This window comes from Zalophus californianus, chromosome 4 (assembly GCF_009762305.2).
Source record: "Zalophus californianus isolate mZalCal1 chromosome 4, mZalCal1.pri.v2, whole genome shotgun sequence".
Classification (NCBI taxonomy): domain Eukaryota; kingdom Metazoa; phylum Chordata; class Mammalia; order Carnivora; family Otariidae; genus Zalophus; species Zalophus californianus.
In genome coordinates this window covers 1253595-1320362 of record NC_045598.1, presented here as the reverse complement: position 1 = coordinate 1320362, position 66768 = coordinate 1253595, and the positions used below count along the sequence as shown (strand labels likewise).

The window sequence follows — 66768 nt, the reverse complement described above, 5'->3', positions numbered from 1 at the left end:
GCTCCTGTGAGCGATGCTGCCATGAACGTGGCGGGGGGGGCACAGCTCTCTCAGCCCCCGCGTCCAGGTCCTCGGGGTGCACACCCAGAAGAGGAGCTTCTGGACGCCGTGGTGGCTCCCACTTACTTCTGGGGAGCCCCACACGGCTCCCACAGCGGCTGCCGCATGTCACTTTCCCCACAAGAGACCCTCCTCCTCCGACCTCAGGAGCAAATGCCCCTGGAGCCCTACCCACCCCCCATGGTGCCACCTGCTTTGCAGTCAGCCTGGGCAGGGGTGTAGAGGGTGGGGGTCATTTAGAAAGAATTACGGTCCCAGATTCCTGAATTCTAGCATAATCAGCCCAACTAGGGGAGTCCCCCACGTCCACAGCAAGGCATCTTCCCTCAGAGGCTGTTTCTACCTCACCTCACCCCAGATTTGCTGAGCTCTCCAGGGTGGGGGCAGGACAAGCTCTCCCTCCTCCTCAAAACCCCAGCTGGGGGAAAGCCCCCTCCCCAGCTGCTGAGGGCGGCCAGGGCGGAGGATCCCACCGTCCTCTGCATCCCCGGGCGCTTCTGTGCAAAGCCCACCCAGCCTGGAGCGGGCCTCAGCCCTCCCCCAACCCGCCCCTCGGCAGCCCCCTCCCCCAGGCCTGGTGGGCCAGCCCCCTCGGGTGGTGTGAGCCAGGGGCCCAAGGAGGTTCCCACACTTTGGCCCCATTCATAGTGTTAAACGGCCCACAAAGGCCAGGCGTGTGCCCTGGAAGCCGCAGAGCGGCCATCTGGCCCGCACGCGGGGGGCGGGGGGGCAAAGGTTCTCATCCGGCCTAGCTGGGCTGTAACACCGCTCATTTCATACCTCCCACAACTGAAAAACGGACCAAAGCTTCTCCAGTTCAGGGGAGGAGGGAACAAGGAGGCAGCGCCCCCTCCCCGCCACAGCCCACTCGCCACCCTCACCTCAGGCAGGCCACCTGGGCCCACTGCGGGCGGGTGGGCAGCTGGGGGGCGGGTGGGAGCTGGACCACGTCTCCTGCACGTGTCTCCCTTGGACCAAGAGCCAGCTCGGGGGAGGGGGGGAGGGCAGGGCACAAGCCCCAGCCAACTGCCCCTCCCAAGCAGGGGAGGGGGTGAGGCTGGGAGCGGGAGGGCCTGGCCCGAGGACTGCCCTCACTTGTGGTCAGGGCCCTGGGACCCCCACGGCTAGCAGCCAGGCGCTTAAGGCACACGTGGGCTTGGGCCCGTGTCTAGCCAGCAGAGGCCACGGTCAGGGTCAGGGTGGGCTTGGGGCTTGCTCCCTGCCTCTGCATTCCCACAGCCCTTAGCCAAGCACTTCCTTGGTGCTGAGTCCCTGGCTGGTAGGGTGTGGGCAGTGGAGACACAGGGGGCAAAGCCATCCTGTCCCTAACCCTACCCCAGCCCCCCCAGGAAGCCCATAAGCAGGCAAGGGACACACCAAAATATGACAACTGCCCAGCACGAGCCCCATCTGGGCTGCAAAAGCTGCCCCACGAAGCATCACTGAGTGCCCCTCGCAGCGTGCGGGACCTGCCAGCCCACAGCAAAGCTGCTAGTCACGGTCAGTGTCCAGGGCCGGGGAGCAGAGGGGTGAGCTCGTGGCTTCGGCACGCCCGTCCCCAGCTTGCTCAGGTGTCCCCTGCTCTTTCGCATCAAACTAGAGCCACATATCTGGAGTAGGGTCCCATCTGCTCAGAGAGGAGCCCCAGCTCGGGGTGAGGCTGCCCCAGCCCTCAGGGTCACCCGTCTCCCACAGACAGCCCAGGGCCTGTGTCCCCTTCAAGAGAAGTGCTGTTAGGAGGGAGGAGGAGGAGGAGAAGGCACCAGAGGGGTGAATAGGGGCTCTCTACCCTCCCCCTCCAAAGTCACCTGAAGGTTCCACTTTGGGAGCTCCTCAGCCTAACCCACCCCAGTGGGTGACCAGCTGGCCCATGGGGCAGTCCTGAGCTGGCTCCAAGCCACACTCGTCATGACACCATCCTGCACGCTTCCCGGCTGGGCCCATTGCTGGGAAACCAAAGGCTCCTTGTATACGGTGGGGGGTGGGGCTGGGGGAGGGGGGTTTCTGGAGCAGGTCCACCAAACAAGCCAGTCATAGCTGTGGGTCACTGCCAAGACCCTGGGAGGGGGAAAGATCTGACTGGACCCTTGTTAAAGCCCTGCAATTTCCAGCCACCCCTGGACATGCTCCTGGATTCAAACTCTGGCTAATGTGCCCTGATGCCACCTGCCGGCTCCCAGGACAGAGGCCCTGCCTGCCCTTGAACCTGGCCGGGTCCTGCCCTGCCCCAGGAGGAAGCCCCAGCCCCTCCCTCTCCCTCCGTCCCTGCAGGACAACTGGATTCCCGACTCCAGAGAGTCAGATGAAGATGACTGCTCTGGGCAGAGGGAGGGCTCCCAGAGAACCAGGGTAGGGCTGGTGGCCCCAAAGCAGCGGTCGGACCTTGGCTTAGCTGGCCAGACACCAGGATTATCAGTTCTCCCAGTGAGGCCCCAGGGGGCTGTCTGAGCTCATGCAGCATCCGTGTGGGCTCCAGCAGGCTTGTCCTGCTCTGACCTCCATGCCTACCACCTGGCACCCTTCCTCCCCACCCACTGGCAAAACGCCCAAGGAAAGCAAACCCTACAAGTGCCCACCAGGCTGGGCGGAAGGCAGCGTGCAGCAGAGGCTATTCCCCAAGTCTCACATGTGTAGTGCCCACACGTGCGCGTCAAGCATACCCCTGGGGCCATGTGCTCTCCTGTGCTCTGCAGACGGCCATGGCCTTCCTGCCAGATGGGGTAGGGTGGGGCCCCGAGGAGCACCTGCTGGTACAGAGCACCCCAGATGCTACTGCCTGATAAGCTGCCCCCCAGAGGATGGGGTGCAGCAGATCCTGGGGAGAGTGCCTAGGTGCCAGGCTCCATGCTGGGCATTTCGGGTGCTCTGCTTCCCTGAAGCTTCCCCAGGCTGAGCCCAGGAAGCATGGCAGCCCGCTTTCTAGCTGCCAAGAAGTCACGTGTCGCAGGTGACAGCCTGGGACTTATCACCTAGGCCAGCAGGTCTGATCCCAAGAGCTTGGGTCCTCCCCTCTTTCCCCCTCAGCCTGTGCACAGGAAGAGTGTAGCTTCCTCCATTCTACCCGCGCTGGGGAGGCGTCAGGCCCCTGTCAGGGAGGGTGCCCAAACCACTGGGAGCCACTGCACTAACTCACTGGAAAGCTTTTCCCCCCGCTGAGCCTCTGCCAGCCAGTGGCGAGGAGTCGCCAGGGGAGGGGCAGGAGAGGGGAGAGGGGGCCGGGGAGGGGCAGCCCTCTTTCCTGCTCCCCGCCCCCCCCCCATCCCGGAGGCCTGGGAAAAGGCAGCATATTGAGGCGCGGGGCTCCCAGCATCAGGCCCCGGGATGCTAATGAGGGCGAGCGCGTTCCCACAGCCCGGACATTGTGCGGAGCGGCCCACCTGCTCCTCAGGGAGCACCCATTGTGCCCGCGCCAATTCACAGGCAATTTAGCGTGCGCTAATGGGCCGGCGCCTTTGTGCGGCCCGCCAGGCCATTGGCCGCCGAGTGTGGGAACGGCCGCGGCGCCCGGGCCCCAGGCGTCTGCCCGCCGCCGCGCCTATATATGGCCCGTCAGCCCGCCGCCCGCCACTCCCCGCTCGCCAGCCGCCTCCCTGCGCCAGGCATGGCCCCCAGCACCGTGGCCGTGGAGCTGCTCAGCCCCAAAGAGAAAAACCGAGTAAGTGCGCCGTCCACTCGCCCCGCGCCCCCGCGCCCCCCGCGCCCGGGCTGCTGGCTGACGCCCGTGTCCCCCCGCAGCTCCGCAAGCCCGTGGTGGAGAAGATGCGCCGCGACCGCATCAACAGCAGCATTGAGCAGCTGAAGCTGCTGCTGGAGCAGGAGTTCGCGCGGCACCAGCCCAACTCCAAGCTGGAGAAGGCCGACATTCTGGAGATGGCGGTCAGCTACCTGAAGCACAGCAAAGGTGAGCCGCCGGCCCGCGCCCACCCCCCCCCCACCGCGCCCCCCCCCACCGCCGCGTGCCCCCGCCGCGCCCTGCCCCCACCGCGGCCGCGGGGGGAGGGGGGGCCCAGTCACCGCTGCCCCGTCTCCCTGCAGCGTTCGCCGCAGCGGCCGGCCCCAAAAGCCTGCACCAGGACTACAGCGAGGGTTACTCCTGGTGCCTGCAGGAGGCTGTGCAGTTCCTGACGCTGCACGCCGCCAGCGACACGCAGATGAAGCTGCTCTGTCACTTCCAGCGTCCCCCCGCTGCGCCCACTGCGCCTGCCAAGGAACCCAAGGCCGCCGGCCCTGCGCCCCCGCCCGTGCTCACCCCTGCCAAGGCCACCGCAGTTGCAGCACGCCAGCCCACTTGCGGCCTCTGGCGGCCCTGGTGACCCCGCGGGACTTGCAGGTGGCCACCCCAAGGACTGGAGGGCCAGCCAGCCTATTCCTCTGGCCATCCATCTGTCCCTCCCGGGGGGGCTTGGACAGGCCCCCTTCTCCAGAAGGCTCTCTCTCCAGGCTGGCGGGCCAGCAGGAGGGTCATTCTCAAGAGAATGTGCTTGCAGAGTCCTTGCCATTTAGGACAATCAGGGCCCACCTTCTGCCAAGTGTCTGACTCCATGGGGTTGTTCTGTGTTTGCATTTCAGCAAGTGACTTCTGGGAAGTCCCCGCCGCCCGGGGTTCTATGATATTTGTAGGTGTCAGGGGCTCGGTCAGCCGGTGCCTCCACGTGTAGAGGACTTTCTTCAGGGCCTGCTGCTGCCGGGCCAGGGGGCCTGGCGGGTGGGCCGTGCCGTGGGCACATTTGCCTTTTGTGAAGGCGGAACTCAAGGTGTATCCTCATAGGAAAGAGTGTCAGCCTGGATGGGCACAGAAGCACCATGCAGAGCCGTGGCCGAAAGGCCCTTGCGTGCACTTGGTTGTCTAGTTGGGGCTCATAGTGGGCTTTGTGGGGAGGGTGGGGGTCTCCACCATGATCCTCAAAGGATCCCTGTGTGTGGGTGGGCGCATGTGGGCATGACTTTGTACTCGGAATTTGAACCGTCCGTCCCGTGGGCGCCCACGGGCTGGCTCTGCAGACTTCCAATAAAACCTGACCAAGCAGCCCTCGGGTCTGTCTGTTGTGCTGTACATGTGTTCTTAGCAGCCGCCGGGGGGTGGGGGTCTGCGCGGGCGGAGGGGGGCCACACTGTCATGATATCAACTGTGGGGGGACGTGTCTCTGCCGGTGACCCTCTGGACAAGGCAGAAGGGCTGGTCCTGGCTGGGGGAAGGAGGGAATGAGGACAGGAGGCAGGCAAGCAGGGCAGAGGCGTGGCTGGAAGGATAACAGGCCCCACAGAGCCCACACCCCCACATGCTGCAGCAGGGGATGCAGTGGGAGACTGGGGTTTCTGTCTCGGGCCTCTCACTAAGCTCCCTGCAGGTGGGGGCCGGGGGAGCGGTAGAGTGACAGCTATAGGCCCTTCCAGCTCTGTCCAGCTGAGGGGGTGCAAAGACCACAGCTTACAGTGGAGCTCTTGCTGCAGCAAAAGGGCTTTAGCTGGGCCATACCCACGGGAGAAGGCGTTTGCCTCCGCCCCGGCCTTCCTGCCTGGCCAGCAGCCCCTGTCCCTGGGTGAGCTCCCGGGAGCAGTGGCGTGGCTAGTCCATAGGTGGCTACCCCGCCCTCCCCGCGGGCCAAGTGCTCGCCAGGGCTGGAAAAGGCAGTGCTGGCGGTGAACCTGCCAGGGACGGTCCCTTGCCTCGGAAAGGGCACCTATTTTTAGGCAGGCTACTGGATGTTGGTTGAGTCTGCAAGAGCCTAAAAGGGCCCAGGCTTGCCAAGAGACAAATCCACCCACGGGGGGTGGAAGGAGCTGGACGTGGGACCAGAAGCCTTCCACACGTCTTCAGAGACGTGGGGCCCAGCCCGGCCGTCCTTCCTCTTTAGCGCGCCTCTCCCCGCCGCCCTCTGGAATCCCTTTCTGCCCACTCTGAGGGGAACCCGAGGCGCCCTCTCCAGGCCAGCCCTGCACCAGCCACACGGTTCCCCCTTCATCCCACACGCTGACTGCATGTGGGGCAGGCGTGCCAGTGAACGGGGAGGGTGGTGTGCCTCCTGGCCAGGCCCACAGCCCCTCATGGCCCAGGGTCCTCGAAGCTCCAGGCCTGCATCCTCTGGAGCAGACCCTCTGCCCTCTTCCCCACCGCCCCCCAGGCCTCCCCACCCAGCGCACCCACCCCTTAGAAGATGTGCGCAAGGCTGCCTCTCCAAGGCTGATGCGCATGGCCCCCTCCCCTGATCACCCCTGGACCTTTCAGTTTCTGCTGCTCCACAGGCCTGTGCTCTGGAGGCCTTGCCCCGCAGCCGGTGACATGCTCAACAGAGGCTGAGGTCCAGCGACACAAAGTAACCCGCCCAAGGTCACCCGGGAATCAGTTGCCAAAGCCACCTTAGGGGCCCTCTGTCTGCCGCCAACACTGTCTGCGCTCTCTCCTAAAGCGCCCAGTGCCCCTGAGGGAGACACATCCCTCAAGGGTCTCCTGGGCATCAGAGGCTTCCCAGCGACTGGCCCTGAAACCCATCCCCACCACCATCTGTGTCCACACTCCAGCTTCAGGAATTGTTTCAGCTGGTTCTCTGCAAACTCCCATAGACTCCCTGTTTTGCCAAAAGGCGGCCTCCTCCAGGCAGGCTGCCCTGCTTTCTGCTGCACTCTCTGCTGACCTCACCATCAGAGTGAGTGTCTTCCCCAGCTGCATGCAGGTGCATCATCCACCGTGCACTGGGGGCGCCGGGAGAGCAGGGCCCCCTACACCCCCATTTTGCATGGGGCTTTTGCAACCCACAATCCTTCGTTCCTAGAAAGCCGGGCTGGTGGGTCACACGCGCCTTGATGACAGCTGCACTCATTGACAGAAGCAGGTCTTTGGAAACCCAGGTGCCTCCTCTGCACTATCTCAGAGCACTGGACGTCAGCATCTGGCCAGCTCGCTGAAAGAGCAACAAAGACAACAGTCCAGGCGTTTTGTGTTGGGCCAACGGCCTCGAAGACCCCCGCGCGGGCAAGTCCAGTGGCCCTCCAGCTGCCAGGACCACAGGGGCGGGCGGGGAGGGGCGGGCCCGGGTGCTCATTAGCATAATGTATGCGCGGAAGGCGTTTAGCAGTCAAATATATGCGCATATATCTCCATAGATGATTAGGCTGGCCGGGCACATTCAAAATGGCGGAGTGTGGAGCGAGCGGCAGCGGGAGCAGCGGGGACAGCCTGGACAAGAGCATCACGCTGCCCCCCGACGAGATCTTCCGCAACCTGGAGAACGCCAAGCGCTTCGCCATTGACATAGGTAGCAGCGGGCGGGCGCCGGGAGCGGGACGGCGCGCGGCGGGCGTGGGCGCCGGCGGCGGAGCCGGCGGGCCGGGGGCGGTGGCAAGGACGAAGGGCGGGGCGCGGGCCGCCGGCGCGCACAGCCTGTCGGACCTTGTAGTCCGCGGCCCGCCGGCGCCCGCGCTCGCCCCGGCGGCGGGACTACCACTCCCGGCAGGCGCCGCGCGGCCGGAGCGGGGCACGCCGGGCCTCGTAGTCCCGCGCGGAGAGGCGGGCGGCCCGGCGGCCCCTCGGTGGTCCACCTCGGTCGAGTCGGCAGCCGGGCGGGGCCTGTGCGGGCCATGAGAGGGGCCCGGGGCCGCCGACTGGGGCCGCGCCGAGGACGGAAGGCGGCCAGGCCTCGGGCCGCGGGAACTCTCGGCGGGCTGCCCGCCCGGGCCCAGCCCGAAGCCCTCCCGCTGCCGCGTCTGCTCCTGGACGGCTGACATTTGGCGGGAGTTTGGAGGACCTGGACGTGGACCTTGGGGCACTTGCTGGCAGCCTTCGAAGGCCTCCCTGTGCCGCGCGGCCCGCAGGGGTGCCCCCAGGGCCCCGCCCAGCCTCCGTCCGACCTTCCTGCCCCAGGCCCGCCCCGGACCCTTGTCCCGCACTGGCGCCCGACACCTCCCAGCAGCCCCCTTTCACAGATGAGGACGCTAAGGGCAGAGAGGTGAACTGAGTTGTTTAAGGTCACCGGCTGTAAGCGGCCAGGTGGGCCTGGAATCCGGTCAGCGTCGGCACTCAGCTGCTCTGCCCGTGTGCACACAGGGGATGGAAGGCTGTGTCCTTTTTTTTTTTTTTTTTTTTTAAATATTTTATTATTTATTTGACATAGAGAGAGAGAGAGAGACAGAGTGAGCACAAGCAGGGGGAGTGGCAGGCAGAGGCAGAGGGAGAAGCAGGCTCCCCACAGAGAAGGGGGAGCCCGATGCGGGACTCGATCCCGGGACTCCAGGATCATGACCTGAGCCGAAGGCAGTGGCTTAACCAACTGAGCCACCCAGGCGCCCTGGAAGGCTGTGTCCTGCTGCGTGAGGCTACGGGAGCAGGCCAGGGTGGTCTCGCCCCGCCCCCCCCATCAGATCTCTGCTGAGGCCTCAGTTTGCTTGTGCCTGCCAACAGCCGAATGTAGGCGCTTGCGCGTGGTCCCAGCAGGGCAGCCCCGGGCACTTGTAAGACGCGACCTGTTGAAGCTGGACAAGTGTGCCTCTCTCCTGGAACAAGTTGGGCTGCCCTGGCAGAGCCGGGCGTCCCCTTGGAGCCACGTGCACGTGATGCTTTCACCCCTCCCCTGGTCCTGAGAGTCACTTTAGTATCTGGGCCTTGGGTGGGGGAGGGTGGCCTCCAGGGAGGTGGGAGCCATGGAAAGGTGGGCTGGATCTTGCCTTCTCACCTCGCAGACCGCTGGGTTGTGAGCGGTCCCCCGTGACGGTGCTGTGGAGCACTGACCTGGTGGCAGGTGAGAACAACCCCGTGTGGAGCAGGGCACAGAACGAGCGTGGGTCCTGATAAAACGTCGTGCCCGAGTGCGTGTTGGGCTGGCGAGGGGAAGCTGAGAGGCCCAGCTTAGGGGGTCCTCCACAGCCAGGCCTCCCGGGAGGCCCCTCAGGGCCCTGCTCTGCGCATCTTCTGAGACCCGCCCGTGCCTCCGTGTGACCACAGCCGGGTCGGGTGTGTGCTCCAAGGGCCCAGACTTGGTTTTGCTGCACTCACACGCAGGGTGCTGCTCCTTGGGAATGAGTTGGCACTTAGCGTTTCTGAGGTGCAGCTGAAATTGGCTTGCCGGCTCAGGGTTTACCCTCAGTGTTCTTTGTGGCCCCCGGGGGCCAGCTTGGAGCCACAGGGTGCGGGCAGTCCAGGAAGAAGTGCCCTGGCTCCAGGGGGTCCTGGGGCCGCCTGTCCTCTGGTGCCAAGCCCAGGCGGGGTTCCTGGTCAGGGGACACTGGAAGGGATATTTTTAGTGTCAGTATTCATTTCCCCTCTTGGAAGGTTCCCCTGGGTCTGGGTCCCATGTCTGTGTTTCTCCAAAGGACGTGTTCATTGTTACGAAGGACAGACCTTGTGTTCATTCCCGAGGCTGGTGGGAGGTCACCGTTTGGGTGTGGGTCCTCAACCCTGAATCCACCAGTCACGGTGCTTGTCAACAGTCTGCTTTAAAAACAGGCTTCTCCCATTTCCTCTTCCCTCACCCAAGCCTCTTAATCCAGGAAAGCTCAGCTGCTCTGCGTTCTTGGCAGGCCTTTTCCTCTCTCGGACACTCATGTCCGCTGGGTGGATTCCCCACTTTGAAACCACCAGGGACATTTTGTCTGTCAGCACAAACTGGGGTGTCTGTCCCCCTTGGTGCACAAAGTGGAAGGACAGGCCAAGAAGGTGGAGGAGAGGATGGCCCTGTGCCAGGTGCCCGTAGGTCTGGATGAGTGGGGAGGTCTCGGCTCAGGGGCTGGAGGAGCAACACGGGCAGGCTGCTCTCAGTCCGGGTGCTCCTGGCCCTGGACCGGGGAGACTTCGGTGTCCACCAGTGAGCACAGGGCTGCGCGCATTCGCCAGCCTGGTCACTGCACCTCTTAGGTGTGACATGCCAGGGCCTCTGGCTGGGGGCTGGGTTGGCATTCACTAAATCCAAGGGATCTTGAGAACAGATCCGCTCTCCGGCTCTCCCCGCGGCCCCCGCCATTCTGCTGTGTGAGCTCGCTCCAGTTCAGGCTGACCACCCTGCTCTGCACGTCCCCACTTACCTCCCAGACCCCTGACTGTTCCCTCCCCAGAGGGTGCAGGGAGACGTGTCTGGGCTGCTGGGCATTGCCCCATGTGGGGTGCATGGTGTGGGGCACACAGACACAGCCCCCCCAAACCCCAACCCCTTGTATTTGTTTGTGATTTAAAGCTCACGTAAAGAACACACAATCTGAAACTGGATTTCTGTGATGGGGGGCGTTGTTTTGGTGACTTTTTGAAAAGTCAAAGTGTATCTTCATCCCTTTGCATTGCTTGTCTTTTTAGGAAACAGTTAATTCACAGTGAAGGACGCTCTGGGCCAGGCCCGGATTGGGGGCAGGGAGCACAGATAAGGAGGCTTAAGACCAGGTTCTGCCTCTAAAGCCCGTGGTCAAGGAATGAGAGTAAGCCTGTGCCCGGGCAGACTGAGCAGGGCCCGCCAAGGGCAGGTCGCGGCCATCCTGGGGGTCCTGTCCACGCTGAGGGCGGGCAGCTCTGGCAGGCGGGCTCCCAACGCTTGCTCTCGGCAGCGGGTTTCTCTTAGCTGGACGAGCTTCAGCTCTCAGGTGTTTCCTGCCGTGCATGTCTCTCGTGTGTTCTCTTGGGATTGTGTCACAAAGCAACCGTCAGAGACTAGCTTCAGCCTCCCCCTCACAAAGGGCTCTGTCTCCCCCGGGCCAGCCCACGAGACCCGGGTGGGTTTCAAAGCCATTCTGGGCACCAGGCCTCCTGCTCCCTCTGTCACCACGGGCCATGCACGGGTACACCTGCCGCCTCACTCTGCAGACTTGAAAATGACTGCTCGGGACGTCCTTTTAAGCGGTCCTGAAACATGTTTCAGGCCAATAAAGGCCTCTTCTGCTTCCTGATACTGGGCTTCCCGGGGTGTTCACAAGGCTGGCCGGGGGGAGGAGACCCTGCTGCCCCCTGTGTGGCCTCCCAGTCCCGAGCTGTGAGAGGGTGGGCAGCTAGAACATTCCTGGCAAAGTAGCCCCCTTGTCTGCCTATCCACTCTGGGAAAATGCTCCTTTTATTGCTTCCCCCTCGTTAGCACGGCCGGTCAGGGGTGCTTGTCAGTGAAAACAGTGCACTTGTCGGCTTTTTTCTTCAGGTCATTTTCAAGATCAGAAGTTGAAAGAGAATTTTTCTGAAACACTAATGATCGCTGAGGCCTCCTGGAAACAGGACGCTTTCCTTTCTCCTCTAGGACTTGATGCGGAGGGGAAATGGACAGGCTCACGCCCGATGTGGTCTGGGGCCTGTGATGGATGGAGCAGACTTTCTCAAAGACAGCAGAGTGTTTGGGTCTCAGAGTTGATTCCCTTCCTCTGGTTGGTGCCCCTCAGAGTTTTAGGTTCAAGTTAAACCAAGTGCCTTATGCACAGGACCTGGTGCGGCAGAAGAGCCTCAGTCCCTCCCGTCTGGCCCCTCACTTTGCTCCGTCTGCGTCTCCCCTGCAGGGGGCTCGCTGACCAAGCTGGCCTACTACTCCACTGTGCAGCACAAAGTTGCCAGAGTGCGGTCCTTCGACTACTCGGGCAAGGTGAGCCGCCTGGCAGGCTGGGTTGGGAGGCAGGGGGTGCCCCAAGCCACACGGTGCCGTCATTTTCTCTTTGCGTGCCCCCCCAACCCCCCGCTGCTCACCCACACCGGCTTAGCTTCCTGGACGTTCCTAGTACTCAAATCCCTCCCTGCTCCCTCATTCAGTCAGTCCCCCTTCCATCTGGGACCCTGGCAGGAGCACCTGCACCTGCTCCTTGGGAAGCATGGTCCCTCCCCGCCCCTCCCCTGGCTCTGCCTCCCACCTGAGCTCAACATGGAGAGTTGTGCATGTTCAGGACCCTCATCTCCACATCTTTCCCTCCGCGAGGGCAGCGCGCACACACAGACCCCTACCCTGTACCCCCAGGACGCCGAGCAGGACCACGAGCCACCCTACGAGATCTCTGTCCAGGAGGAAGTTACTGCCAGGCTGCACTTTGTCAAGTTCGAGAACACCTACATAGAAGCCTGCCTGGACTTCATCAAAGACCACCTCGTCAACACAGACACAAAGGTCATCCAAGCGACCGGGGGCGGGGCGTACAAGTTCAAGGACCTCATCGAAGAGAAGCTGCGGCTGAGGTTAGTGGGGGCCACGGGGGCTGGAGGGCCGCAGGGGCCGCTGGCCTTGGGTGTCGGGCTCAGGCTTTGAAGTGGCCACAGTCGACCTGCTCTGGGGCTAGACTCTGGGCTGGGCTGGCAGGAGGCTTCTGGTGGCCGAAGCGTAGGAAGGCTGGGGGCCTGAGGAGGGAAGGGGGCCCTGCTCCTGCGGCAGCACTCCCTGTCCTGCAGGGGCAGAGGTCCCTGACGGCTTTGCCCGCGTGGGGACCGAGGCCAGGGCCGCGCTCCGCAGCAGAGTGCTGGGTCTTCAGGTGTGTGCAGCTGGCCCGTCCGAAGCCGTTTGCAGGGTAGAGGGGAAGGGAACCGTATGAGCTGTGTCAGTTGTGTGTTTGAGAGCCATGTGTACCTTCTGGGCCGGGAGCAGAGCGTCTGGGAGGGACCCTGGGGCCGGGGCAGCCCGAGCCGCCGTGCTGCAGCAGAGGTGCTTTCTGGGGCCCGTGCTGTTTTCAGTGGCCAGGCCCCGTCCCTTGCAGAGTGGACAAAGAGGACGTGATGACATGCTTGATAAAGGGCTGCAACTTTGTGCTGAAGAACATCCCACACGAGGCCTTCGTGTATCAGAAAGATTCCGACCCCGAGTTTCGATTCCAGACCAATCACCCCAACATCTTCCCGTATCTGTTGGTCAACATCGGTTCTGGAGTCTCTATTGTGAAGGTGAGGTGCGCCTCGCAGGGCCACGCATGGCGGCCGGGCAGGGATCGCCGGGGCACCTGCCGTCCGTTGGAGCAGGCCGGGCACACGGAGGTGCAGACCGGGGTGACCGCCGCCTGTGGGACACCGGTGTGGGCTGTCTGGGGGAAGGCGGGCGGCCCAGACTCGGCCCTCAGGAATGGCGTTACCCGTGTCTGGGGACGCCCTAAGCCACCACGCCCCGGGACCTGCTGGGTGGTGGCCGGGGCCCCCTCGCTAACTCACCTGTGCTTGCTGTGTCCCAGGTGGAGACGGAAGACAGGTTCGAGTGGGTCGGTGGCAGCTCCATCGGAGGCGGCACCTTCTGGGGACTTGGGGCTCTGCTCACCAAAACGAAGGTATTCCAGCGGCTGCAGAAAGATGCTCCTGGCTCTGCTCAAAGTCCTGTGTCCCAGATCTTCTCAGGAGAGGGTTGGGGGCCGTGAGGCCTGAGGCTGGCGGCTGGTGGCGTGGCGGGGAAGCGACTCCTTCCCAGGCCTTGTCCTGGTGGTGTTTGTTGGTCGCTGCAGGACGGCCGTGTGAGCCGCCAGTGTCACCCGGGGCGGGCGGGGGGGTGGCCCATGGAGCCCTGCCTACACAGGAGGGCCTTCTGCGTGCTGCTCCATGGGCTGTAGGGACGCCGGCACGTCCCGCAGCACACACGATTCCGTCTGCCCTGTCCCCGCAGAAGTTCGACGAGCTGCTGCACTTGGCCTCCAAGGGCCAGCACACGAACGTGGACATGCTGGTGCAAGACATCTACGGCGGGGCCCACCAGACCCTGGGGCTGAGCGGCAACCTCATCGCCAGCAGCTTTGGGAAGTCGGCCACGGCCGACAGAGGTACCTGCCCCCTCTGATGCCCTCCCGCGCCGGCAGCCCCCTGCGGGCCCGGCCTCGCCCAGCAGCGCCCCGCCTGTGCCCCCCTCCCAGACTTCTCCAAGGAGGACATGGCCAAGAGTCTGCTGCACATGATCAGCAACGACATCGGGCAGCTCGCCTGCCTCTACGCGAAGCTCCACTGCCTGGACAGGGTGTATTTTGGCGGCTTCTTCATCCGGGGCCACCCCGTCACCATGCGCACCATCACCTACAGCATTAACTTCTTCTCCAAGGTAACTGGGCTCCACTTCCTCCCTCCACCGGCACTGTGAGCTGCGCTCTTCCCCGATGGCCGGCTGACCCAGGGGCAAGGTGGGGGCCCAGGGCAGGCCGCCAAGACACGGGGCGCCCCCTGCCAACTTCTCCCGGGCCCCTGCCTCTTTCCTGTGGCGGGGTCCAGCACCCTCGCCCGCGCGCCGTGGGCGTCTCGGAGTTGGCCATGAAGGCAGCGGTGAGCACGCTGGGGGCCGTCTCCCCCTGCGGACGAGCTGAGCTCTGAGACGGCTGTCGTTCCGCGGGACGCTCCGGGCTGGGCCTGCACATGGGGTGATTGGGTGGGTGTTAATTTTGTGGAAAAAGTTACTCACCCTCCAATTTCTCCAAATGCCAAGCTTTTAACTTCTGCGCTGAATGCGGTTTCGTTGACAAGCGTGTTGCGGACTTCTCAGGAAGGCTCTGCCGCGTAGAGAGATGCCGCCTGCGTTGGGTTGGTTTAGAACCGCCCAGACTTCCCCTCGTGTGCCGGCGGGGCCAGCTCAGGCGGGGTTTTGCCGTGGCAGGGGGAAGTCCAGGCACTGTTCCTGAGACATGAAGGCTACCTGGGAGCCATCGGGGCGTTTCTTAAAGGAGCAGAGCAAGACAGTGAGTCCAGCGGCCACGGAGGCCATGGGTGTGGGTCTCTAACCTTCCCGGGGAGGCGCTGACCCACCGCTTTCACTCTCCCCCTGGAATCCATGGCCTGAGTGGCACATGGTCCCTGCGGGCCGGGACAGTGGGTGGGGGGGCTATCCCTCTGCAGCGGTTCTTCCGAGGGGGTCATTTGTGTGCCACGTGACCAACCCCGGGGCGGGGGGCCTCCTGGGTGACAAGGGCGAGGGAATGTGCCTCGGCGGCCTGCCCTCTTTGAAGGCCACTTGGAGGGTGTGCTTGGGAAGGGCGGGGCAGGCTGCTTTAAGAAGCTTGGAAAGGTCGCAGTAATCGTTGTACGAGGTTTCAGTACTAGCAAGAGGCCACAGTGCCACAGCCCCAGGCTCCCTCAGTGTTGTGGGGACCTTCCGTGGCAGTCGGGCCGTCCTGGGGTGTGGGCACAGCGTGGTCCCCCTGGGGGTGACCCCTGGTTTTCCCCCGTCCAGACCCTAACCAGTACAGCTGGGGAGAGAACTACGCAGGCAGCTCCGGGCTGATGAGCTCGTCCCCGGAGCTCTGCCCGACGCAGCGGGCGAGGAGCGGCACCGTAAGTGCGGGGTCCTTGGTGGGGTCAGGTCCCAAGACCCTCTCTCCTGGTGCAGACTGGCCACTGACCAACTGTGGACATTACAATAGAGAGGCAGGGTTCTTGCTTCCCTCCTCAGGCCCCTAGCATTTCTGTGTTTCCCAAACATTCCACGGGAGCCCCAAGAGCGAGCAGTCCTATCCCCGTGTTTACGGGAGGGTGTGGAATGTGCTTCCCCAGGATTATGGGGCCACTGACAGCAGAATCGGGGTTAGCACCAACCCCAGGCGCGTTGCCTTAGACCACGTTCTCTGCCTGATCGTTTCAAAGCAGATGAAAGGACAGAGTCTGCTGTCCTGGGAAGTTTCCTGCCCATTCCTCAACCCTCAGCTGGGGAGACGCCCACGTGACTGGGCGGGGGCTCCTCCAGCCTGCTGAGCGAGCATAGAGGGTCTCCCACCAGGACCAGTGTCAGCCAGACACAGGACGCTGCCACCATGGCCCGTCCTGGAGAAATCACAGGCTTACTGAGGACGTCCCCCTAAATGTTACTCTTGTAAGTCTCTGAACGCTTAGCAGAATTCGGGCACCGGATTAGAGAACCAGCTGGACAAGTCCAGGCGGCCAGTCTGGGCACGTGAGTCAGAATACCTCCTTCAGAACCAGCCTGCTGGCTTTTTGGATGCAAAGCTGATTTTTTGGTTGTAGACATGCAGATTCTCTTACTAGTTGGCATAAGCATTGTGAGAATGTGCGTGCTCTAATCATGACTTCTTGGGAGAGAACTCCCCTCTCAGGGCCGCACGCCCCGGGCCTGGCCAGAGCAAGTGACTGGCACGCAAGGAGTCTCTGCATCTCTGATCCCCGGCTTCTGATTTGTGGAGGGGCAACGTGGATTCCTGCTTTAGGGATCACAAAGCCAAATGGATATGTGAGCAAGGAACGCGTGTATCAGAGTTGGTGTGCATGCCAGCTCGACTCCCCCCACACTCCAAGCCTCGCACACCTGTCGTGCTGGGTCTCCGTGTGACCCCCCCCCCCCCACTTCACACGGATGTGTGGAGCCTACACGCGGCAAAGCTGAGGTTTGAAGTGCTTGTCGGGTAGCGGGGGAGCCCCTGAAACCCGGCTGAGGCCCCAGAGATGGTGACCGCCCACTTTCTTTCATCGCCTGGAAATGTACCGGCTGTTTCCTGGCTGAGCTTCCTGTCATTCGGGGCGTCCGAAAGCCAGTGTGTCCCCAGGTGCCCGCAGTGCGGAGCACACCTGCTCCTCACCCCCCAGCTTGCCAGTCAGAAGGCTGCCCGCAGACAAGAGCCAAGTCAGGGGCGCGGCAGCGTGTGGCCGGTCCTTCCCTAGGGAGCGGGGGGAGGGCTGCCAGGCACGTGCCAAGTGAAGTGTGAGCAGGTCGCCGAGGACCAGGGCTGGTGACACACCAGCTTCGTCTTCACAACGTAAAACTTAAAACGCCAGGTGGCCGAGCGACCGCTCCTTTGGGAACGACCAGAGCGCGTGCCTGTCGCTGGCGCCCACGGGTAGCACCACGGGCCAGAGGGGCCCCACTCCCTCGGCGTAGCCAGTGTGGGAGCCTGACTACCTGCCCCGCGGGGTCCCCATGGCCTTGCCGTGGGCACAGTGCCACGGGAGTCACAGGACAAGGGCCTGCTGGGCAGAGAGGGGACCATGCCTGCGGAGGCTGGAGCAGCAGAAACGGGGTCCGGAAGGGCAGCTGTGTGTGTGGGGAGAGGGGCGCACGCTGGTGCGGGGACTCCGACCCCGGGGCCCCCCTGTGGCAAGAACAGCAGAGCCACTGGGAGGAAGCTGCACACACGGGAGGGACGTGGCCTCTGTGGGGCTGGGCAGATCTGGGACCAGATCAGGATCTGGGAGCCTGGTTCTGGGTGCTGAGGCCGCAGAGGACTGCAAGGTGGGTGGGCGGGGCCCGGGAAGAACGGCCGTCTCGGCCGTCCCCACAGAGAAGCTGGCTCTAGGACTCGCACAAGGGTCTCGAACTTCCGGAACCACCCAGCTGACACGCACACTGCCTCTTGCCCTCCCAGTTTGACTTGCTGGAGATGGACCGGCTGGAGCGGCCGCTGGTCAACCTGCCACTCCTTCTGGACCCGTCTTCCTATGTGCCCGACACGGTCGACCTGACGGACGACGCCCTGGCCCGCAAGTACTGGCTCACCTGCTTCGAGGAGGCCCTGGACGGGGTGAGGGCTCGGGGCGGGCCGGGCGCCCCTGGGGACAAGAGATGGGCGTCTCTGGAAACCTAGGGCTCCCGAGGAACGAGCGACAGGTGTGGTGAAAGAGGAGGGGTGCGCTCCAGTGGCCGTGGGCTCGGTGTTGGAGTTTGCGGGGTGACTCCTATTCTTCAGATGTAAACGTGACCCCTGGGTGTGGATTGGGTCCGCACGTTGGGGTGTGCTCCGGCGAGGCACATGTCTCACAAGCACGCCAAATCCCCGTGCTGGTGACTGCGTTTCTTCAGAGGCACACGGTTTGCGCAGGGCCAGGGCCAACAGCAGTTGGATTCCAGGCTCTGGTGGGTGGCGTCTCAGGCCTTCACCCCCCCCACCCCGGGAACATGTGTCTCTCCTCAAGCCTCGCAGGCGCCAGGGCTCTGTCCTCAGAGTGAGGGCCCCCAGCCCCAGACCCCGTGCAGCCTCGGGGGATGGTCCCAAGCCACCTGTCCCCCCGGGAGGTGTGGCTCCGAGCCTCGGCTGGGGGCTAGCGGTGACCCCGTTCCCACCCCGCGGGGGAAAGCCCCCAGGGACACTAATCTCCAGTGGCCATGGGCCTGTGCGTGGGGATGCGCTCAGACCATGGCCCTGGCTGAGCTGAGCGCCCTGTGCTTGGCAGGTGGTGAAACGTGCTGTGGCCAGCCAGCCAGGCTCAGTGGATGCCGCCGAGAGGGCAGAGAAGTTCCGGCAGAAGTACTGGAGCAAGCTGCAGACGCTGAGACACCAGCCCTTGTGAGTGTCCCGCTGCCCCCGGCCCAGCACTGAAGGAGCCGCCCCTGGGGCCACCGTGCCCCCTGCACCTGGCTCTGCCCGCACGCGCTCTGGGGCCGCTCGGCAGGGCCAGGCGGGCTTGCCCCCTCTGCTGCTTTGCTGGACACTCCTGCGGCAGCCGGGCACCACGAAGACGCCCTCGGGGGCAGAGGCAGTGGGCAGCGTGCTTGGCCATCAACCCCCTGAGCTGCCCTTTCCCTGCCTCTTCCTCAGTGCTTACGGGACCCTGACTGTGCGCAGCCTCTTGGACACGAGGGAGCACTGCTTGAATGAGTTCAACTTCCCGGACCCCTACTCCAAAGTGAGTGCCGCCTTCCTGCGCTGGGCTGGCGCCTGCGAGGAAACACAGGTAGCAGGGAGCAGGGGAGCAGCCTGGGGTGGCCTCTTGGTTGGCAGCGCCTGCTAAGGAGCCCAGGGTTGGAGGCTTGCCTGTCTCTGGCCTGGTGGGGTCGGCTTACAGTCTCAAAGTTGCCGTTGGTGGACGCAAGTCCTGCCCTCGCAGGCGACAAGCCAGCTGGAGCCCGGCAGCCGGCCGGGAGGTGCCACCCTCCTCCTCAGGCCGTTCTGCCCAGAAGGCCGTGTGCCCGGGGTTGGCGGCCAGGGCTCAGAGCCAGCGCTGCACGCCGCTTCCCACCTCCCTCGCCCTCGGACGGAGTGTCTGGCGATGGGGCGCCGGGCTCCTGCGAGGGTCCGAGTTCACCAAGGCCCTTCTCTGCCCTGCCCGGGGCCATGGCATGACCACGCCACGGTCTGTAAGTGTGCGTGGGCCCGGACGCCGCCCAACTGCTGCCCACACCGCGCCACTCCGAATCGGTACATGTTAACACCTTGGTTTGCGTGAGCCCGTGGCGGAGCGCTGGGCTTTCTGTCCCCTTAGGGCGGCTTTGTGGTGACCTTGTCCGCCGAGGGCCTGAGGAAGGCAGGGCCGCGCCTCCACTCTGACCAGGGCTGGCCTCTCCCCACAGGTCAAGCAGAAGGAAAACGGGGTCGCGCTAAAGTGCTTCCCAAGGGTGATCCGCGGTCTGGACGCCCTGGGCTGGGAGGACAGGCAGCTGGCCCTGGTGAAGGGCTTGCTGGCCGGGAACGTCTTCGACTGGGGAGCGAAAGCCGTCTCCGAGTAGGTGCCCAATGCCTTCCCAGCCCCTCCACGCTTCAGCCCTGCCCTGCCTGCTCGCTCCGGCTCAGGCTCAGGCAGCGCCCCAGCCCGGCCCCAGAGGGGGCAGCTGTGGGGGGGACGGGGTCCCGGAGCCCTGGGCTTTGCTGGGGGCGTGAGTGGCCCCAGGAATGACCGGCGGCTTTCTGGCCGTGCTGCCCCGAGCCTGTTCAGAGCAGGCACACGGACAGCCAGGGTGTGGATTTGGGGGCTAATGTTTTCAGACGCCGAAATGCAAATCCCGGGTTCGCACATTAGGGTGGGACTCAAACCACACTGAACATTTGAAATTGGGCGAAGGAGGTGCTTACCGAAGGAGCCTACAGACTCGGGTGGGAGCATGCAGCCCAGGCTCCCTGAGTGCCCGGCCTGGGCTCTCAGTCTGGGGGTGCTGTAGGATTCCCCCGGGGGACCCTGAGGGAGTGGTCCCCCTGGCCCAACCCTGGGCCTCGACGGCTGGCCCGCCCACCACAGAACAAGGTCTCTCCCTTTGCGGGACGCCCACCTGGGGTCCTGTCCTGGCCCTTGCTGGGTCCACATTGAGAAGAGCCACCCCCCCCGTCACTGGCTCTCCCTTTGGGTGACACGTGGGGGCATGTGCCGGGCGAGGCTGGTGCTGACCCGGGGCCTTGCCGGAGGCCGCCACACACTCAGGACCTTCCACCCCTCACCCTGCTCCCAGCCCCATACCACGTCCCAGGCTCTGGAGCGGGGGTTGCCCAGACCGCCGCTGCTCTGGGGACCTGCTAGGGATCCTAGCACGCTCGGCCAGTTTGGGAAATGCTTCCTCTGGGCTCTGTAGTGAATGCTGGAAGCTGAGGTTTGGGGGCTTCCGTGACTTGTTTTCTTCTCCACAGTGTCCTTGAATCTGACCCCCAGTTTGGCTTTGAGGAGGCGAAGATGAAGCTGCAAGGTAGGGATGCCCAGGGCTCCCCTCTTGTGCTGAGGGGACAGCTGCGGGAGGGGAGCGAGCCTGTGGGGGATGGTGTGGCTGACCGTGACCGTGTCCCACAGAGCGGCCGTGGCTCGTGGACTCCTACAGCAAGTGGCTTCAGAGACTGAAGGTACACACCACTGCCCCCGCCTCTGCCCCAGGGCCAGGCCGTGCTCTCGAGGCCCGGAAGGCGGGGAGGGCCACGGGAGATGGTGCGCGGCTGCCCCAGGGTAGTGCACTGAGGGCCCCCTGGAGTCTCACGCCGTAGCCCACTCCCCCCGGCCACTGGCCCCTGCTCCAGCCCGACTCCTGCAGGCTCTCCTGGTTAGGTCAGTGGCCGTGGCTCAGAGGTCGTTGGGGCCGCAGTTCTGGAAGAGGCCCAGGCGCCCTGCCCCCCAGCACCCCAGCGCCCATGGGAGCCAGCAGCCCTCGGCCTCGGCCTGCGGGGAGTGTGGAGTACGGAGGTGTCTGCAACGCTTGGACGCGCCTGTTCCCAACTGAACGTCCTGGTTTTGTCTTACAGGGGCCCCCTCACAAATGTGCCTTAATTTTCGCAGATAACAGTGGAATAGACGTCATTTTGGGAGTCTTCCCCTTTGTCAGGGAGCTTCTCTCTAGAGGGACGGAGGTGAGCGTCCAGGCCGCGGCGGGACCCCTGCCCTGGGCCCTCCACTCGCAGTGGGGTTGGCGCTGTCATGGTCTCTGTGCGGGGCAGGTAGGTTCGGGTGAGGCTTGTCACACCACGGACCTTGGGTCAGCCTGACTGCAGTGTTCTGGGGCCGTCTTCATCCCGACCCGGGAGCCGGCCTTCCTGGAGGCCACCGAGCAGTGAGAGGTCATCGGGGGTCGTGCTTCTCAGCCGGCAGCCCCAGGTGGGCGGGCGCACAAAGGCTGGCTCGGTGCTGGTTGGTGGCTGAGGTCCCTACAAAGCTTGGGGTGTCCTGCTGCAGGTCATCCTGGCGTGCAACTCGGGACCCGCCTTGAACGACGTGACCTACTGCGAGTCCCTCATTGTGGCCGAGCGCATCGCGGCCATGGACCCCGTCGTCCAGTAAGCTGGCTGGGAGCCTGGGGGTGGGGCGCTGCATGGACAGGTGGAGGCACTGTGGGAGTGTCTGGGGTGCCGACTCCCAGGGCGCCAACCAACCCCTTGTGCTCGGCAGCTCGGCACTCAGAGAGGAGAGGCTGCTGCTGATGCAGACGGGCTCCAGCTCCCCGTGTCTGGACCTCAGGTACCCGAGGCTCCTCCACGCCTGCCCCCAGCCCCCAGCGCACGTGCCGGGCAGCAGCCCTTTGGTGGGGACCTGGGCGGTGGGCTCAGGACCCGTTGGCCGCACCGTGGGCTGGGTGTGCCTCGTCTCGTGAAGAGAGGCAGACGCCCCCAAGGCCCCCCAGCTCTGACAGTTGGGTCACCGCATTGATGTTTTGGACCCTGGGGATCCTAGGGCGTGAGAACCAGCCGTTGGGAGCCTGCCCGGGGCCAGAACGGTTCTCCGGGCCGGCCTCCTCCTTCCTGGGCTGGCTTTAACCAGGAAGGGGATTCCATCAGTTCCACATCGAGAAGCGTCGTCAGGCCCGGTTTGCGGGGCGGGGCGGGGGGGGGGGCGGTGACTTTGAGCCCAGGGATGTAGCGAGCTGGGGGCCAGGGGTCCTCGGGCATTCTTTCCAGTTGCTGCCCTTGTGGGGACGCAGGGTGTGGCATCTCCCCGGGGGCAGCTCAGTGCGGGGGTGAGGCCCCGCCACCCCTGCCTCACCGCCCCCTTCCTCCCCGAAGCCGCCTGGACAAGGGGCTGGCCGTGCTGGTTCGGGAACGAGGTGCAGACCTGGTGGTCATCGAGGGCATGGGCCGCGCCGTCCACACCAACTACCACGCGGCGCTGCGCTGCGAGAGCCTCAAGCTGGCCGTCATCAAGAACTCCTGGCTGGCCGAGCGGCTGGGCGGCCGGCTCTTCAGCGTCATCTTCAAGTACGAGGTCCCGGCCGAGTGAGGCGCCTGCCCTGCCGGACTGTTCTGCTCGTCGCTTGTCAGGAATGTATTTCGACCGCAACAGGGAAACCGCGTTCAAATCAGAATATTGATGTCGCGCGCCTGTGACTCGGAGCCAGGTGCGCCCAGGTGTGAGCATGGTGCTTGTGCCGTTGGGGTCTCTTTCATGCTGCCGTGTTCGTGGTGGGAGACACAACTTTTGTCCAGTGAGACATTCGTATTGGAATATATTTAACTGTGAAATAATCTTTTATATATATATATATACACACATATATATGTATAGATGTAAATACACGCTCGCGTCTCCAGCAGGTCAGCAGGGGCTCGGGCGCACCGAATAGAGGCTGGAGTGACACCAGACCGTGCCGTGTGGTTTCACAGAGAGCGGGCCCGGCCAGCCCTTCCCGGGGGCGGCCGGGAGCGGGGTCTCCCCTCACTTACTGCCGGGGCCCCTAGGGTGGCCGTGGCTGTGGTCATCCCGTGGCTTCCTGCATCCCCGGCCCCTGCCCAGAGCAAGGAGACTCCCAGTGGCGTGTCAGGGAAGGTCATCGGAAGGTCATCCTGTGCGTCTGCACCCCACTGCACCCAAGACCGACAGACGGGGCTGAGCCACACTCCTGAGTGGAGGCGGCAGCCACGAGGGCCTTCGAGGGCTCTCAGGCTTGGTGGCTGCCCACACTCCTGCTCGGAGCTGATCGACCACGTGGCTGTGCCCTATGCAGGGTGGGCGCCTCTGAGCTGGCTGAGCGCTGACCCTTCCCGCAGGGAGTGGGCCCGAGCCACGCCCGTGTGCATGCCGGACGGGGCTTTGCTCAGTTGCCTGGGAGCCAGCCTTGGAAGGCGGCCAGCCCCGTCCCCAGCTCTGCACACTCGCACGTGGGGCTGTGAGCACTCCTGCAGCATTCCGGGCCCCCCGGTGACCCACACACGTGTCCCTCACAGCCCCACGTGCTAGTGGCCGCTTTGGCCAGGCCAGCCCAGCAGGGGGTCCCCATTAACCCCCACCCCCAAGGGTCCCCCTGCCTCAACCCCACACCACAGTCTGGGCCTGCACGTCCCCAGCCGACACCCCTGCACAGTTCAGCAGGCTGCGGCCACCTTTGTGTGGCTTCCCTGGCCCCTCGGCCTGACTACCCTCCAGCCACTGCTTCCTGGTGGGGGAGCGGCGCTGGCCTGCCTGGTGCAGGGGTGGCCCAGCATGGACACCCAGGAGGCCCCAAGAAGTCCAGCCAGAGCCTGGCTCAGCCCGACACCCAGACACCCCCACAGGCCCTCCTATCTGCCCCGCCTGCCCATCAGGGGGCCTGCGGTGCCCTGGCCCTGCATCAGCTGGGCGGAGCTGTAAGGGGAGGACCCGCCCTGCTGCCAGGCACCCTTCTGAGACAGACCCGGGCTTCCCAGGGGCTAAGCCTGGCCCCTGGAAGGTAACCGTGTGGTGGCGGCAGCGCCCACGCAGGGCTAGATAAGGACTGGCCCCCATTTCTCCCCCCGGGAGCCCCAGCAGCCAGCCCAGCCCAGCACTGACTGAGAGTCCCCCGGCTGAGGTTCCTCCAGGTGCCCCCCTTCGACGCACCCCAGATTCTAGGGGCTCTGAAGGCCAGGCACACCTCCCAAATGCCCTGCTTGTTGCTCCTTCTGGCCTTGGGGCACAGCTTCCCAAGGAGGGGCCTGGTGGATCTGGGGAGGCATGTGGGGCCAGTAGACCAGACCCTCTCCACCCAGGCCTCTGCTGAGATTGGGCAAGTGGCTGGCACAGGTCCCTGGAGGCTACAGAGGGACATCTCGAGGGAGACCGTGTCCACCCACTGGCACCCAGCCTTGTGTCGGGTGTCCAGCTTCCTGTGGGCCTTATCAGGAAGACGACAGGGCTTACCCTGGTGGTGGGACATGAGGCCTCCCCAGCCAAACCTGCCGCCTGCTGCATAAAGGTCACTGCCTGTTGCAGAGGTCCTTGGTGGCCCTTGGCACCCCAGGTGGTTCTGGTGGAGGTCGGATGCCGGATGCCGGGGTGCAGGATGAGCCGAGACACAGAGCCCCTTGTGGCCTGGCTGGCATCCCGCCTTCTCCAGGGGAGGGGCAGTGTATGCATTTAGCCAGCTGGGGGGTCCTCTGGCCTGGGGTCCCTGCCCAGAGTCAAGCTTATGCCCCCACACACCAGAGTGGGACTGGGAGGCGGGGAGAGAGGGAACAGGGGCTGCGTCTTGGAGGCTGGAGGCCCCCTCCCTGGGGAGCCAGTGCACCGAGCCCTCTGTGGACAGAGGTCACGGTTGTCCTCACACAGAGGACAGGAACGCCTGGCAGGTGGTCACAAGGGGGAGTGGGTGGGTGCCCCCGCCCCCCAGCAAGCAGGAACCTGTTTAGTGGAGTTGTGTCCGCAAGCCTGGAGTCTATAAAGTATCCCACACAGAGCAGGCCTTGTGCAGAACAAGCCACTCGCGGTCGGGCAGGGAACGGGCAGCGCCCCGGGCAGTGCCGGGCACATAACGAGCATCCGGGGAACCGCACACTTAGAGCGTCGCACCCGCACCACCGAAAACCAGGTACGACGGGGAAGGGACCGGGCAGCACTTTAATGTCGTGGAAGCTTTGTCTCTAAAAATTTAAATACCTCTCATATATATCTTAACATGGTGAAAAATCTGCCCAGACCCCGGGCAGGCTCCCTTCCTCCCCGGGGCACGGGTGGGGGGCAGAGGGCACTCAGCGCCAAGGTTGGGGGGTGCCTGGGTCCACCCTGGGGGGGGTCCCTCAGAGTCTGAGCAGGAGGCCAGTGGCGGCAGAGCCCTTGGCGGGGGCCAGCACATCCCCACAGCCCCCATGGCCCCCTGAGCAGGCACCCTCGGGGGTGCCCCGCTCCTCCCCTGGGGGAGCCCTTGGGGCCTGCAGCCGCTGCTGCCGCTCCTGGGCCTGCCGGGCCCGGCTGGCGATGGCGCGCACACGGCTCTGGCTGCGAGAGGAGGAGCGCCGCAGGAAGCCGGGGGGCCCAGGCGCCCCTTCCCCCGCCACAGTCAGGCCCACAGTCAGGCTGGTGGGCGAGGTGATGTCGCCAGCCTGCTGGAAGCCCGTGAGCCAGCGCAGCTGCTCCGTCAGCGCGTCCCGCCGCGCCCCCCGCCCAGCCCGCCCCTCCCCCGCCAGGCCCAGGCTCTGGCCCAGGATCTCCACCCGGGGCGCAAAGTCATCAGCAGTCAGGTCCCCCAGGCTCTTGGACTTGGCAGCCGCAGGGCAGTCCCGGAGGCCCGCCAGAGGGAGGCGGCCCCAGGGCGGCCTAGGGGCCGGGGGCCGCGGCGGAAGGTCTCCTGGTGTGGCGGGCAGCTGGCTGGCAGCCCGCAGGTTGGGGCTGGATTTGCTCTTGGTCACGGCAGGCAGGTCCAGGCGGGCGGCCGTGGCAGAGCAGGGCCGCAGGGGCAGGCGTCCGGCTGGGGCCCCCGGGACACTCTCGCGGCCCAGACCCAGGCCCAGGCCCAGGCCCAGGCCCGGCAGGGAGAGGTCGATGACCGTGTCGCTGGACGACACGCTGGAGGATGAGGACACGCTGTCGCGATGGCCCCCTGGTTCCAGCCGCCGCCACAGCCTGTCTCCGCCCGTGACGTCTGAGTACACGGTGGGGCAGGGCCCAGCCAGGGGCCGCCATCCGCCTGGGAGCTCCGAGGGCACCTGCCCCTCACTCTCCGCCTTTCGGACCATCTGGCTGTTAGGGACGCCCTCACGCGCCCCCCCGGGGCCCCCGCCATTGTACACCCTGCGCCGGCTTTCCGGGGCTGGCTCCATGTCCCCTCGGCTCTGGGTCCCGGGCTGGAAGGGCGCGGAAGCTCCCAGAGCTACCGCTGGGGGGCTCGCCACTTTGGCGCGGGGTCCCGAGGTGCGTGGGGGCCCTCCCGGGGAGGGGCTGGGGGGGGCAGCCGCCAGAGGTGGGGGGCCAGGGCCCGGGGCTGGCTCCTCAGCAATGGTTTCCAGACCACATAGGGAGGAGCCCGTCCTCTGCACGGAGAAGGAGTGGGTATCTGTGGACGAGAGGGAGAGAACCATGCTGGGCGCGTCCCCCCGTGGACAGTGCTCCCAGGACCCTCAGCGGCCAGGCTCTTCCGTGTGCACACAGCTGCCCCCACCCTGCCCTCCGGCTCTGCTGCGGCTGGGGCGGGGGGAGCAGACAGTCTGTGCCCACAGGCAGGGTCCACAGGGCCCCCGGACAGGCCGGGGCCGGGGATGGCACAGGGCACACGGGGGCTGGGCCCCATTACCTGGCACTCGGCTGCTCTCAGTCCCTAACTATGGAGGCAGCGTGGGGACAGAAAGGAGAACAGGGTGGTCAGCGTGTGGGTGGGGCTGGCAGGTGGACAGACAAACAGCAAGGCTGGGCGGGGCGCAGGGAGGGATGGGGGTCTGGGGGAGGGAACGGCTCAGCTTTCAGCCCCTCCCCAGGCTGGGGTTCCCTGACAAGGTGCCCTCGGGCTGTTGCCTGTCCCAGCCGCGGCTCGGCTCGGCTCAGGCCACAACGGAGCGCCCAGGGCCGGGGGGCAGGTGCGATCTGCCCCAGCCCTGCAAACGCTGGGGCCCGGGCACCGGCGGTGGCGTCGGGGGCCGCCTTGCAGTGCTGCACCGACCCACACCAGGCTTCTCGGAGGACTGCAGTGCAGGGCCAGCAGCCAAACACCTGCAGCCCGGCCCTGGGCTGGGGAGGGGGCGGCTGGAAGCTGCCCCCAGGTCTGGGGAAAGGCTTCAGGAGCAGGCAGGGCAGGCCAGCGCGAAGGCCCGACGGGCACACACAGCAGCTGGAGTCAGACCTGCTCTCGCTTTTCCGGGCCACTTGGGGGTTTGGGGGTGCCTCTGGGGGCAAGAGGCCTAGGGCTCGGCACCATCAGATGGGGAAGGGGTGCTGCGGCTACCGGGGACCCCCAGGCAAGCCAGCGGGGCAAGGGGAAGGAAGCCAGGATGAGCACACGGAGACGGCGGTTTGGGACGCAGAAGCGCAGGGATCACGCCCGGCCCAGGCCATGCCGAGGGGCGGTGAGGGGGCAGCACAGGACGCCGGCCAGGAGCGTCTGGTCTTACCGGTGGACAGCATGGAGGATTTACTCCTAATCTCCTCCAGCTTTTGAACGAACAAGGCATTCATCTCCCTCTGCAGGGCCCCTGCCTGCCTGTGGGCGCCCTCGGGCCAGCGCGGGACCACCTCGGGGCTGCCCAGGCCGCTGGAGTCCGAGGACACGGAGCTGCCGCCGCCCGGACCCTGCCACCTGGCCCCTCTGCGTCTCCCCACGCCGGGGCAGGGAGTCCCCAGCGAGTCCGCCAGGGAGCGGGGCTGCTGACTGATGGCCTCGTGCGCGGCTGCGGGCCCCGGGCCGGGCAGCCGCCCCCGCCACAGGCCCTCCGCGTCCTCACCAGCGCAGGAGCCCACCACGCACTTCATGCAGGTGGCGGCCATCCCGGCAGGCCCAGGGCCCTCAGGGGCACAAGAGGGCTGCTCCTGGGCCAGACTCCCCTGCGCCGGGCTCTTCCTCACTGGCGCCTTACCTCGGGGGCTGCCGGGCTCCTCAGGGGCTGAGGCCTCCAGAGCGGGACCGGGGCTGGGGGCTGCCACGTCACGGGCCTCCCCCTCGGAGCCTGTGTCCCGCGCGCCCAGGACCAGCTCCAGGAGGGCCTTGCGGCCCGGCTTCTGGCTCTTGGTCGGGGCGCTGGCCGTACGCCGCAGGAGCCGCTGGCTAACAGAAGGCCGGGGCAGGGGCCGCCCAGCAGCATGACTGTCCAGGGAGCCGGGCTTTGGGCCTCTGAGGAACAGGCCTTTTAGGCCCAGAGCCTGCTTGACCTGCAAGAGAAGGAGCCCACATAGCCGGTAGCCAGGCACCGGGGCCAGGGACCTCCCGCCCCGTCCAGGCACACTGTGGCCGGCGGTGACCAGGCTGAGCCTGCTGCAGCCCCAGAGCCAGCTTGGCGAAGGCACCAGCGGGCATGTCAGGCTTGTGCCGCTCACAGCTGCACGTAGGGGAGAGGGTCCCCAGGGTGCCCCTGCCAGGGACAGCAGCTGCCGTGGCCTTGGCATAGACCAAGAATGAGTCCGCCTTCCCTGAGCACAGCACAGGACACGCGGGCCCAGTGAGGGCCGCAAGGAGGAGGCCCAGGCTTCTCCAAACAGGGACCTTGAAGTCTGGCTCCTGCGCCCACACATGTACCCCTCGCAGGTCCCCAAAGCCCCCGGCTCTGGCAGAGCAGGCCGGCACAGGGCCCCCAGAGTGGCACTGGCAGGGGGCGAGAGATGAGGGAGAACCCCACGGAAGCAGGCACCACCACGCTCACGCTCACCCTGCCCTCGGGCGCCACAGGCCGAGGAAGCAAGCAAAGCCGGGCGCAGGCCAGCGGTCTGCTCTCCCATGTCCCTACCCGCCCGCTGCCCCAGTGGTGCTGCCTCTTCTGGGAAGCCTTCCTGGCTGCTTCCAGCCTCACCCTGCTCTCTGCACAGCCATCCTAAGGGCAGAGCCCGTGCTGCCTCGGCCTTCCCTGAACTGCTGCTGGCCTCGGCCTTCCTGCCCGAGGAGAACAGCCGGGGGTCCCCAGAGTGGCCAGCAGGGGCCTGGGGTACCGCTGGGGAGGCCAGGAGCTGCGTCTCCAGAGTGCAGAGGCCAGAGGGTCCTCACATGCAGAGGCCCCAACAACAGCCACGACTCCCCAGGGACACGGGAGCACTCTGGGCAGTGGCGTTCACGGGGCCAGCACTTGAATCGGCTTCCCGATTCAAGATCCCAAATCCAGAGCAATTTGGTCAAAGTTGGCTGCAAAGTCATTTAGAAGAAGGTCCAGGATTCAAGCTCAGAGCTCCTGGTCCCGGGGGCCTCCCCACCCCACAGCAGGTACACACAGAGCCGGGGAGCACACGGTGGGGGGGGGAGGCGCAGAGAGGAAGGGCAAGGGCAGGGAGGGCGATGGGTGCAGGGGTGCCAGCAGCGCTCCGAGCTAGAGGACTGGACACAGAGGAGCGGGGGCACGGGGCAGAGGACAGAGGAGGGACGGAAGGCCGGGAGGGCTGCACGCACAGGGGGCCTCGCCGGAGTCCTGGACCTGCCTCATAAATGCTGCTCTGTGGCTGAACATGGCCCGGGGGATCCCAGAACCACACCACGATCCATGTCACATGAGCGGACAGTCTCCAAAACGCTACCAGGAGTCACGGATGCTAATGGGGACGGCCTGAGCATGCAGGTGGGGGCGGGCGGCTCCGCCACCCCGACGCTGGGGTACCTTCGAGCTCCTAACGGGACTGTCCTTCTAAAAGTAGACTTTGGACATGGGGAAGCCCACTGCAAGACCAAAGAGACAGAGTGACGGCTGTGAGACACCGACAGCCGGGCACGGAGCCCGCGGAGACAGGCAGACGCAGGACAGAGAGACGGCTTGATGGCGGGCAAGAGCCAAGCTGCCTGCGGTGCCGCACCCGGCAGCACCTTGGAGCCGTGGAGGTGGCAGGAGAGAGACAGTCGGCGCCAGGACCACACGGGCCCCCCAAGCACGCCCGACAGACCGCCACGCGCTGGCCCCGCCTGGGCCCGGAGCTCAGAACTGGGGGGATGGAGGAGGACCCCCACCCAAGGACACGGGGGACAGGGGGCAAAGCCAGGCGGACCCCTTCCAGCCAGAGACGGACGGAGAACTGGGGGCCCTGAGACACAGAAGGCGTGAGGAGGCTCAGGAGAGACGGGGAGCGGGGCAGGGGCTGCAGCGGCCGCGGGACACGGACGTCAGGTGCCCCCACCCCCCACTTTGCAGGTGTAGAGACAGGCCCAGTGAGTAACTAGGAGGCCCAACAGCCCTGGCAACATGGCTGGGGTGGGACTGGGGCTGGGGCGAGGCCGGTGGTCCTGCAGGCGGCACTCACCTTACCACTGATATCACTGACGGCCACGTGGACAAAGATGGAGGCCTCTTCCATCCCCTCCAGGTACACGTGCCGATAGCCTGAAATAGCCGGTCACGGCTCACCCTGCCCCACTCTGCTCAAAGGTCCTGAGGCCTTGAATCCAACCCGTGAGGCCCAGTTCTGGGGACTCCTCCTCCAGGAAGCCCGCTGGTATTGCAGGCTCTTCCTCTTCCTGGGGGCCGGGCGGCACACGGCACCTGAGCACCCCTCCCCTCCCCCATCCACAAAGTGCCCTTGGCCTTGTGCCTTCCTCAGCTCGCTCTGTGTCCCTAGACCCACCCATGACAGGAGCCGACCCATAGGAGGAAGGTCAGCCCTGGTGCCCTCAGCTGACCTATAGGGGACACTGGTCTGTGTGTGGGGGGACGGGTCTCTGTGGGGTACGCTGGTCTGGGGTGGAATGCTGGTCTCTATGGTGGATGCCTGCCTGAGCAGGGGACGTTGGTGTCTATTATGGAGGACACCACCCCTCCCCACCCTGCCGGCCCCCCTGCCCACCTGGCATCATGCTGCTGAAGGCCAGTGTCCTCTGGCCAATGAAGTCACGCCCAATGGGGTCATGGTCCCAGACGAGGAAGCGCACCAGGGCGATCTCAGGCATATGCACAGTGAACACCAGGGTCTCCTCCCACACGGGGTTGAATCCTGGAGGCCACCGGAAGGAGGGTCACCTCCCACCCCAGGTCCAGCCTGGAGGCCACTGGGGCCCACGCCCTCTTCCGGTGCCTGGGCCGAGAGGAGCAGCACCCGGGACCAGGCTCTGAGCCAGGCTCCCCCAGGGGGGCGGCAGGCAGGTTGTCCAGGTCACAGGAGTGGCCCCACCCCTCCCTCCCGTGAGGCTGTGGCCAGTGGAGCCTTGTGGGGCCCTGGGCCTCACCATTGTCGTCGACCACACGTGTCTGCTCCTTGCTGCAGTCCACGGGGAGCCCGATGACCTCCACCTCCACGAAGGGGTCAATGATCTGGGGGGAGGGCAGGGGTGGCACCGGGCCTGGCGTGTTGCTCCAGCCCCACCCACCCATGCCAGGGCCCCTCCTACCTCGCCTCGGTCCCCCAGCATTGAATCCCTCGGCTTGGGGAGCTGCTGCCCGCTGATGATCCGGAGCACCAGCTGCTTCTTGAGCTGCCCGGGCAGAGGGTCCTCGGAGTTGGGGTTGAAGACACCTGGGGGGCCAGGGCGCCAGGCTGAGGGGGGCAGTGGCTGCACAGTGCCCCCCACCACACCCCGTTGACTGGACCGGAGCCCCAGGCCAGGGGCGGGGCGAGGGGAGGCAGGGTTCCAGCTCGGGGGCACCAGAGGTCTGCGTGCTGGCCCCTCTGTGACGGCCCTGAGCTAGGACACCGTCCTCTCCCCTCTCTGCACGCCGCCTCTGGGTGGGGGTCCGGGTGCTGGGCGCCCCAGTGATGGGGCTCTGCAGGCCCGTCATGCGGTAAAGGTGGCAGGAGGGGTGGGGGAGGATTCGGGTGTAAATGGGGAGAACTGCGCACATGGTCTCCAGTGAGAAAACTGGAGGCTCTGGGGAGAGACTGGGAGGCTCTGGTGCCCGGCCCGGGCCCTCGCTCCAGGGCACCTCGACCTGAGCCCCACGGGCAGTTGCCCCAGACATGTCCTGCTGGGGGGCCGCGGGGGGGGCCAGGAATGGTGAGGGGCTCCCTAGTTCACCCCCTGCCGACCCCAGGCAGAGTGGGGACCCTTCACCGCACCCCCACCTCTGGCATCCTGGGGGGCCGTGTCCCGGGTGGCCCCCCCCAGGTGACCCTGCGGCAGCTGCCCCCTGCCCGCCCTGCGTCCCAGGCCCCCGGGCCTCACTCTGGCACATGCACTGCGGCTTGAGCACGTAGCCACAGTTCCCGTTGGCACTGAACTTGGCGCGGTTCAGCTGCAGCATCCGCCCCTCCGACTGGTAGTTCAGGGCGACTACGGGGCAGGGTGACCTGGTCAGTGCCCAGCCTGCCTCCCCCTGCCTCCCCTGCTCGGCTGCCCCTGAGTCCGGCACTCTACTATGTGAGCCGGCCCCAGGCTCACGGTGGTGCACGACCAGGGTCAGCGTCCCCGCGGGATGCCCCTGGAGCCTCACACAGCCAGCCCCCTGCCTCCCCTAGGAGCACGTGGGCTGATGCGCCTCTGTCTTTTGCACCGTGTCCCGGGGTCTCAAGGACCCCACCCCAGTGCCAGCCCGGTGACACTGGTGGGATGCAGTGGAGGCTCTCCAAAGCCACTGGCCGGGAAGCCAAGCCCAGCCTCCTCGGAGCGCTGGGCCCCCCGTTCACGGTCCCAGCGACATGCACCCATCTGGCAGCCCGCGTTCCAGAAGGGCTGCGGGTTGTAGTTGCTGGAGTCCACGCGGTAGGAGGAGGGGTAGATGCGGGAGAGCTGGTGCTGGTTGAAGCGGAGGTACTGGGCCGGCTTCTGCTGCAGGATCTGCTGGGCCCTGGTCTCACTGAAGGACGACACCTGCCAGCTGGACGCCACTGTGGGGGAGGGGCGGCTCAGAGGCACGCCCAGGCCACGGCCCAGCCCTCCCACACGCCACCGGGGCCCTCGTCCCCTCACCCTCCGCCTCCACGTCGTGCATGCCCACAGACTTGGTGTACTTCACCAGGTTCGAGAGGGCGCGGGACAGCTTCATGGTCTTCTTCTGCCGGCTCGCCCTGCGGGGAGCGTGGGCAACAGCGGTCAGGACCCCAGGGTGGACGCCCCTCCTGACTCAGGCCAGCCTGGGCTCCACGGTTTGCGAGCCGGGCTCACTGATTCATGCAGAACATCCCCCTGACGTCCACTACGCCCTGCTGCCGGTGCCGGGATGTGCAGTGGACACTGAGGAAGGACACGGGGGCGGGGCAGGCACTGGCGCCGAGCCCACCCAAGAACACGTCTCCAACCGCGACGGGCACTAGGAGCAGGCACAGGGGCCCGTGCTGGCCAGTCCGGCCCCGAGACCCTGAGGTCCACACCCTGGGCTCCCCCTCCCCCACCGTGCGGTCACGGGGCCACCGTGGGGCCTGCGCATCCAACACTAGTTGTTGCAGGGACACGGGCACTTCCTGCCGCCACTCTAGTCAGGGTCCCAGGCTGGGGCAGGGCACTGACCCTCGGCTCTGGCTGCCTTGGGAGTCCAGGTCCTCATCCCCCTCCTCCATGCTGGCTGCTTTCTTTAGCTTGCTGCTCTTTTTCTGTGCGGAAGGAGAGCGGAGTCAGGCCCCATGGAGCCCCTGGCTCAGCTGAGTCACCTGCACTGGCCGGCAGGGCGAAGGAGGCAGCCCTGCCATCCGGGGCTCCTGGGTCCCAGGCTGCCGGGCTGGGCCTGCCGGTCCTCTGCAGTGTGCTGGTCGGCCTTGGCCCCGAGTGACCCGGGGGCGTTGGCTGGTGTGGGCCAGGGGAGGGCCATCGAGACCCCTACCCTGTGCAGCCCCAGTCAGACGCGGGAGCTAGGAGTCCAGAGGGGGATTCCGGGAGGCAGGCCCGGGGCCCTGGGAGCTGGAGGGGACGCGCCGGCTGGCCGGCCCAGGGACAGTTGGGCAAGCGGGAAGACGGAGCATGGTGGGCTCCGGCAAGGTGCCCCCGCCTGGGAGCCCCGCCAGACCTTGAGCTTGGAGAAGCCGCTCATAAGGATGCGATTGTTCCGTCGGCTGGCCCCGGCGTCCTCCCCGGACTCCACGTCCTCCTCAGCCTGGGGGAGAGGGAGACAGAGGTGACGGCGGGGGGGCGGGACCTGGCCTCAGTCCCAGGGGCTCCAGGCACCCCTCCTGCAAGGAGCTCGGAGGCAGCAGGGGCAGGTGGGGCCCGTGGAGACACATTCCTCAGCCCTCCCTGGGGTCTCAGTGGCAGCGGCCAGGGAGCAGGGGTCTGAGAGGGAGCCCCTCGAGATGTGTTGCTTTAAGCCCATTAAGGCCCCAGTTCTGAATTTTTTTCCCCGCAGTGGGTGAGTGTATGATAAACGCCGTTTGTGTGTCTGCAAGGTTCCTCGGGCGTGCGTGCTTCTGTAAGGCCCGTACAAGCTCCCTGCGGCTCTGGGGTCCGGCCCTGCTTCTTGCGGAGCCAAATGCGGGTCTGCGCCCCCGAAGCTGCCCTTGTTCGCGTCAGGGCTACCGTGAGCCTTCCTGGCCGCTACTTATGGGATTCCTTCCCCGCCCTGCCAAAGGGGGCTCCCCAGGCCCCGTCCACACACACCCGTGGGCGCACCCCTGCACGTCCACACCTCCCCACCAACCCCGGCCCAGCCTGGACTGCCAGGCTTGCAGCCTGGACCCTGGAGCTCAAGCTGGGCCCCACTGTGCCCAACGGGGGGACACATGATGGTCAACTCTGCAGCTCCGGTGTCCGCCCTGGGGCCGCTCTGCTCACACCTTGCTAGTCAGCACGGAAGGAGCCGGCCCGAAGCCTGAGGCCCAGGTCAGCAGCAACAGGGGTGCTCAGCATCAGCTACAGTCCAATTGCTCTCAGAAGTGTTTCTCTTTCTCTTCCCCAGCCCAGCAACACCGCCCCGTCTCCCGCCTAGTTTATTGATGGTTCCACGGCACACTGGCAGAGGCGCTGGGAGCCGTGTGCGTGGTGTGTCTGGAGCCAGTCGGGGCCGACACGCTTCGCAGCTCTGTAAACACCGCCCGAAACGCCGTGCACCCTGGAGAAGCAGCGGCAGCCTCAGCCAGAATCTGCTGCCGCCCCCCCCAGTGCCCACACACCCGAGCTTGGCAGGGGTTACAGCACGGACCCGAGCTCCGACCACCCTCAAGGAGACTGTGGGCAGCGGAGGGCTGCGCTGGGCCACTCCTGTCCCTCCCCCACAGCCTGGTGACCCTAGAGAGCTCCGCAGGGTGGGGTGGGGCGGGCAGGACAGCAGGCGGAGGAGCACCCATGCCCTGGACAGAGCACAGGGGGCAGGGCCCGGCCCAGCCGGCCCCCTCTGTTCAAGCAGGTCCCGTCCTGGCCCCTCTGGATGTCGGGCAGGGGGGTGCTGGGTCCCTCCCAGGTCCAAGCGGCCGTCGTCTGTGTCCCCAAGCTCCCGGGTGCATGCCCAGATATTGCTTGGTCAAGGGGAAGCAGGGACTTCACATTGTGTCCACCACACTGGACATACTGCCACCTGCTCACACACCAGAGCTGCAGGGCCTCTGTGTCCTCCCCGCCCAGAAATCCGGGGACGGGTTTGGTGGTGGTGGGGGGGGGTTATGTATGAACAGGTGTGCACAGACCGGATGTTCCAGGCCCTTCCCTCAGCCGCAGGCTGACCTCAAAGGCTGCAGGGCTCTCACCTTTTTGCCCTCTGCCTTGTGCCCAAGCTTTCCAGACGAGGGCAGCGTGGACACGGTGAAGTCATTAGGGTCCTCACAGTCCCGAATCTTTGACTCCTTCATTAGGGAATCCAGTTTCTTCTTGGCGATGTTTTCCACACGTTTCCGATTGGTGGCGACCTGCCAGAGCCGGACGGCCACCCCGTGCCATCAGTCCCCAGCCCTGTGGCAGCAGCGGTGGTGGCCCCCAAGTTCCCTGCTGGAGGGGCCTGCTGGAGCTGGGGAGCCAGAACCCCATCTTGGCTTCTCACCCCCGGCCCCAGCCGCACACTCACTGCTACATGGCGTTGTTTTATCCTCACACCACCCCACCGCAGGGCCATACAGCAGGCATGTGATTTGCCCCAGAGCCACAGTGACCAGCAGGCCCTGAACCAAGGCCTCTCTGATTTTAACACCTGCATCTTTTAGCTGCACAATGCTGCCCACAGAAACTCAGCAGACGGCTTGCCACGCTTCCAGCCAGTGGGCTTTGGGGAAGGGGCTCAGGGTACCCGGTGGCCACTTTGGGCTCCAGGAGCCCTAAGCAGCTGGGGATCTGGGATCCCTCCACTGGCTACCAGACACCTCAAGGAGATGGGCGGGGGTGGGGACAGACGGCCTGGCTGGCCAGCACCGGGGGCTGGGCAGTTCTCCCTGCCCGGAGCAGCCCCCCCTTGCAGCCCTGACACACGGGGACCCCCTCTGGGGCAGGGCCTGAGCCATGGGCATCCGGGTGTCCCAGGGCCCAGGTTGGAATAATGCCAGTTAGACATCAGACAACACGGGTTTACGGTCACCTAGGGCCAGAAAAATATGCAGGCACATCCAAAGCAGAAAGAATTCTGCTGCTTCAGGGCTTTCTAAAACAATTAGCTAACGTGGCTGGGAATGCTCCTGCACAATTATTTTCCCATTTGATGGCCCCTCCGGGAGAAATAATGCCTTCCTACCTCACAGCAGCAGCTTAGAACAGTGCCCAGAGGAGAGAAGAAGCTAATTACAGAGTTGCCCCAGCCCCACTATGCCAAGCCCATTTTCACTCCTCAGCCTCCCTGTGTGACCCCCTAGCCCCAGAGCCTCTGGATGAAAAGGTGGAAGCCCACTAGCTGGGCGCTCAGGGGCCGAGTCTTGTGTGAAGGGGCAGGTAGGGAAGGGCCCGCACTGGCTGAGCATGCGCCCAGCTGTGTAGACACTGGGCAAAGCACCCTCGTATCTGCCCAAGCACCCTCTCCCAGCCACCTGAGCCAGCTATGAGCCTGCTGTTCAGGGCTACAGCTCCCCCCGCCCCAGAGAGGGCCTCCCAGCCCCTACTCACATCCCCGTTAAGAAGTTTGCAGTCCTCATCGATCTCGTCTGCACTGTCTTCATCAGACACCTCGCCTTCCTCGGCATCCTCGCTGATGTTGGCAGGAAGCTTCTTGCCCTGGGGGGAGGCAGTGGGCCATGAGAGGGGTCCTGCAGGAAGTACTGGGAGGCCAGTACCCATACGAGAAGCAGCAAAGGGAAGGAGCCTTTCTCAAGCTTGCTTGTGGACCTCAGGCCATGGGGTAGAGGCCAGCCCAGCACTTCCTTGCTGCAGCAGCATGGGAGGGAAATGCTGGATTGTGTGCACGGAGGTCCTTAGATTGAGTGGCCACCATGGAGGGAGACTGAGGGCAGGTCAGGGTTAGGGCCTACCCTGACTCCTCAAATCTGCCACAGATGGTGTGGAGCCCCATATTATCTAGAGCAGGGCAATTGCCCCTCACCTGGCCACAGATCAGAGGTCAGAGGCCCAGCAGGATGCTGGCCCTAGCAGGGTCAGGCAGGTGCTCACCTTCACCAGAATCTTGCCCTTGAGCATCTGCGGAGAGGGAAGCATGGTGGCATCCTCACTGCTTACTGATGACAAGTCCAGTTTATCCCCAAGGATATCAGTCAGATACTGGGCCATTTTTTTCTGTTGGATGACACTGCAGTGGTTCTCAATGGACAGGATCACTGGGTACCTGTGGCCCCAAGGTGGAAGGAGCAGAGTGAAGCCAGGGGAGGGCAAGGCCCCACCTGTGTAAAACCTCAAGTCACCTGCACCAGTGAATGAAAAGATATCTTTACCAACAACCAGAATAGATGGAACTGCCAGCCACTCTGGGAGGGGGTCCATCAATGGCTTTGAAAAGCAACTGAGTGGGTGGGAAAGGAGCTGGGAGATTTTAGGGACAGATAAAGAAGGCATGCAATCCATATCCCAATAAGAAAAAACAAAGGCAATTAGAAACTCCAGGAAAACAAGAGGAAATATTCAAGCAAGTCATCAAGTCATGGTTTAAAAATGATGTGGACTCAACTGAGGTGCAACGTGGAGCAATGAATAGACTGAGAAAGATAATCTCATTGACCTAGATACTGGAGACACCATCCTCTGAATGGCTCTGGGGTCCCAACATTGGCCCCATAAGAAAGGAGACATAAGGTGGGCACATACCATCTGGTAGAACATTGTTATTACCTATGTAGTGCAGAATAGGGAGTATAACATAAGGATTTTCATTATATGCTCTTCAGTTGTTTGATTTGTTTTTTAACCAAGTGCACATTTTACTTGGATTTTTGCCCAAAGGTAACATGATCTTTTTAGAAAACGTAAGTGACCCAGACATAGAGGGCATGAATCAAAGCAAGAGATGGGCAAGTCCTGTGACGTGGAAAGGGCAGACAGGACTTAACTTGGGGCAAAAGTATTCATCTCCCCATTTCTCAGGCAAGAGACTGAAGCCTAAAGCCCAAGGCCCTCAGGAAGAACCTTATGCCTGCAAAGATTATGCTGACACACATAAGGTGCAAGCCCTGTGCTGAGACATTAGCAGGTCCCTGGGTCCTCTGCAGCTACAGACACCTGTCTGTCCAAGCTCCCCTGCCCTGAGATGCCCCTCTCACCTGCGATTCTGGGGCCCAGGCTGCCAATCCTCACTCCCACTCCCTTCTGGCAGCCCAAGACAGAGCTTGGGCAAGCTCTTCCGGGAGGGGCCCCTCTAGTCTCTATTTCCGAAATCAATCTTGCGTCTCCTCCCCTCCCTCATTAAATTAGTTCTTTCCTTGCCTGTGAGCCTTGTTCAGCCACGACTTGAAGGTGACTGTAAGTGTGGGGAGGCGGTCTTCTATTTCCAGAAACTAAATTGGATTTTGCTCACCAGTGTTTGTAGCTACAGCTGAGTGACAGCAAATGGAGTTTGGACATCGAGAGCTTCTGGGGGGTAATTAGTACTAGAGCTACCACTGTTGCAGGTGGCCGGCACCAGGGGCTGCCAAGTGTGTGTGGGCAGGGGCTGCTGGCACAGGTACCCCACCTGCCATGGCTCGTCCGCTATCAGCTCCCGCACCCACCGCCTTCCCTCTCCCCAGACCTGCGGCTCCACTCCCTTCCCTGACCCTCAGCCTCAACAAGAGACCCCAAAATCAACCCCTTGGCCTCTGCAAATGCGCCTCCTGAAAAAGGATGTGGGGGAGGGGCAGGAAGAGCCATTTGAGCCCCTCCCCCACCCACCCACCTGCGTAGTGCCTCCCTCCCCAGTCCCAGCCACTCACTCATTCTTGACAAAAGCGTATTTGTTGATGGTTTCGATGACATCTTTGAAGAGGATCTTGGAGGTCAGAGTATAGCCATGGTGCACAATGGGCTCCCCGTCAGGCCCGTCCCAGCAGTCCACTGTGGGCAGGCAGGCCTCAGTCAGCCACAGGAGTCTGGCTGCCCATGCCCAGAGACCCACAGCTCGTGGGCTGACCGCAGGGGTCCTCCTGCCCAGCAGTTAACAGCAGGAGGAGCCTGTCACAGCCCCTGCCTGGGAGGAGGGCACACACCCTGCCCAGAGACGCCACAGCGATGTCCCCGAGAGGAGCCACCGGTCCGCAGCTCAGGCCCGGGGCCCCAAGTCCGAAGGGATGTGGTGTCCTAGAGCCCCCACCACGTACCCTCCACGCAACGGCAGCCAGCCTGCAGAACCCAGGCGTACATGTCTACCCGAGACTGGGACATGAGCTGGTCGCCCATGAGGTAGGTGTTGTGGGACGAGGTGATAAAGTAGTGGCTCAGTGGCCGTGTCATGTCCTGGTGCACACCATGGTGCTCCGGGTTGAAGATGTCGCCAGCAGGACTCCGAGTATAGTTGGTGAAGCCTGTGTGGGGAGCACGGTGGGTGCTTAGCCCCCACACGCCGGCCCCATCACAAGGCTCATCTCAGTACCACCCATCTCCGCGCCATGTGGAACAGGAAGCTGCCCACTCAGGCCACCTGTCCAGGCCCACAGGTTGCCCGCCAGCACCCCCCCCCATTGGCCTGCCAGGACAGCTGGACCGCAGTGACGCCCCCACTCACCATCAATGCCCAGCACCCCCTTACTCTTGTTTTCTGGGCAGGGCTCAAACTGCTTGATGATGTCCCGGCAGCTCTCAAGGGTCACACCCGCCATCTAGGCCAGAGCAAGGGCTTAAGCCCAGGCTAGCCCGTCACTGGCCTGGGCTAGCCTCAGGCAGCAGGCCCTCCTCCACCACCACCACCACCACTGCCTCCCACCCAGCCTCTGTTGGTCACATCAAGACTAACCACGGCGGGGGGAGGCTCAGGCCCCTGCAGTGTGCTTCCCAGACTGGGGGACACTCTGGCCACCCCCAGTGTCACAAGACTCAGGCTCGGTGGCCAGAGGACTACTGGTGGATCACATGGCTTTGGAAGACCTGTCACCGACTGTGGATCCTTGAAGCAGGGGAAGGGTCTTGGGCTCCATCGGCTGGGCCACCAGCTCCCTCATCCCCACTGTGTTAGGGGTCTCAAGAGCTGTGGGCCGGGGCAGTCCTGGCAGGGAGCCCTGTGTGTACAGGGGTGCAGGAGAACCAGGACCCAGTCCCACCTTGGAGAAACCCAGGGGCCTCTTCTCCCTCCCTCTCCCTGCTTGCTCCCCACATCTATCACAGGAAAGCTGCACAACAAAGCTGAACCCAAGGTGGCCCTGCACATCAATGGCCCCAAGCACAAGAGGCGGAGGGATCTCCCAGGGCCCTGGGGTGCAGCTCAGGCCGGGAACCCCAGTTCCCAGAGGCAGGCCCACCAGCAGGGCTTCTAGCAAGTCCCGAGGAATGCGGGGTGGGGGATGCGTAACCAGTGATAGAGGGGAAAGGGGGGCAAATGGGGTCAGAGCTCAGAGCAGCTGTGGACCTCAGGAGGTCAAGTCCAAGGGCCTGGGTCAGGGCTCAAACCCCAGATATAGGGAGAGTTCTGGAAAGCTTAGGGCAAAGGGCAGGGAATAATGAGTCGGTACTGCCCATCCCAGACAGGACCACTTTCCCACCCTCCACCCCTACGTATACCAGCAACCGCAACAGAGAACCCACAGCCTCACTCCAACGCTGCCCGCAGTGGCTGGGCTGGGAGGGATTCGCCCTGGACATCAGGATCCCGCCAGGCTGGAGGCAGCCTCTCCCGTCTGGATCCCAATCCTCCCGCCAGCAGGACGGCCTCGAGGACAGAACCCCAGCCAGCTGTGTGAGTGGGGGAGGTGTTCTAGGAGAACAGCCCCAGGGGCAGCCCTCTGTCCTGCCCTGGGCTTGAGGCAGACTCGTAGGGCAGAGTGGGGCAGGGTGCCAGCCCAGGACAGCAGTGATGGGAGCTCGTGGGCAAATGCCACGTAGACCCAGCCTGGGTCTCTCAGCTGCTCCTGCTGATCCAGCCACCCAGCCTCAAGGCTGACCGCCCCTCCCATTCTCTGCCCAAACCCGGGTCTCTGAGGGTTCCAGGAAGTTACAAGTCTGGAAGCTGGTCCTCATGGTTGCCTCCCACCAGCCCTAAGGGTGGGAACCACATGCTGTCTGGGCCCCACCACAGGAGCGCTCTTTCCTCAGGGGACACTGGCCTTCCCCTCTCCTGCTACAGATTTCCAGCCTCCTACCCACCACAGAAAGCAACACCCAGCCCCTGCCCAGGCCAAGGTTGAGGGGTCCACATCCCTGAGCCTCTGGACGCTGGGCCCCCAGTCTGCAGGGCAAAGCCCAGGGAGCACTCGACGTCTTAGGATGGACAGGAGGGGCCAGAGTCAAGACAAATGGGTAGGCATGCCCCTCTGGCACCAGGGGCATCCGGGCATCTGCTGGACAAATGGGCGAATGGCGGTGGCAGTGGTGGGCCTGGAGCTCAGGGGTACGAGCTGGCCCAACCCGTGGCGGGAACAGGTGGGAAGGCTGGGATGTGGCATCCCCATTCTACGAGGTGCTCCACACTAAAGGTGCTGTGGTCAAGCGCAGGCTCCCTTCAGGAAGCTCGGGCTGTCTGTGGTCAGGGCTGAGCTGCTCAGAGGCCCACAGAGGAGAAACCACAGAACTTTCCTACCTGCTCAGGGCCTCCATGGGACACACCCCGAAATACGCTGGCATGGCCCATGATGGGAACCAAAGCAGGTCCACTGATAGAACCCTGAAGGCCGGGCTGTGGCCCAACCTTCCACACTGAAGGGTTCTCAGCCACACTGAACCGGTTCAAGGGCTCTGGGAGCCCAAGGTGAGGCCACGTAGGCTAGAACCCTGCTCCCACTGCCCGTGCCCTCACCTTCTGCTCCACCTCCAGGAAGCGCTGCAGGTCAGCGGCATCCAGGTGGTCCTTGTGGTCGCTGTAGGTCAGCATGAGCAGGTAGAGGTCCCGGCGGGTGGACATCATCTTATAGAAGGCACAGAACTCCTCAAAGCCCAGCGTCCCCTGGTGGTCATCTGTGTCTGCTTCCTACAAGCCAAAACCTCTGTGACCCCTAGTGTCCCACTCTGATAGCTCCCTGGGGTGCCTGCCCCAGTGAATTCGCTGGGCTCCCCCTCTGACTCTCCCACCAAGAAGCCACTGAGTGACCCTTTAACACAGATCTCACTTCCCCTACCCTAGTCCCAGGCTTTCAAGGTCAACTTACACCTAAACCTGGCACAGTCACCCCACACTGAGAACCAACACCCCACACTGGAATCAGAACTCCACTCTGGGGGTCAATGTCCCACGTGAATCAACACCCCACCCTTGGAACCAATACCTTATAGTGGGAGCCAACACCCTACCTTGGGAGCCAACACCCCATCTGGGGGCCAATACTCCATCCTGGAGTCAACACCTCACATTAAAGCCAACACCTCACCTTGGGGGTCAACACCTCACTGTGGGAGCTAACATCCTATACTGGGAGCTAACACCCCACTCCGGAGTTAATGCCCAGCCTGGGCTATGAGCCTGTAATTACACTTGGCTGCCCATTGGTTAGAAAAGCTCAAGGCCCCAGGGTACAGCGTGCCCTGGCTTCAGTCTCCACAACAGAGAGAGAGAGAGGACCTGGCCACTGTCTTTCTCTTGCAGACAGGGCAGCTCACACAACATCAGCAGGAACCCATTGGGACCCCAGTGAGACCAGACTCCTTCATGAACCCACCACTCAGGGAACATCTACTGAAGTGTCAGATCCTGGGAACACCAAACAGCAAGGCCAGGGACAGACCCAGAGGACAAGGGACCCAGCAACTGCAGGCCGGGCTGCCCAGAGGAGCCTGAGGTGTCCTGGGGCCGTGGCAATCCCTGGGAATGGGCCAGAAAAGCCCCACAGGAGATGCTGTTCCAGACCCCGAGTGGTCTGGGCTCGTGGGCTAGGTTGGGGGTGAGCAGGACCTGCCTGGAGGTTGGACGGCACAGCAGGAATGGACATCAGATCAGCACCATGGACAGCAATACTCCCTGCTCTGTGCGCCATCTGGATAGTCTTTCCTCATGTGCTGACACAATCTGGGGTGACTAGGGGCTAGGTGCCAGGTCCCTGAGGCCTCCTCTGAACCAGGAGCATCACCAGGGAACCAGGTGACCACGGACACCCCCATGTCCCTGTGCCCAGTGAGAGAACTGCTCTGGGAAGGCTGATCTCTACCATCTGCTCCTAGCTTGGCACGGAGATGGGTACCCAGCAAGGCCCCCGAGCCTCACTCCAGGACCCCGGCATCTGTGCCAAGGCTGGGACAGGACCAGAGCCACATGTGCTGGGGCCCAGAAGACACCAGACAAAGACCACTTGTGTCTGGAGCTCGGTTTGAGGGCAGTCCTGGGTCTGAGAGCTGGCAGGACAGGGCAGGCGGGCAGCCCTCCCCAGGGCGTGGCTGGAGCTGGGCGGAGATGCCCATTGCATTGAGTGTCCAGCCCACGGGGTGATTTGGCCTCCCACCCAGTTCTGTGCAGGGCGGTACAGCCAGGAGTCCAGGCTGGGGTGGCTGCCTGGTCTCCATCCAGCTGCCAGCCCTCGGGGCGAATGAAAACATTTTATGAGGATGAGCCCCAAAAGCACAGCCCCAGAAGTGCCTCCTGAAGCAATCCGTTGGCCGCTCTTTGTGCAGACAGTGACTGCGGCCCGTGAAGGCACCCTCAGGTTGGAGCCACTCTGCTGGGTGTCCGAGGGCCATGCTGGGCCTAGCCTGCTCTCCGCTGTTATCTCAGACTTCATGAAACTATGTTCAAGGCACTCTTTGCCCCCACAGATCTCGCCTTCGATCAGGCACTTCCAGGTGCTGGAAACAATCTTGAGATTTCTCGGCAACAAAATTGACCCTAATGATCAGAGCTGCTCTGCCTGGCGGCGAGTCAGCCTTCCTTCCCTGGGCTTCAGAGCTGCTCTGCCTGGCGGCGAGTCAGCCTTCCTTCCCTGGGCTTCAGAGCGCTGGGAGGGTGGGACATGGAGATGGCCGGGGAGGCCCAGGCACTCGGGGTCTACCGTGGACATGGCTGCTTGGGTCTGGGGTCCACAGCTCTAGGCCAGCATTGACCCCCCACCCCTGCTGCTCACTTCCCTCCAGAGCCAGCCCAGAGCCCACCCCCTGCAGGCCCCAGGCTGCACGGTCTCCCCACTGCTCCGGGCTGCCTCAAGAGGATCTGGTCAGAGCCGGGACTCAGCCAAGCCAGGGGTGGGTCGCAGGGCTCCATGGGGAGCCCCTGTGCCCGAAGACTGCATGAGAGACCCAGTGTCCCTACAGGAGCAGGTGGGCATGGGCTCCCCAGGGCTCCCAGCATGGAAGATGCACCCAGCACGGGTGCATCTCCAAGCCAGGACTTTGCACTGGACCATCAGGCCCTGGGAGCCTGCGTGCACTTGTGCCCCATTCTCTGAGGGTATGCTCCTCTCTCCCCACCTCAGAGGCCAGGCTGGACCCCGAGTTCTAAGACAGCCTGTGGCCTGGCCCCTGCAGCTTCACCATTCTGGAAGAACCTCTTGCCCCAGAGCTGTCCTCGGAGGTAGGATCGGCAGGGTACAGGTGGGGGGCTGATCTGCAGGCCTGAGCCATCTGCGCTCCTCACTGCCCAGGCAGGCTCTGTCCCCCTGGGGGCCTCCAGCAGGGGCCCTGTGAGCCCCCCAGTCCTTGGCCAGCAGCCCAAGGGCAGCCCACTCGCCCCTTCATTCACGCACAGACCCCTGTGCCCTGAGCTGCAGGTTCCCCTGCTGTAGCCAGTGTGTCAGCACCTGTCTGTGCACAGTTCAGGCGAAGCCCCCGGGGCCTGGGGGAGCAGTGGACTGTGTGTGTGTGTGCACGCGAGAGAGCAAGAGTGAGGGAGCGAGGGAGCGAGGGAGTGAGGGAGAGTCATCTTTCCCGGCTGCGGCCTAGGAGCTGGGTTTGCCTGCCCATCAACCCCACAAAGCAGGACGCACCAAGGCCACCTTTTCTCCCCACCACCCCAGCAGGGGTTCCGGAAGGAGAGAAACTAATTACGGACAATAAAGCCTGCCTCTCCGATGACAGACGCATTTTCATAACTCCTAACACCAGGCTGGCTGGAACCGGGAGGCTGCATGGGGCGGGGCTCCAGAACGGCTGCCTGCAGGACGGGCCAGGGGCCAGGCAGTCGGGGGAGGACGAGGTAAGGGATTGCAGCCTGTTTTGGGCGGCTTCCCTCAGTGACCTGACACCTGCCCTGAGCGCCTAGCCCACCAGCGCTGGGAGGGCTCCCAGGAGCTGCTGCTGCCGCGCCCCACATTTAAGCAACCACCCCTGGGCCAATGCAGGGTGCTGGACGAGCTACCCCTCAACCTACTGCAGGCCCCGCCGGGACTTCCTGCCGCCGCAGCGGGACTGCCCCCCTGCAGACACACCTGCGGCCCCGCAGCCTGTGCTCAGGGCGCCACCTGCGCCCCCCTTACCTTGAACATCTGCTTCACCCTCTGCCGGGGCAGGTTCACATTCAGCTTGTGCAGCAGCTGCAGGACCTCGCCGATGCTCAGGCTCCCGTCCCCGTTCTTGTCAGCCTCGTCAAACGTCTGCTTCAGCCACTTTAGGGCCGAGTTAGGGACCAACACGGGTCCAGCAGGGCCAGCCGCACCCAGCCATTCCCCGCCACGGACAGGGAGGAGTGGAGGACCCCAGCCCAAGCACCCCTTCCCTGCTCCCCTTCCCCAGATGTGTGACCCGCCAGGTGGATAGTTCGCCCCTGAGGTCTGCCCCCCAAGACCAAGGATATTGGTCCCTCGTGCGCTGGCGGCGGGCCAGGCTGTCCTCGTCGCTGATGCCCGCCATGAGGTAGCGCAGGCCCGTGACCCAGGTGCGCGCCTCGTCCCCGCTGGGCGAGACCAGGTCCAGCGACTCTCGGTGGCTGCCATGGTAGATGCTGAAGCAGCAGTTGGGGTCGAAAATGCCATCGGGGTAGCGCTGGAAGATCTCGGACTGCCGCCCTTCGCTCACCTCCTGGATGGAGTCGATGGAGACTGCGGGGGGCAGGGCCCCGGTCACAGCCCGCCCCAGGCCCCCCAGGCACCCCACCCACTGCAGCAGCTCAGCACAAAGGGACAGGAGAGGCGAGGCTGGGGGGAGCGGGGGAAGGGGTATTTCAAGGGACCCTCAAAAGTACAAATGTGCTCAGGCTGGGGAGCCCACCCCTCCCCGCCCTGCTCTGACCCTGAGGTCTGCTCCTCACTTCCTTTGGGTGTGAAAAGGCTCACACACTCTCCCAGAGGGAGGGGGCGGCTCCCCCTCATTAGCAATCCCAGGTACGTGGCGCCTGTACCGAGCCCGCGGGGGCTGCAGAGCGGGGGAGCCCAAACAAGCCCCGGCCAGCTCGCGTCCCCACTCTGATGTCGGCCTGATCCTGGGCTGCCTCCCTAGTGAGCTCTGGCCTCAGCAGGTGGTGGGGCCAGGGGTGCCGCAGGGTCCAGCTCCGTGTGCACCAGCCCAGGTTCCACCAAGGATTTCATTACTGGACGCAGCACCCGGAGCGCCACAGAGCCTCCGTTCAAAACCTGAATTACGCCCAGTCGATGAGCTCAGGAAGGTGTCTTTAGGGTCTGTTCCCACACATGTGGCAGGGACTCTCACGACGTGCAGGGCACAGGTAGCCAGCGTCCCCTCTGGGGGCCAGGCGCCCGGGGCTGGGCCCCCAGCACTGCAGCCTCCATCCAGCTCGGACCGCCTCCCGTTACCACCGGCCCACCTCCTGCTGCTCAGCCCCGCGGGCTCTGTGCCCTTCTGGGGGTCATCCTATCCAGGGCAAAGACGGTGGGGCTGTCCCACCTGTGCAGTGAGGGGTGGGCTCACCCCTCTGTCCTCTGCTCCCACCCCTGAGCTCCCAGGCATGCAGCCCACCTACCTGGGGAGGGAGGCTGCCCACCTACCCTTCTCCAGCTCCCTGGGTGCATGCATGTGCCTGGCAGGGGTGGGGGGGCCCAGACTGGGGGGCTGACAGGGAACAGCTGCCCCCATCCCTCCCTCCTGGGGATCCTCCAAGGCCAGAGTCAGCTCTAAACAGCCCACTCGTCCTTCCCCCCCCTCCCCCGATCCTGGTCTGCTGGTCTCTGCCCTATTACCCCCCACTGAGGGGCCTCCAGGACCCCATCTACCTGTCCCCTCTCTCTCCACCCTCTCTGTTTTCTTCGGTGCTCAGCTGGACAAGAAGTTGCCCTATTAGGAGGTGATTGCCCACCTCATGTTCACACCTAGTACAGGGAACAGTGCCACGCACAAGGAGGAACCCCAAGTGAGCAGAGCGGCTTCACCTTCCTGGTCCCAGAGGGCAGTCTCAGCCCTCTCCTCAGGATGCCCTCCAGGGGCCTCTGCAACCCAGCTCTCTCCCAGGCCCCATGGCAGCGACAGTGCCCTTGGCAACTGCTAGGCTGAGGCCCGCTCCTGGCACCCCTGGGTCTCTCCTGGCCCGTGAGGATTCTAATGTGTCCCTTCCTGCCTCTCAGCCTGGTCCCTGCCATGCCCTGCTCAGAGATCAACCTTGCCTTTCCACCCCCTGCACAAACCCTCCCAGCTCAGGACCCCTCCCAGCTCCAGGCAGCCCTGCAGCCTCCATGCCCCAGGCTGCCTGAGGTAACCCCGGGCACTGAAGCCTGGCCCTTGGTGTGCCCAGCTGGGGTCTTTCTGTTTCTAGGAAGTCTTGTCCCCCAGCCTGACTGAAGGTCCTTTGGCCCCTCAGCCCATCCCAGATCCAGCACAGGAAAGGGCACTCGGGCTCCAGAGCCCTTGAGGGCTCTGCCGGGCAGGAACAAGGCCAGGGCCCTGAAGGGCATGGGGCCCTAACCCCTCCCCCCTGGCGTCCAGAGGTCACCCATGCGCCAGGCCCAAAGCCCCCTGGAGACTTCCAGGGCTCAGGATCTTGCTGCCCCCCCGAGCTGCCCCACAGCTGCTCAGCCCCCACCCCCCGTGCCCCCTATAGGGCCTCCCCGCTCACTCTTGGCCTTCTCATTCTTGCGTGAGGGCCGCCAGCGGATGCAGGAGCGATGCTCGTCCAGGAAGTAGAAGCGGACGAGGCCCTTGGAGCTGCCACGGAGCTTCACCATCTGAGTCCCCGCCTGCATGGCGCTCATACATCTCTCCACTGGTCCACGGACGCGGCAGACAGACGACACAGAGACAGACAGGGGTGCCGTGAGTGCCAGGCCATCCTTACCCCCTACCCCCCACGTGCTTCAGGGCGCAGAGACCACCCACGCACCCACCTCCGGGCCCACGGGCCCCACCTGAGAGACAGGCTGCCCAGCCCGGCCGCTGCCTCCTTCCCCCACAGGCCTGGGCCAGATGCGGGCCCAGGCGGGACCTAGGTCCTCCGCGGCTTTGCTTTCCTTGGCTCCGGCCACCTGCCCCCCCCCCCCCGCCACCGCCAGCCCCAGGGACACCATGACCTGCCCCAAAGTCTATGACACCCTCTCAGGGGCTGCTGCATGGTACGGCCTCCATGCCAGGCCCAGGGAGGTGCCTGGCAGGCAGCAAGCAGGCAGGGGGCTCTCCTGAGAGCCTGCACCCCCTTCTTGTGGCCTTCAGGAAAGCCACCCGCCTCCTCCATGCGGCAAGGGCGACTTGGCGCAGTCTACCTCTGGAGGCACACAGCGGGGCCCTGTGAGACCAAGACTTGTATGGGGGGGGGACAGCACCCGACCACAGTTCCAGAACGCAGACCCTTCCCCCAGTGTCCCTTCCCCTCCTCTGTCTGCAGCCTATGTGTCTCCCAGGTCCCGGGGTCAGGGGGCTCCCAGCCAGGCCAGCAGCCCCCTGGGGCTGGAGAGAGGCCCAGGGGTGGGGTCATTCGTGGCCCCCTGCCCCAGCCCCCTCACACCTACTCACAGAAAGCCCAGGACTCAGAAGGTGCCATCTGCTAAAGCATCAAGTAATTAACCCGCACGAGACCCACCCAGTGAAGGACCCTCGAGTGGTGCTCTGGAGGCACCTGCCAGCCAGAGGAGCCCAGGCAGAGAGGACTCCCTGGAGGAAGCCAATCCCTGACGCTGCACTGCAGGGGGAGGGCCCATAGGGAGGCCGGGCTCCACAGGGGACGCCGGGAGGTGAGGACACAGGGGGGCGCTGCTGGTGTGCAGGGAGCAGAGCAGAGGGATGAGGCAGGACATGAGACAGGGGCGGCCAGAGGCCCAGAACAGGTTCTAGAAGGTGGCACCTGGACCAGGCCCCGTCTCTCAGCTGGAGCACAGACCCGGGGGGCACACAGCCCAAATGGGGCCTTCCATGGGCTAGCCCTGCCAAAACAGACACACAACCTTCCCATCACAGCCGGGCAGGCCTTGACCCCCCACACCCGTGTCTCACGCCGGAGAGGGGCATTCTTCCCTCCTTTGAGGGCTGTCACGTCCTGCACCCACACGCTGCCTCCAGCCCAGCGGGGCTGAAGGTGTACTGCCCCTCCGAGGGCCAGGGACCCCTCAGCAAAAGCTTTAGAGCCACCTGAGTGCCCAGCCAGGGTCCCGCCCCCAGCCCCTCCCTGACCCTGCCCCCCCCCCCGCCCCATCCTCCCCACCGCCTGCCTGGTGTGCAGCCTCCAGGCCCCAGCACCCAGCGCCGGGGGAGGGGTGGTCAGAGAGGCGGGCTGCGGGTGCTGCTGGGGTCCCATGACCCCCAGAGGGAAGGGGCAGGAGGTTACAGGTTTCCTTGGGAGGAAGGAGCCCCCACCCTCCTAGCCCCAGGGGCTGTGGGGCTGGGCGGAGCCCCCGCCAAGGAGCACTAGGCCTGTCCTGGCCCCTCATGACCTGGCAGGACTGCCCCCTTACCTAGTGGGCCAAGCTGCCATGGCGGGGACAAGGCCACGCTCGCCCCGACCCAGAGGAGGGCCTCCGTCAGGCAGGCCACCGCTGCCCCGGTCCGGCTGGGGGCAGACGGCCAGGGGACTGACATGCTAAAGATGGCCAGGTGTGGCTCCCAGAGGCCGGGGCGGGCCGGTGTCCCCCACCCCACCTCAGCAGCAGGTCGGACGATGGCAGGTGTCACGGAGGCTTCCCGTGCCCCTTTCTCTCTTCTGCTTCTTCTTCCTCCTCCTGAGAGCCCTTCGAGGCCCCCACAAGCCTGCTGCCAGGAATCTCAGGCAGTGGCCCGATCCCCCCGCCACGGGCCTCTGTGGCCCCCAGGCCAGCCTGCCCACCCACCAGGGCCGCGAACGGGTCCCCAGAGAGGCAGCGTCCCCGAGTCTGAGGGGAGCCGCTGCACCTCTGCCTGCCCCGCCCATGCTCAGCCCAATCCCCTGTGCTAATCCAGCCTGGGTCCAGCCCAGCTGGCCAGAGGATTTAGGCCAAGGGGACTCCCAGCTGGAGGCCAGGAGGGCGCTGGTCAGGGGGCAGTGTCGACCAGGGCCCAGGCCACCAGCCCCCACGTCCTGGCTGAGCAGTGACAGCCAAGACAGAGGTGGTCACCCTAGGGACCCAACAGACACCTCAGGAAGGCCTGGGGTGACCGTCCTCAAGGGACCACCCACCATCACCCCACCATCCTCCCCATGCTGGACTCAAAGGCTGCTGCCCCTTCCCCATCCCGGCCTGAGCCCCGAGAGAAGCCCCCACCGCTAACCCCACATCCGTTGCACTTGCCAGGGGCTCAGAGGGGGTTCCCGCTGTCCCGGGGGGGAGGGGGGAGGGGGAACAGGAGCGCCCCTCTGTGGGCTGGAACCCAGAGCTGAGCTGGGCCCCTTTCTGCTGCACCTCCCAGCATGGAGGGAGGGTGTGCATCCCCGGGCCTGGGTCGAGCGCTCACGGTCCCTCACCCAGCTCCAGGCCCCTGGCTGTGCAGCCTCGGTCCCCAAGGACCAGCCCCAAGGTCTGACCTCTCTGGGCGGTGGCGGCCCACCGCCCTCGGTGCATTCATCATCGGGTCCTGCCCAGAGGCTGGGCTGGGCTGGGCCTCCTCATGACAGACCTGGCCTAAGGGAGGAGAGTCAGGCCCAGGGAAGACCCGCTCACCCATCTGCCGACTGGACACAAGGCCCAGACAAGGACAGTCCTCAGGGTGGCTGACCACACTCCGGGCAGCTCTGGGGCAGGAGAGCCAGGCAAAGAGAACAGAGAGGGGAGCAGGCCAGCCTGGCAGACAGGTGGTGCGAGCCCCGAGGGGCAGAACCCCACCACAACTGGCTACAGTGAGGACTGGGGCCTGGCCCCGCCACTAGGCCCATGAGCCCTAGCCTGCCTGTGCCCCCTGCCCCAGCACCACAAGAACAGCCCCGAGCCTTGCTGGGCTGTGCTGACACAGGGACGGTCACCCTTCTGTCGCCAGCACAGAGGAGAGGAGCCAGGACCCGCGCCCCAGGGCTGGTCACAGGCAGCCGGGTCCAAGGTCAGAGAGGGTGGGAGGCCGCAGGCCATATGCGGAGACAGTGGTGGGCATCCCGGGCTGACCACAGAGAGCCAGGGCCCCACCTGACCAGAGCCGACATAACCGACTCAAAGCCAAATGCCAGAACCCAATTAAAAGCCTTTCCCAAAGCGGCGTTGACTCGGTCCCTTGCAGGAGGAGTGTTGTGTGGAATTAGATCAGGACGCTGTTGGCCTCTGGAACGGGAAAAGGAGTGGGTCCCGGGCCTCCTCGGGAAGGGGGGGCTGCCGGAGCCCTGACAGCTTCTGCGTGGAGTCGGGCCCATCGGAGCGGGGCAGGGGGACCCTGACAAACCCCCGGGGAGCATCAGGACCAGAGTGGGGGCCAGGCCCCGGGTCCCCACTCCCCCCGCCTGCTTGTCCTGTGTTACTACCACACTCCGTCAGCTGCCCTCCCTGGCACTGGGCCATTCTCTCCTGCCTCAAAGCCTACAGCTCCTCAAAACCAGGCGACGCCCGATTGCACCTGCTCCTCTTTCCTCCCCTATGCTTGGTGCCACTCTGGGGCTGCTCTCACCTCCCGGCCCCCCAAAAGCTCCCTAAGCCAGCCACACCTGCCATTCTCAGGTCATGCCCTTGGGCTCTCAGCCACTAGCTGATCAGTGGTCTCCTGCCATCAGCCAGGGGGACTCAGGTGCCCCAACCTGTCTGGGTAGGGGACGCAGTTGGGGGCACAGACTGAGTGGGCCCAGCCCCTGCCCCCCACACTCCCTTAGTCCTCCTCAGCCAACCTAGGTCGTGGTCCTCCACTGACCGGGGGGAGGAGGAAGGTCCTGTTAACCCAGCCTGATGCAGGGCTCTGAGCGAAGGCCCTCTGCTGCCTGGAGGCCCTGGTAACCCCTTCCCGAGACTCCATGAAGCAGGTGGACACAGATCTGTGGCCCCCATGCAGGGCCGGGGTGCTCCAGGGCCTTAGGACACTGTGGGGGAGCTCCCAGCTCTGAGGGTGCCCATGTTACCCCACAGTGCAGCTAAGCATGCCGGGTATGTGCAAAGGCCAGGCCCTGGGTGACTGCCAGGCTGGGCTTGAACCCAAGACAAGCCCGGAACCCCAGTGGCTCAGCCCCCCTAACCAGGAGGCGAGGCTCCTCCCTTCCTACCCTCCCCATGGGGGCTGGGCCCCAGCTCTCAAAAGGAAGGGACACCAGCACCCAGGAGAACCAAGCACAGGGCAGGGGGGCCACACCAGCCCCCAAGTCCACATGTGGTCCCCAAGCCAACCCGCACTGCTCCCTCGGGGTCACCTGAGAAAACCCCCACCCCAGGGCTGCCCGGGAGCAGACCCAGGCCCACACCCAGAGGGACAAGAGCCCAGCCGCCCCAACGAGGGGGCCACAGAGAGGCCCTGGGCTGGACTCACTCCACCTTCACCTGGTACACCCCCCACCACCCAGCCCGACTTACACCCTGGCTGCCTGTGAGCACCAGCCACCCTGAGTGCCCCGACCCCAACCATGGTCCACACCCTCAGTCAGTCCCAGCCGCCAGCCGCCCCCCAGGGCCGGGCAGATGTGGCCTCCGGGCCCTCGAGCCAGCGTACATCTGTCTGACAGGTGCAGGCCGGGGCAGCCCTGGCCAGGAAGGGGCAGGAGGGCTCCCTCGGGCCTGCCCCGCACACCCCTCTGCTGGTTCTCAGGCCTGGGAGCTGAGCTATTCCTCCCAGGATCCTCACGGCTGCCTTGCGGCTGCCTGATAACACCACACAGGCCGATCTGCACGTTCCCAACCCGCCAGGGCCCTCTGGGACCGGCCCCCATTGGACACTCAAATGTGGGCGAGCCCAGGCTGGGCCACCAAGCCCGCCCCCAGGAGGTGACAGGAGTTGGGGCCTGGCACGGCCATCCCGCCCTCCGGGGCCTGGCCACTACCAGGCAGCCCTAGAGGAGCCTGATGCAGGGGTGTGCCCAGCACAGAGGGAGGAGTAGGCAGAGCACCCCCCAGGGGGCTCCAGCCCACAGTGACGCCCCAGGCCACAGCGGCCCGTGGCAGAACCACTGAGCCGGACGGCCCGCCCTGGGCAGTTGCCGGGAAGCAGAGTCTGAGGGCGGCCCCTGGGGCTCCGTGCCTCAGTTTCCCCGTCTGTCAGACTATCCCCTCAGCCCCTCACTCCTTTCTTCCTCCAGTGGCTCTAGGACCCCGGCCACAGCTGCTCCAAGGGGGCAGCGTCCTTGCCGGCAGAAGCCGGGCAGCACCGGCTTTTGCTTTGACCACGGACACTGACCCTGTCCTCATACGGGAGAGGCCGCAGGAGACCAGGAGAGGTGAGCAGCTCCACCTCTTTCAATTTACTCTTCCAACAAAACCTGCAAGTGACGCCCGAAGGCTTCCCTGCGGGAGCACACACACACACACACACACACACACACACGGGCAGACTACGGAGGTGCTGCAGGCCCCCTCCCACAAGGGTGTGCAGGCACAGACCCCGGCCCTTGCTCACTTGCCCCCTCCCTGAGCAAACGCACACAGGGGCCGGGGCGTGGGGCGCACGCCTCCCACCTCCCTGAGCCCCCGGCCAGCCCCTCTCCTCTCCAGCACTTCTTTGCCTTTTTGAAGGTTCTTCAAGCAAGCCCCTCTCGTGTCCACATCACTCAGAATGGGCAGCAACAGCGGGACATATGGCCGGACCCCCACCAGAGCCTCCACAGCCCTCCATGGGGTCCTCAGCCGCCCCCGTCTGTCACCCTAAGCTACATCTCTGCTCTCTGTTGGGGCGGGCTCCGCATGCAGTAGGTGCTCAGACTGCGCTTGGCGGGAGAAGAGGAAGAGGTCAGCGAGCCCCAGCTGCTGCACCGGGCTCCCGCGCGCACCCACGGGGTATCGGCCCGGCCCCTGGCCAGCGCTGCCGGAGGGAGGGACAGGCCCACACACATATGGCGGAGATTATTTAAACGTCTGAGAAGCAGCTCGTGCCCCCCTCCCCCTGCGCGTCTGGGCGCCTCCTCCCAACTATTTTTATTTTATCAGGGAGTGTGAGTCGGCTCCCTCAAGCCCCCCCCACCCCCAGGCAGGACTCCAGGGTGACTGTGCCCAGTGCCCAGGGGCATGGAGCCAGTGCCAGCCCGAGGGTGTGCATGAGGGCAGGGTCCCCTGGGGGCTGGTCAGCCAGGCTGGCGAGGCCCAGGGCGGGCGCCAGACAAGCCTGGAGGAGGACTAGGGGCTGGGGGCAGGGGAGAAGCAGAGGATGGAGGTCCATGCTAGACACCCCACCTGCCAGGACGTGTCTGCTTCCTCCCGCAACACCCTCCCCGTGGGGCAGGCAGCTCAGCCTTCCAGCAAGAGCCTGAGAGTTTTGTGGGCAGGGGGCCCAGCCCCACGGCATCACCCAGCTCAGAAGCAAGGAGGGCCAGAGGGAGTCCTGGGGGGACACCAGTCAGACGTTGCTCTGCCCCATTGGGCTGCTTCCGGCCTACCCACCCTTTCCCGGCCCGTGCACTCAGACCCCAGGGAGCCAGGGCAGCAAGCATGCGGGGGGGGGGGGGCGGGGACGTGCTCCGATGGCCCCCATGCCCCGTCCGCCATGCTGAGTGACCAGCCCCAGGCCTGCACCTTCCACAGAAGCCCCTGGAAGCTCGTGCTTCTGGGCAGGGGACAGCAGTAGCTGGGCGCATTCCTAGCTGGTGACAACAGCTCCTGCTGGGACCAGGCCTGAGGGAAGGCCCCCGGGAACTTTCTGAGAGTCACCTGACGGTGTGACGGACGAGCCGTCCACAGACGGTCCAGGCTCCTGCAGCAGTGGGCACCGTGGACAAGATGGTGTCCAGTGCCCAGCGCCCTCCCGCTAGAGAAGCCCCTTCCCATGCACTGGGCCACCACACTGTCACGAAGGCCGCTGAACACCGTGAGAACCCGGGGTCTTCAGCACGGTGGGGTCCCAACACCCTGATTTCCTCTGCCTGCCCATGGGAGCCCAGGGCCTGCTCATACCAGCCTCACTGAGGGTCTCTCCCGGAGTGGCTCCCGGCCCTGCCCCCGCCCGTCTTGGCAGCCCCCAGCTCAGCCACAGTGGTGGCATTATTCACATGGGACAGTCGTGTGGGGAGAGGACTCTATTAATAGCCTGTCTGCAGCATCCTGCCCTGGGTCGTGTGTTCTGGGGGATCCTGTGCCAGGCCCCAGCCCTCAGCTCCCGTGCACTGGCTCGGCGGAGGGTGGGAGGGGGCATCCGGCCATCACACACCCACCTCGGCCTGGGCTCCCCGGAAGCAGGCACCCAGCTTTGTGGGCTCTGTGTGAGGGATCGACCCCCAGGGAGCCCCCGGCAGTGGCCGGGGAAGCAGAGACAGACTCCCAGCGGCTCTGGGGGTGGGGGCATGTTCCTGAAAAGTCACCAGATGGAACCGGGCCTGCCTGCTGGGAAGAGAGGAAGCTCCTGCAGGTTGAGGGAGGGGTCCCCCCTGCACTGGCCAACCTGCCCTGTCCCCACCCCACACCCACCCGGGCCTGCGCGGGAGGCCGGCGGCAGCTGGCTGGACGGCCACCGCAGAGCGGGCACAGAGCCACGGAGCCGACAGGAAACAGAAGGCTGAGCCCATGGACTCATCCCCGGGCCCCGCCGCTCCTCCTGGCCAGGGCGGCTTCCTCGAGAGCCCAGGGGCCTCGGGCGCCTTGGGGACTGTCCGGAAGCAGCTGGGCTCTCCCAGCTTGGCTTCCTGCGGTCCCCTCTATCTTGGCAGGACCCCTAAACTGCTCCCCTGCATGGGCTGGGCCAGTGCCCCTGCGGGGCCGGGTGGCGCCCTCCCTGAGCGTCACCCTGACTCCCCTCGGTGTTGCCCCCCCACATGCCCACCGCTGACCTGGGGGGGAGCCCAGGAGTGGCCGCCTGCGCCTGGCCCACAGTCAGCTCCACCCACGGCTTGAACGACAGGGGAGTTTCCAAAGGGTCCGGGGCCTGCCTGGGCCAGGTGACCTCCCCTCCATGTGGAACCGAGACCTCTGGGACGCACATGGCCTCTGAGAGCAGCTTCCCGCTCTCAGTAACTGACCATCCGGCACACGAGCCCCATCCTGCAGTCCCCCAGGGCTGGCTGCCCCTGGCTGGTATGGAGGCCCACTGGGAGACTGCCCAAGTGGGCAGCTTCCTCCCCCTCCAAGCTCCTCTCCAAGAGCCAGAGAAAACACGTCCTGTCCTGGAAAGGGTGTCTGTCTCCCTGCCCAGGGGGCCCCGCGCCCACCGGCCTTTCCCACACAGGGAACCCATCCAGCCGGCAGAAGCCCACGTCTGCTGGAAGCAAAGTCCCAGGAAGAAAAAGACACTGCTGATTACTCATCCTTCCTTGGTGCCTCTACCCCCGACAGCCCTCACGGAGTGTGGAGCTGGCCTCTGCACCGAGAGGGCCCTCTGCCTCCCCGTCACGCATGCCCCGCCCCAGGAGAGGGGCACTTCCTCACAGGGCCCATCCACTGGCTTTCCAGGAGAAGGTGCCAAGAGCATGGAAACCATGCCATCAGCTCATTAGCTGTACAGATGGAGGGCCGGACCCAAGACTCTAGCCCATCTGCTCCGTCCTCAGCTGCATGTTTGAGACTGTTCTCTCCCGGGGGGCAGGCGGGGGAGCACACTCACCCCAGCAGACAAGGGCCACGCCACACGTCTCCCCCTCCCAGACAGTGGGGGCATGAAGGGTGGGCTCACATCTGCTCCTGCAGCTGCCACCCCACTCCCCTCCCAAGACCAGGGCCCTTCCCTTGATGGCTGCATCCCCGGGGTGTGTCGGGCCTTCCTGGACCCTGGGAGCAGCCAGTCTCCACTCCGCTAGCAGGGAGGCATCCTGCATCCTGTGGTTCTGACCAAGGCTGGCTGCTGATTCCCCCGAACTCTCTGCAGGCCAGGTAGGCAAGAATGTGCTGGACCAGCCTCTTCCCAGGGACCACCCACCATGGGAGCCCTGCCCCACACAGGCACGGGGGCTGTGGTCATCGGGTGGGTATACCTGCGAGTGCCCCAAGCACACAGCCCAGCCAGGAGTTTCTGCAGCACCGGCCCCATCTCCACCTGGCACCCTGTCCTCCATTCATAGAGGGCATCCCAGGGAGGGAGGGAAGGTGTGGAGGGGACAGGCATTCCCGAGGCATCCACACAGACAGGACACACTCTGCCCACAGCCACCCTACGAAGGCAACTCCATGCTGTCCCTCTCTTGCACAAGAGACTCAGAGAGGGTTGGTGCCTTGCCTGTGGTCCCACAGCTCACCGAAGGCACCTGCGGGGGACTCATCCTCAGTCTAGCCGGCAGTGATGTCCCTGCTCCCACACATTCTCTCCAAGGCCACACAGTCCCTCCCCTGTGTCCACACCAATCAGAGGGCGGGACAAACTGGGTCCAGAACAACCTGGATCCAGACAGATAGCCAGAAGGCAAGCTATACCCCCCTTGGGGGTCTCAGCCCTTAAGCAGGAAGTTCTTGCGCGTCTGGCCGCGGTCACTCCTGCTAGAGCTGTGGCTCTGGCCCCTTCCCTCTCCGCTTCTCCCCTCTCCTGGCCTGGAGTAAGTGCTGTCCTGGGGCAGACTGACACCCTGTCCCTGAGAGGCGCTGCCCCATCTGCTCCCTGCAAGGACAGGCCCTGACCCCGTGCAGCCAAGCTCCTTGGTGCTGGGCAGCCCTGGGCAGCCTCAGAGGACTCCTGCCACCCCTGTTGATCTCTGCCGTCTGCCCAGGGTAGTGCCCAGGCCCCCAGGTCAGGACAGAGTGACAGATCTGAGCAAGAACTCTCCCACGGGGGCGCCAGGGCTGGAACCCGGAGGGCTCCGGAAACCAGGGCAGGCCCCTCCGGGAAAGGCTGCTGCTGCCCTGTCCGTGGTGCTGACGAGGCTCGGGGCCACCCGCGTTGCCCCGGATGAACGGGGCGGGAGGGGGCTGGACCAGGCGACCCACAGGTCAGGCCACCCCAGATCTGACCCCCCCACGCTGAGGCTGGCATCCCATGGGGGAGGACAGAGGTCAGGAGACTGTCAGCTCCCCCGGGGCATCTCCCCCCGCCCACCGGGGTTGTCTCCACTTTTTGCGGAGATGCCAGCACAGTGGGGGACGATGTGGGGGACAGGGGGCTGTGCAGGTGTTGCGGGAATGGGACTGTCCCAGAGACCCCTGGGGGGGGGATCCAGCCCTGCCCTCGTGGGCTCAGTGGGTCACTGATGGGCAGTCACAGCCTCCTTCCTGGACCCCCTCTGCTCGCTCTTACCTTCGTCCCGGCTGAGCCCACCGGGGTCCCCCGGCTCTTCCATGGCCCACAGGTACCACCTCCACCGATACCGGCGGGGCCCAAGGGGGCGCGGGCGGTATGCTGGCCCCGCGTGTCCCTGCGCCTGAGCGCGCGCCCATGGCTGATCACCGAGCGCTCAGCCCGCCGCCGCTGCTGGGACTGCCCCTCCCGCCGGAGCCCCGCCCTCTTAACCCTTCACAGCCCAGCCCCGCGGTGGGCAGGGGAGGAAGTGTGCGCTGGGGTGGGGTGGGGTGGGGGGTCTCAGCTGGCTCAGAGGCTGGGGGTGGGGGTAGGGGCGGGGCACACCTGCTCCTCCAGCAGTGGCTCTGGAGGCCACCCTCAGCTGCTCTGACCTCCCTCCCTCCAGGTCAGCCTTCCTACCAGAGGGGGTAACAGCCGCTCCCCTCGGACACAAAATGCCCTCTGGTTGGCACCCCCCCCAAGACCACAGGGTCCCTCGGATCATTACGCACAGCCTCCCCCAGGCGCCATGGGCTAGTTCCCTCCAAGGAGGGGCTCCACAATGCTCAGTGCTTCAAGGCTGGCTATAGGGGGACAGTTCGCAGGCTGCCTGGTTGGGATGTGTGTGCAGGACAGACGATGGCACCGAAGGTCCAGGGGACAGCCCCAGCCCCTTGGCATCCAAACCCCTCATATGCTCCTTCTTTGCCTCCCCCCACATGTCCCTCAGTGAGGGCCCTGCAGACGATCCCGGGTCTGGGGCCCTGCCTGGGCCAAGCAGGGAGGAGTCTGGGGGTGGGGCATGTGCTGAGCGGCCCCCACCCGGTCCTGATCTGGCACCTGCCTGCCTCTTCCTGGGATGTGTTCTGATTCAACCTGCTACATCCAGCATCCGAGAGAAATAACATTTCCCACATCAACGGAAGAGATTTTCGTCCCTCGTCCCTCGGGTGCTGTTTTGAAAGCTGCTGCTTCTGCCCTCGGCCATGAGGGTGGCCTGGGGAGGTTTATGGAGATGTGGGAGGCTGGGTTGGGGCGGCCGCAGGTGACAGGCCGGGCAGGAGGACCGGGGGCTCCTTGGGGCTCCCTGAGCTGCCGCCACCCCAGGGTGTGACTGCCTCCTGCCAGGCCAGGCCCCCGGTGTGGAGCAGAGTGAGACACAGGAACTGTCACCACAACCAGCTGGATCCTGCCCAGGGAAGGCCACAGGGCTGCTGCCCAGCTCCCCTGAAGGGGCAGCCTTTCTGCCTTTGCTGCCACTGGTGGAACCCTAGCCCTTGGGTCGAAGGGGCCACTGCCTGGGCTCTGGGGATCTGCCCTCGTGAACTTGACACTGTGACTCTCATGTCCACATGAGTCAGGTGTTCACTGGGCACAGTCGGGATCCCTGGCCTGTGGCCACTGGGCTGGCACAGACCCCAAAGGGAGAGGCCAGAGAGCAAAGGATGGAGGGGCCAGTCCAGCACCCCCGCACCTGGGCTTTGCAAGTCCCCTCACACAGTCCCCCCGGGGAAAGGCCCAGCAGCCCCAGAGTCTCAGAAGAGGGGAAACTAAGGCAGGGACAGACAGGAAGAAAGGAGAGGAGACAGAAGAGAGAGTGGGTGATGGAGAGGAGCACGCAGACGCAGGGTCCCTGGAGAGGGGCCAGCTTCCCGGAGTGGACGGAAGGAGGTTCTGGTTCAAGTTCAGGTTCTGATGAATAATCCAACGCATGGCCAGCCCCACCCCCACGCAGCCTCGAGCTGATTTCCCTCAAGGAGCGGGGAGGGCGGGTGATTACCGGCGGTGATTAAAAGCCGCCTGCCGCACATGTTAATTTGCTTAAGATTCTCATCTCCTAAATCTCCTTTCTGGGCATTTAAGCAAAATTCTATCTTTGAGAGCATTTGGCCTGGCTGGCAAAGGGTGGGGATGCACGTCTGGAAGAAGGGCTTGCCAGGCCCCCAGGAGTCTCATTTTCTTCTCCTTTGAAGACGGCGACAGTCAGATGGTGGGTAAGCGAGCCTGGGGCCCCTGCCTGAGCCCTTCTCTCTTGGAGTAGGGGTTGGGGTGGAGAGCTCATGCGCTGGAGCCTCAATCCTGACCGACCCCCCGCCCAGGGCCCTACTCCTCCTGCCAGGCGCACTGTTCTGAGCTGCCCCAGCCCACCACAGCTCCCCGCTCCCTGCCTCCCTGCCCCCTGCCGGTGCCCACTCCCTGCTTGGGGCCCAGGGGTCCTGCAGAGGCCTTTGCTCCTGCCCGGGTTGCAAAGGCTGGGCTTCCTCAGCCCTAGGGACGGAGCCCAGGCCTAGAGGCCCAGCACAGGGGGCCTGCATGTCAAAGCACCCCAGGGGGTCACCCTCCCACCCCCACTCCCTGGAACTGGGTCCACGCCTTCCAGATCTCTAACGCTGGGCAGGGGCGACTGTGAGGCTGGATCTGGCTGTGAGCTCCAGCTGCCTCCATCCTTTGGTTCCCAAACATTGCCAGGAGAAGGCCAGACTGTGCCCCAACATATGGGTGCCAGCCTGGACAGTGGGCCCGGAGCCCCGGGTTCCCAGCCAGGCCTGTAAGCGGGCAAAGCTCGCCCCCCCTCGTGCCTCGGTTCTTCATCTGTGCCAGGATCACGGAACTGGGCTCCACCGCGGGCAGCCACTCACAGTCCACTCTTGACAGCTACAGCTGCATCGGGGTTAGCTGAGCCCTCTCCGTCTCCAGTGTTGAGCCCCGCCACCCAGAGCTGACCCTGGGGGTCCGACTCCACGTTCCGTACGAGTTCCGTGAGCGTGTACCACGCTGTGCACCACGCTGTGCACCCAGACCTTTCAGCACGCCCATTGAGCTCTGCCTCCACTGGGGGGGCACAGAACCCTGGCCCCCATACCCACCCCTGCCAACGCCCTGCCCCAAAGCCTGCTCACCACCGCGAGCCCCACGGTTCCCTTGAAAGGGCGTGACGCGGCCCCTCTCCCAGTCATCTTGCAGGGAAACACCTCTGACTTCCCGGAGACACCTTGTGGGCAGCCCCTGTGATGGGAAGAGTGCGTTGACCGAGGCCCCGAGCGGGCCAGGGCGCGTGGGGACCCCCAAAGGCTGTGTGTGCATGCGCACGGCCTGTGTCGGGACAGAGGATGGCTGGTGGGGACCCAGAAACTGAGGGGCAGAGGCGTGGAGCATGGCCGAGGCACGGGCAGAGCCAAGGCAAAGGGAGTGCTGCCCTGGCCACTCGCTGGCTGCCCCCATCCCGGGATGGCCTGCAGCCCATTCATCGAGCCCCCGAGCCCCCGAGTGCCCCACCCGCCACGGCAACACCCGGGGAAGTCCTACTCTGTCCCGCCTCTGTGTGGTCCATGGGAATTCACTGCCCTTCTGGCCTTAGTGTCCCCGTCTGGAACCAAGGGAGGGCCAGCAGTTCTGGGGGCCTCCAATGGAGGCCATGGAGAAAGGTCTGGAGGGCAGAAAAGGGGCAGGGGCACTAGGTGGGGGCACAGGTGGGGCCAGGTCTCTGGTACCAAAGATCCCAGTGCAATGTCCCCTTTGGCGGCCGCCCCGCGGTGTGAGGAGGGCCCAGGGGCAATGACTTGCTCTTCTGACCTGGGGCAGCGACCACTCTGCCTCACAGCCTCCAGGAACCAGAGGTCACGAGCAATCGCCTCCCCACAGGTGGCGTGGAGCAGATTTGCAGCTGCAGAAACCCCCACAGGGCACCTTGGATTTGGTCTGCCGACTTCCGTCCTCCCTAAATCCCCAAGGAAATGCTTCCCCCGCGACCTGCTGCAGGCAAGCTGCAGCCCAGCGTCCGGCGGGCCCTGCTGAGAGCCCACCAGCACTGGGGGGGGGGTGGCCCAGGGGCACAGTGGGGGCCTCAGCAGGTCCTCCACACTGCTCCTCAGAACGCCCGAGTCCAACAGGCCCCCAGAGGCCGCCCGGTCCAACCTCTTTGCTTTTCAGATAGGGAAACTGAGGCACGGGGGTCTTGCCCGGGGCTCATAGCCAAGCAGAGGCAGGGCCCTGATCCCAGGAGTGAGTTCCAGAGGGGGCGTCTGGGAAGACGGCTGGAAAAAGCGGACCCAAGCAAGGCCCCGACCCGGTCAGAAGCACGGGTACTGGGTGAGCCGCCAACAAAATGACAGGCACAGAGGCCCTGGGTGCAGGCGCTCTTGCTCAAAGCCTGGCGTCCCCACTGTCCCCAGCACCCCCATGCTGGCCCCAGACCAGGGCACGAGTCTGCTTCGTGGTCCCCCAAGCCCGGCTGAGCCAGCAAACCACTTGGACACAGCACTGAGCTACCCGGCAGGAGGGCAGGATGCACGGGACCGCACAGCAGCTTGATGGACTTGGTGTCCGTGGAGACAGGGGCTAGCGGGGGAGGCAGAGGCCCACTGGCCGGGCTGGTCCTCATCCTACAGCATCCGGACGGACAGTTGCCGGGGCAGGAGGGAAGCCTCAGCTCCGGGGCTGGTGACCGGCTCCAGTCCCCATGCAAAGCAGAATGCGGCCAGAGCCCTGGGGCCACAAATGGACCGGTGGGAGGAGGCAGGGAGGATGGGATGCCTCAGGCGCTGACCAGGTGGGCTGGCAGGGAAGGAGGCCACAGACAGCCGGAGGCATGGGGCTTTCTGGAAGGCTCCGCCTGCAGGGCCACAACCCCACCCCCATGTCTAGGCCCCCAGGTGCCTTGGCCCCACACAGACTGCATTCGCCCCCCCACCCCTCCGCCAATGGCACCCTCAGCCACAACACCCTGCCCCGTGCCTCCCTCCTTGTCCCCCCAGCACTGACCCCCCCCATGCCCCCCTGCCCCCTGCCAAGGTCGTCAGGTCAGGTTCCTGCCCCGGGCGCTGGGCCCCCCTGGACCGCCCTGCCTTTCTGCACCAGCCTGACCTAGATTCTGTGCCCGCGAGCGACGGCCAGGCAGAGCCATAGCCAGCCTGGCACCAAGACAAGAGGGCCAGGTTCCAGAGCAAACAGCCGCCCTGCCACAGCCCAGCCCACCCAGGGACACCCCACGCCGCTGGCGAGGTCTGTTCCACCCCTCCCCACAGCCCTGGCCCACAGCAGGTCGGGCCAGCCCTCGCGGGCCCTGTGAGCCGCGCCGCACACCCAGGCAGCCAGTCTTTGCACCTGGGTGCCACCCTGGACATAAGCATGGGGAGCCACTTGGCCACTTGCATCGATCAAAACCACAAAAATCCTTGAAATTAGAAGCATGCTCGTGCAGATGCAAATGTATGCAAATCAGCCCCTGCCTTTGGCTTCCAGGCCTACAAGCCTTGGGCACATCTCTGGGACAACAGGGGCATTCTGGAGGCAGCCCCTACCCCAGGGCCAGCTTCAGCCACCTGTTGTGTGCCCCGTGCCATCCTTCCTGCCCTTCTCCCTCCCACCTATCCGCACCCCCAGCTGTCAGTCAATGTTCGCTGAGCACCTGCTGTGTGCTAGGTTTGCACTTGGGGCTTGGAAGGGAGTAGTGAGCAAACCAGAAGCAGCCCCCACCCCCAGGGAAAGGCAGAGTAGCGGGAATGGGCCCAGCTCCATGGGGCAGCCCTGGACGGGGGTGGGCAGAGGAGGGCCCCCCCAGCCCTCTGGAGTGTTAAAACCTTCACAAAACCCAGAAAAGACCGGGCCACTTCCCTGCAGAGCTTGAGCCTCTGGGAGGAGAGGGAGCGGCAGGGGGCTGCCTGCTGACCCCCTCCCTGGCCGACAGCAACACCCCCGCACCCCGTCTCACTGCTCCCAGGACAGAGAGCCCTGTCACAGGGCACACTCCTGAAACAGTCCTCCAAAGGCTGCCCCCCGGCACCGGGCCGTCCACGACATGCGATGTTCTGTGTGAACTGTTGCTGGATCAGCGCCATTGTCACTTTTGGACACCCGTTCACGTCGCGTTCATTGGCAGAACGAAAACCATTTACAAACCCTCGGTGGTAACGCGTGCATCCCCAACAGCAAACCGAATAAACACCTCAGACAGGGCTGCGGTTAGTGCGGAATTTGTCGAGATGTCTCCCACAAGGGGGCGGCCAGGTCGCCTGAGCGTCTGCAGCTCATGGGGCTCCTGGCTCGCGGAGAGAGCCTGCAAGCTCCCAAAACGTCCACGCAGCCGGCGCTGAGCTCCACCTCCAGATGGGGGCCAGAGCCTGGGGCCGGGGAGGGGGCTTCTGGGCAGAGAGGGCTGGGTCCCTATGAGCCAGTGTTTCTGTGGGCAGCTAGAACGCCCTGGGTGTCATGTGATCTTGCCAAATAGCCCAGGTGCTGCCCCAGCCACCAAGAGAGGAGACGTCAGCCCGCATTACCACATACTGCAACATCGCCAGACGAATTCACCTTTTGTGCTTGACAAGTCACGGTTGCGTAAGTGCACATACTAAAAGCCAGTGAGGCGGGAAACCCAGAGGCTGACCAGGGAGTTAAACTTGGCCTCAAGACCATCTGAGTGGCGACAAGTCTGTGTGGGGGAGGGACCGGCACGGGGAGTGGATCTGTGCTAGGGCCTCCCTGGGCGCAAGGCCATGCCACCCAATGCCAGCCCCAGTGCCCAGAGCCGTGCCCAGCACACAACTTCTCGCTAGGCGTTTACCGAGTAGCCTCCCCAGATTGAGACCCTGGCAGCAGGGAGGGCCAGGCTGGGGGTGGTGGCAGTGCCCTGGAGACACCCCTACCCGAGCCATCTTTCCTGCAGGATTCAGCTGCTGACCTGCCAGCTCCCCACTCAGCGTGACTGTCCCTCCAACCCCCAGGCACTGGCAACAAATTCTGGATCTGTACCTTCTAAGACCAGCAATGCCTCGATCAACCAGCAGGCAGGGGGCAAGGTCTCAGGGAGGCTGACACAGCTCAAAGCAGGGGTGTGAACACAGCTCAGAGCAGGGGTGTGAACACACAGCTCAGGGAGGCTGGAGGTGTGAACACACAGCTCAGGGAGGCCAGGGTGTGAACACACAGCTCAGGGAGACCAGGGGTGTGAACACACAGCACAGGGAAGTTGGAGGTGTGAACACACAGCTCAGGGAGGCCAGGGTGTGAACACACAACTCAGGGAGGTTGGATGTGTGAACACGCAGCTCAGGGAGGCTGGGAGTGTGAACACACAGCTCAGGGAAGCCAGGGTGTGAACACAGAGCTCAGGGAGGTTGGACATGTGAACACACAGCTCAGGGAGTCCAGGGGTGTGAACACACAGCACAGGGAAGTTGGAGGTGTGAACACACAGCTCAGGGAGGCCAGGGTGTGAACACACAGCACAGGGAAGTTGGAGGTGTGAACACACAGCTCAGGGAGGCCAGGGTGTGAACACACAGCACAGGGAAGTTGAAGGTGTGAACAGACAGCTCAAGGAGGATGGAGGTGTGAATACACAGCTCAGGGCCAGAGTATGAAGAGATAGCACAGGGTCAGGGTACCTGGAAGATCAATTTTCCTTCAAAACCAGAGAGAGACACCGAGATCCTACTGGACCCTGGCGTCTGCCCACCAGACAGCTGAGAGTCTTCAGGGCATGGTGGGAGGGGGGAAGGGGGGCACCTCCAGTTGCCCCAATTCAGCACACAGCCCAGGGGGCTCAGAACCGAGGCAGCTGCCCCAAGCAGCGGGCACTGCCCACAGGTGGCCAGTCCTAGGCATCTTGTTTCCACAAGCCCCCTGCTCTGCTCCCCTGATGCCCTCAACCCCGCCCAGTCATCAGCCTTTGCTTCGGTCCCTCAAGGACCACAGACCTGGGGCGGCAACAGGTCGCACTCCCCACCACATGGTGACTGTCCCCCCGACACACAACTTCACCCACAGCCCGGGGCAAGTCAAGCCAGGGGCAGACACAGTGCAGGGAGCCCAGGGTGCCCTGTCCATGGCCCACCTGCCCCTCTCCTTACCCTCTGCTCCCCAACTCCCTGCCTACAGATTGCGTGGGCCCCAGCAGCCATCAAGTGCTACGCACACAAATGTTTATTTTTTTCTCTAGGGCAAAAAAAGAAAAGAAAAGAAAGAAGGATGGCTTATCCGGAGGGTGAGTCACTGGGGATGTTCAAGCATCCCCATGGGCAGGACC

At 64.6% G+C, this 66768-nt stretch overlaps 3 protein-coding genes across 7 annotated transcripts; 2 read left to right on the top strand and 1 right to left on the bottom strand.

Annotated features, from left to right (window-relative positions):
• Positions 1–3645: 3645 nt before the first annotated feature.
• On the top strand, positions 3646–5002 carry HES5 (hes family bHLH transcription factor 5). Its single transcript, XM_027575020.1, has 3 exons — positions 3646–3715; positions 3796–3961; positions 4096–5002. The coding sequence occupies exons 1-3, from the start codon at positions 3662–3664 to the stop codon at positions 4371–4373; spliced, it is 498 nt and encodes a 165-aa protein (XP_027430821.1). The 5' UTR covers positions 3646–3661; the 3' UTR covers positions 4374–5002.
• Positions 5003–7146: 2144 nt separating this feature from the next.
• PANK4 (pantothenate kinase 4 (inactive)) lies at positions 7147–22645 on the top strand. 3 transcript variants are annotated; one of them, XM_027570098.1, is made up of 19 exons: positions 7147–7313; positions 11512–11594; positions 11961–12175; positions 12688–12871; positions 13153–13245; positions 13575–13728; positions 13819–14000; positions 14547–14628; positions 15120–15220; positions 17260–17415; positions 18065–18177; positions 18430–18517; positions 19182–19333; positions 20227–20282; positions 20384–20433; positions 20827–20931; positions 21254–21354; positions 21467–21535; positions 22078–22645. In XM_027570098.1, the coding sequence occupies exons 1-19, from the start codon at positions 7190–7192 to the stop codon at positions 22289–22291; spliced, it is 2322 nt and encodes a 773-aa protein (XP_027425899.1). In that variant the 5' UTR covers positions 7147–7189; the 3' UTR covers positions 22292–22645. The 3 variants fall into 3 exon arrangements, with proteins under 3 accessions (XP_027425899.1, XP_027425909.1, XP_027425916.1); XM_027570115.1 differs by having other exon boundaries at positions 7198–7313; positions 12665–12871; XM_027570108.1 differs by lacking the exons at positions 14547–14628; positions 15120–15220.
• Positions 22646–24866: 2221 nt separating this feature from the next.
• PLCH2 (phospholipase C eta 2) lies at positions 24867–58870 on the bottom strand. Of its 3 annotated transcripts, XM_027570084.2 has the most exons (23): positions 58764–58870; positions 48166–48312; positions 45958–46201; positions 45641–45770; positions 42046–42216; positions 39826–39919; positions 39422–39625; positions 39038–39158; positions 37290–37461; positions 36789–36896; positions 35453–35611; positions 33784–33870; positions 33291–33373; positions 32754–32851; positions 32489–32671; positions 32010–32117; positions 31239–31363; positions 31077–31161; positions 30698–30844; positions 30158–30237; positions 27343–28096; positions 26532–26559; positions 26202–26294 (listed from the first exon to the last, which is right to left on the bottom strand). In XM_027570084.2, the coding sequence occupies exons 1-22, from the start codon at positions 58804–58806 to the stop codon at positions 26549–26551; spliced, it is 3354 nt and encodes a 1117-aa protein (XP_027425885.2). In that variant the 5' UTR covers positions 58807–58870; the 3' UTR covers positions 26202–26294; positions 26532–26548. The 3 variants fall into 3 exon arrangements, with proteins under 3 accessions (XP_027425867.2, XP_027425874.2, XP_027425885.2); XM_027570066.2 differs by lacking the exon at positions 26532–26559 and having other exon boundaries at positions 24867–26294; positions 27805–28096; XM_027570073.2 differs by lacking the exons at positions 26532–26559; positions 32010–32117 and having other exon boundaries at positions 24867–26294; positions 27805–28096.
• Between the last annotated feature and the right edge of the window lie 7898 nt (positions 58871–66768).

Coding starts and splice junctions, on each gene's coding strand:
- PLCH2 (XM_027570066.2), bottom strand. CDS start 58,806: ATGGAAGAGCCGGGGGACCCCGGTGGGCTCAGCCGGGACGAAG. Junction 33,374..33,783: donor GCGGCTTCTCCAAGCTCAAG/GTCTGGCGGGGC, acceptor CCTTCCGCACAG/AAAAAGAGCAGCAAGCTAAA. Junction 26,295..27,804: donor GGAGCCCGGCAGCCCCCGAG/GTAAGGCGCCAG, acceptor TCTCGTCCACAG/ATACCCACTCCTTCTCCGTG.
- HES5 (XM_027575020.1), top strand. CDS start 3,662: ATGGCCCCCAGCACCGTGGCCGTGGAGCTGCTCAGCCCCAAAGAGAAA. Junction 3,716..3,795: donor GCCCCAAAGAGAAAAACCGA/GTAAGTGCGCCG, acceptor GTCCCCCCGCAG/CTCCGCAAGCCCGTGGTGGA. Junction 3,962..4,095: donor CTACCTGAAGCACAGCAAAG/GTGAGCCGCCGG, acceptor GTCTCCCTGCAG/CGTTCGCCGCAGCGGCCGGC.
- PANK4 (XM_027570098.1), top strand. CDS start 7,190: ATGGCGGAGTGTGGAGCGAGCGGCAGCGGGAGCAGCGGGGACAGCCTG. Junction 14,001..14,546: donor GCATTAACTTCTTCTCCAAG/GTAACTGGGCTC, acceptor TTGCCGTGGCAG/GGGGAAGTCCAGGCACTGTT. Junction 21,536..22,077: donor TCCCCGTGTCTGGACCTCAG/GTACCCGAGGCT, acceptor TCCTCCCCGAAG/CCGCCTGGACAAGGGGCTGG.